Source organism: Pyrus communis, chromosome 8, assembly GCF_041283825.1.
Source record: "Pyrus communis isolate YQ-2024b chromosome 8, ASM4128382v1, whole genome shotgun sequence".
Taxonomy (NCBI): Eukaryota; Viridiplantae; Streptophyta; class Magnoliopsida; order Rosales; family Rosaceae; genus Pyrus; species Pyrus communis.
Genome location: NC_142572.1, coordinates 12,604,836 through 12,676,924, shown reverse-complemented (window position 1 = coordinate 12,676,924; position 72,089 = coordinate 12,604,836). Strand labels below are relative to the sequence as shown.

The 72,089-nt window shown below is 36.5% G+C and overlaps 4 protein-coding genes and 2 pseudogenes across 15 annotated transcripts; 4 read left to right on the top strand and 2 right to left on the bottom strand.

Annotated features, from left to right (window-relative positions):
- Positions 1-3,123, top strand: part of LOC148695113 (RNA-dependent RNA polymerase 6 pseudogene) — a 5,097-nt pseudogene extending 1,974 nt beyond the window's left edge.
- An 11,563-nt stretch (positions 3,124-14,686) lies between these two features.
- LOC137718697 (ethylene-responsive transcription factor SHINE 2-like) lies at positions 14,687-16,144 on the bottom strand. Its single transcript, XM_068458244.2, has 2 exons — positions 15,878-16,144; positions 14,687-15,669 (listed from the first exon to the last, which is right to left on the bottom strand). Exons 1-2 carry the CDS (start codon positions 15,955-15,957, stop codon positions 15,093-15,095), a joined length of 657 nt encoding a protein of 218 aa, XP_068314345.2. The 5' UTR covers positions 15,958-16,144; the 3' UTR covers positions 14,687-15,092.
- A 2,223-nt stretch (positions 16,145-18,367) lies between these two features.
- On the top strand, positions 18,368-33,355 carry LOC137717053 (phospholipase D alpha 1-like; annotated as a pseudogene).
- Positions 33,356-34,625: 1,270 nt separating this feature from the next.
- Positions 34,626-38,043, top strand: LOC137718483 (uncharacterized). Of its 8 annotated transcripts, none has more exons than XM_068458046.2 (6): positions 34,627-34,833; positions 35,113-35,191; positions 36,691-36,944; positions 37,368-37,455; positions 37,728-37,794; positions 37,884-38,043. In XM_068458046.2, the coding sequence occupies exons 2-6, from the start codon at positions 35,187-35,189 to the stop codon at positions 37,935-37,937; spliced, it is 468 nt and encodes a 155-aa protein (XP_068314147.2). In that variant the 5' UTR covers positions 34,627-34,833; positions 35,113-35,186; the 3' UTR covers positions 37,938-38,043. The 8 variants fall into 8 exon arrangements, with proteins under 8 accessions (XP_088555426.1, XP_068314147.2, XP_068314143.2 ...); XM_068458042.2 differs by having other exon boundaries at positions 35,077-35,191; XM_068458043.2 differs by having other exon boundaries at positions 35,053-35,191.
- A 12,038-nt stretch (positions 38,044-50,081) lies between these two features.
- LOC137717251 (EIN3-binding F-box protein 1) lies at positions 50,082-53,919 on the top strand. Of its 2 annotated transcripts, none has more exons than XM_068456554.2 (2): positions 50,082-50,518; positions 51,169-53,919. In XM_068456554.2, the coding sequence occupies exons 1-2, from the start codon at positions 50,494-50,496 to the stop codon at positions 53,085-53,087; spliced, it is 1,944 nt and encodes a 647-aa protein (XP_068312655.2). In that variant the 5' UTR covers positions 50,082-50,493; the 3' UTR covers positions 53,088-53,919. The 2 variants fall into 2 exon arrangements, with proteins under 2 accessions (XP_068312655.2, XP_088554582.1); XM_088698456.1 differs by having other exon boundaries at positions 50,171-50,518; positions 51,166-53,919.
- An 8,526-nt stretch (positions 53,920-62,445) lies between these two features.
- Positions 62,446-67,116, bottom strand: LOC137717385 (protein WVD2-like 5). 4 transcript variants are annotated; one of them, XM_068456747.2, is made up of 9 exons: positions 66,443-67,116; positions 65,625-65,901; positions 65,290-65,535; positions 65,115-65,155; positions 64,848-64,919; positions 64,640-64,736; positions 64,468-64,539; positions 64,276-64,386; positions 62,446-63,358 (listed from the first exon to the last, which is right to left on the bottom strand). In XM_068456747.2, exons 2-9 carry the CDS (start codon positions 65,889-65,891, stop codon positions 62,885-62,887), a joined length of 1,380 nt encoding a protein of 459 aa, XP_068312848.2. In that variant the 5' UTR covers positions 65,892-65,901; positions 66,443-67,116; the 3' UTR covers positions 62,446-62,884. The 4 variants fall into 4 exon arrangements, with proteins under 4 accessions (XP_068312848.2, XP_068312849.2, XP_088554579.1 ...); XM_068456748.2 differs by having other exon boundaries at positions 65,625-65,881; XM_088698453.1 differs by having other exon boundaries at positions 65,305-65,535; positions 66,443-66,958.
- Between the last annotated feature and the right edge of the window lie 4,973 nt (positions 67,117-72,089).

The window sequence follows — 72,089 nt, the reverse complement described above, 5'->3', positions numbered from 1 at the left end:
TGCAAACGTTTCAGAATAGTCCAAACCCTTAATCTGCGTGTAACCTTTGGCAACCAATCACGCTTTATAGCGCTCAATGGAACCGTCAGAGCGATGCTTGATCTTATAAACCCATGTACTACCAATGACACGTTTTCTAGAGGGCAGAAGAGTGAGTGTCCATGTGTTGATTTGTTCGAGTGGAGCAAGTTCAGACTTCATTACTGCCTGCCAATGAGAATCAAGATCGGCTTGTGCAAAGGAAGTAGGTTCTACACAACGGGTTATGTTGTTTACCAAAATTTGGTGAGATTGTGATAAATGAGAAGATGAAAGGTAATTGGATAGTGGATATCTAGTACCTGACCCCGAAGAAAAAGTGGATTTGGAAGTTGACGTGGTGACCTGTGAGCAATCATAATCCTTCAATAAGACATAAAGTTGCTTGGGGCTTAAACCGCGACCAAGGGCAGGTGGTGGTGTGACATTGTATGTGAGGCTAGAGAGATCAATAGAATTCGGTTGCGACACGGTCGACGACGATGAAGATATTTCAGGTGGAGTGTTTTGTGGTTGATCGTGGGAGCCCGTGAGTGGAGAATGGTCAAGTAAGGTGTTTGGTGGTTGTTGAAAGGTAGAGGGTGAATTAGAAGACTCGGTAGGCCTAGGTAAAGTTGTTGGATGAAATATAGGTGGGTATGGGCCTAATGAAGTGGTTTCAGATGTGGTTAGTGGCAAAACAGTCACAAGCTCATCAGGTTGGGTGTCTTGAGTAAGGTAAGAGAAAGGGAAAATGTGTTCATGAAAAATTGGTGATGTTGAAGGTCGTAAAGACGATACCTCTTTTGACCAGAAATATATCCAACAAAGAGACATCTACGAGGCTCGAGCATTAAATTTGTGTTTAGGTGATGTTTGTGTACCATAGCAAAGACACCCAAAGACCCGTAAGTGCATATATGTTGGTGTGCATTTGTAGAGCATTTCATATGGAGTTTTTTTGGATAAAACTATGGTGGGTGTGCGATTTATAAGGTAAGTGGCAGTAAGAATGCTTTCTCCCCAAAATTTAAGTGGAAGATTTGCCTAGAAACGAAGTGCTCGACCAACATTAAGTAGGTGATGATGTTTACGTTTCACTACCCCATTTTGTTGTGGTGTGTGTGCGCAAGTATGTTAAAAAAGTGTCCCTGATTTATCAAAGAAGGGGCGCATGGATAGAAATTTTACGCTGGTATCGATGCGAATTTGCTTGACTTGACACCGAAATTGGGTGTTGACATATGCAAAAAACAATATGATTTTCTCTTGTGTTTTAGATTTTAAATTCATGAGAAATAGCCAAGTGAATCGTGGCTAATCGTCAACGATTGTTAAGAAATATCTTTCACCTGAGGAAGAAGGCAAACGATGCAGACCCCAAATGTCACAATGTATCAACTCAAATGGTTTTGAACTAAAATGGTAACCTTGTTTGCTTGGCTATTAGATAGACATCACAATGAGAATCAAAATTAAAGGAAATTAAAGGAATGGAACCAGATAAAAAAACAGGATGGACCATTAGAAAAGTGCCCGAGCCGTTGGTGCCATATGTTGGCTAATGCGGATGCAGAGGCAGCAACTACCCCAAGCTTATTCTGTCGAAATATAACATCTTCTTTGATTGGTACAAGGTAATACAGGCCATCACACTCCCGCCCCAATCTAATCATCTTCTTCGTTGCCAAATCCTGTAGAATACAAAAGGTGGGAAATAAAATGAACAAACAATTCAAACCCTGAGTAACTTTGCTAACAGACATCAAGTTTACTTGAAAACCAGGAACATAAAGCACATCATTTAGTTCTAAATTGGGAGTGATCTTGATTGACCCAAGATAAGAAATTGTTACTTGTGACCCATTTGGCATATTAACGGAGTTGATGATCTATAAGAGGACCATGTCGTTGCATTGTTTCCAAAGGGAATATTTGGCGTCAGTTTCTGGTAGAGCTTCGATCGAACCATCCATGAAACTGAGTTTGTTCTTGGCGCTTAAACTAATTGTCATTGCACGGCTCCATGTGGAATAATTGTCACCATCTAGTGGTTTGGAGACAAGGTGTAGACCTGGATGATCCGAGTGATGAATGTAGAATGGATCAGTGATGTCCATTGTTGTTGTGGGTTGTGACTTGTTTGGTTTTTGTTTAGGAGTTTCTTCATCACTCATGCTGAACAACGAGATTGAGCGGAAACGTTTCAGGCACTAGGAGGGTGCTCTGATACCAAGAAAAATGGAAGAACGTATGTATGTATGTGCAAAGAGACTATACTCCAAATATTGATAATTGAATATGAAGATAGTACAACCCTAATATACAAATTAGCAACAGCCTTTACAAGGAAAGTTTGGCAAATTACAACAGCAGACAAGATCCCATAATCAAGTCCTACAATCAATGTCCTATACTAGGAAAATAATCACAACATCAATCAACGAATATTTACAATTAATACAAGAATTTCAACAAAGAGAGACGAAGAGATTGTTATTGGGCATGTTTGGTCCATCCCCAAATCCAATAGCAAGAAGCAAGGGAAGCTGGAGTGGTTAAAGCAATCTTAGGCCTTGTTTGGCAGCTCAAACTGTACTGACTATTTCAAATGAGAGCGCGATGTGAGGACGAGGAGAACAAGAGCCGACTAAACAATACCACATTGTTTGAGTGTACAGTAATCAGGTATTTACCGTATAAAATATGTGGGGCTGGATTATTTAATCTGGTGACTATTTAATACAAAAAAACACCAAACACCTGGCTTCGTATTATTAGTTATATCCAGTAAGTTATACGGCGTACCAAACGAGGCCTTACAGTGCTCTTAAAAGAGAATTTAGGCTAGTTTTTTAGAATATGGATTCAAGTATTGATTATCTTACTGACGATGAGAAGAATATATTGTATGAGCAGAAGGCATCAACACGATACCAGGTGACTTGCCACCCAAAATGTGTGAAAGGATCAATGCATTTGCAAGAGCCAGATGTTGCTGGAGATGTGTGGATGTTAAGCTTTACCTGGATTGCAGCTAACTACCATGCTCGAATCAAAATCAAGCGCGGCGAAGTGGAACAATTGACTTTGATGGAACAATAATAGAAAAATATGGAAATAACACAAGAATTCCAATAATAATAATCATAAAAAAATTCACAACATCAATTATATATGAGATTAATATAAACAACGAGATAGAAAATTAGAAATACTAACAAACTTAGAGATTGAGGCTTGCATAAATGTAATGTCCTAAAGACAGAATTTCGCCTCTACTCTTGTGCTTGTAGTGCAGTAAGCGTTTGTCTCCCATGATTCAACAATCTATAATCCAAAGTCAAACATCAATCTTTGGACTCTTACGAACTTTATATATTCTATACTCTCAAGACACGACTCGGAAGACAAACGAAGAATGAGAGAAATAGAGTGAGGAAACCTTATTTCTCAAGAGTAAGAATTAATTTTTTTTTCTTTCTTTCTATTCTTAATGATAATGTTTTTATGAGTTTATTTAGAACCCAAGTACTTTTTGTTAAAGAGATGTAACTTTTCATCTATAAGTATACATCATTTGACAAGGGAATGCACCTAAATAACATAACATTTCTAAGAAATATGGTTAACACTATTTTTCATTCAATTATTAAAATTTTATATTACAATATTTTATACTATAATATGTAATTTCCAACAATCCCCCACATGAATGAAAAATCAGGAAGAACTTGATAGTACAGGCAAACAAGAAATGCATCGGGAGAGGTGTCTTTTGGCCTTGAACCTACCCTAGTGAATGCTTATTGGATTTACGTGGTGATACAGTAAATGTGGAAGTTCTTGAACTGTTCAGCGCAACAGTAAACCGAGACATTAAGCAACACACATCTCTTATCCTAATGTATTACAGTTCATAAGGTTGTGTTCATTTTGGTCCTGAACAAACAAATCCTGGATTCATGAGAGCTTTAGAGAATTTAGCCATCTCATACTCATAAAAGCAACCCACTTCTACTCTCACATAGGTGACTACTGATTAAGAATATTCTACTTTATTCCTCTTATTTATAAGATATCACTATCATTAAGTATAAATATACACCCTAAACCTTCTGCAGACAACACACTTCTTCCATCATAGGAATGAGGTATATAGTGTGTTAACTTCTTTGAATCATGCCCAACCAATTTGCCTATTGAACTTAGACCATAGGATCTCCAATCAACTAAGTTAGGTTTCCGTCCGGCTGATTCATTAGTTATGTTGGCTTTAGCCTCATTCCCCTCGATGATCAACTCTCTAGTCAATCATTTAATATTGGATCCATGAGGTTGACTTTCACTATGTTGTTATGAAATTATATTTCATACGAGAGTAGTTGTTTGAAATGTCAAGTCCTCAAAATTATATTAGGACTTAATTACTAAGTAATTTGCTAACACTTGGGTAAACTCCCCTACATTTAAGGTATTTGTAAGAAGGTCTTTAACCTTGCCATACCTTAAACAATTACTCATTACAAGAGATGACATCTTGAATATCATTCAATTAGCAAATTACTTATAACAAACCCAAGTGTTCTTTCATAATTGTGGTTGTTTTAATGATATCACTCAATTGATCATTTTTCGTACTTTAAGTAGGAAGCAATAAAGACTATATCTTCTTATAATTAGGGCCTTACTACCTCAATAGTAGTTTTTGGAAAAGCACCTATTGGCTTTCATCCTTTAGCTTATACGATTTCAAAATTGCCACAGGTCTCATACCCCCACACAGGAATATTATCTCCCTTTTTGCCTCAGCCCCCACAATTCAATCGTCATCTTTCCAAGACAATGTTAAATAATTCATCTCAAATGATTTCTGGATTCCTTAAGTAAGTTATACTATTGACCTATGACAACACTCGGTTTTTAGTTGCCATGAAATAACCTGTCTTGAAAGAAGCATTAGGCCATAATCATTCTTGGCAATACAAGGTTACATCTCTGTGATTTATGGCACCATATTCTAGTGCCTTCTGCCAAATGGTGCATCATTTTAACAACCTCAAACATTATCTGGTGATAGAGGAAATACATTAAAAAACCTCCAGGGCCTCATGGCCATTCGATTTCACTAATGTTGTATCATTGTCATGATCAACAGCCTGGACAAATGCAAGCACTATATGCTTCTCAAATATTCTTGCACAAATTCAAGTATTTATGCATATGCCATGCTTATCCTTACCTGAAATGTACTGGAAACAAGTGGCATAATATCAATCAAACTAAAATTTAAACTTCTAAACTTGCTACCGTAAGTATAATACTGCTTGGCAACAGATACATCCATTCCAGCACCAAATGCCTTTTCATGGAATTTTGTGTCGTAAAAACATCACCCTGGCATAGCAAGCCCAGATATGGCTTCGTCAAATCAGATGCTACATTTTGCATCTTCCCTATCAAGACATGATTTGTCTAGGCATAAAGCCATTCCATCTTCCATTTTAAATAATGAGATTCTATGCATCAATTCAGATTCATTCCTTTTTGAAAAAACAAAAAGAACTGATCATTTCATGAACTGGTATATCACTGTAACCATTGTACATTTATAGATAAACCAAATTTTTTAATAAGCCATTTTACTTGACCTTAACCGTTACCTCTTTTGTAATAGAAGAGTCAACACCAAACATGGTTTTTGAATGGTATTTCATAAGCGTTATTGCACTGCATTCATCAAAGTCATATAATATGGTTCATATTGATATGTAAAGCATTTACTTATATGTGTACTGTCAAACAATAACCATACAAATGCATCTATACCAAACAATTGGTTTGTGTTATTGTGAGATTTTCTCCTTCTGTGAGAAACCTTCTCTCCTTCTGTGAGAGTTTCTTCCCCTCTTTTGGTAACGGCCTTCATTTTGTCTACTTTTTCAGGCGCCAACTTTGGCTTTGGCTGGAGTCGGTTGCCACTTTTCCCTTTCTTCTTCTGTTTTCTCCTTTTTTCCCCTTCTCTACCGTGTCTTCTTTCTTTTGTTCTTCTTCTTCTTCTTCTTTTCTTTTCGCTTCTCCATACTTCTCCCTTTTTTCCCCTCCGGCTTGTCTTGTTCTTCATTTCCCATTGGTATACCTCTCCCCATGTTTTCCTCAGTCCAATCTTCAACGTGTTTTTCCTGGCTCAGTTGTTTCCCACACCACCACGTTCTCCTTGCTGTCAACCGATTTCGACAGTGTTGCTTGTGGGTTTCCACGAGCTTCTTACTGGTAGTTGGCTAATCCTTCTTTGGTGCCAACTATCTCATGTTAATGGTTATGATCTGGCTGCTGTTCGGGGTTGGCGGTGGTGTCTGAGGCGGCGATACTCAGTGGTGGCTGACGTTTCTAGAGGCTGGCTTAGATCTCTGTCGATGAAGGAGATTTTTGTAGAAGGTTCTCGGTTGGCTGTTGTGTGTTTTTTTTGGGCGTCACTGTTGTGAGGCCTCTTTTTGTTTTTCTGTTGATTTCAGCCTTTTTTGGTTGTGTATCTTTGTAAGTTTGGTCTTTGGTTTGCTTGTAATTTTGGGCTTGTTGGTTAATAAAAGTTAAGGGAGTTTTGGCTGTAGTTTTGCCACAGCTAAACTTTTTCCAAAAAAAAAAAAAAAAAAAAAAACAGTTGGTTTGTATTAAGCATTAAATAACCCAAATTACTTGAAAATCTTTAAAATAAAATCATACAAAGAATATTATATATATAACGTGCCTATATCATGTATATCGCATACAAGATTATAGAACCAAACATGCAATTGTTTTGCAGTACTATCTTCTAATTATCATCAATAATTCCCACAACTCACTATATATACAACCAACAACCCATCATCTAGCCCAATGATCAAATTAAATCATTCTATGTAAATTGGAAAGATTCATGTATTAGTTTCATCATTAGATGCAGTGATCATTCCTTCTTGAAGAGGGCTAGGGTTCACATCAAATACAACGTATTCTATTTCCAAAATCTAGCCACTACTTTATGAGAATTGTCATATTTTTTTATTATTGCATAAAGAAAATTTTATGTCTTTAGATTGATGGAACAATAATAAAAAAATATGGAAATAACACAAGAATTCCAATAATACCAATCATAAAGAAATTTACAACATCAATTATATATGAGATTAATATAAACAACAAGAGAGAAAGTTAGAAATATTAACAAACTTAGAAATTGAGGCTTGCATAAATGCAATGTCCTATAGATAGAATTTCGCCTCTACTATTGTGCTTGTAGTTTATTAGGCGTCTGTCTCCCAGGATTCAACAATCTATAATCCGAAGTCAAAGCACTTCAATCTTCGGACTCTAACGAACTTTATATATTCCGTACTCTCAAGACACGACTCGGAAGACAAACGAAGAATGAGAGAAATAGAGTGAGGAAACCTTATTTCTCAAGAGTAAGAATTAACTTTTTTTTTCTATTCTTAATGATAATGGTTTCATGAGTTTATATAGAACCCAAGTATTCTTGTTAAAGAGATGTAACTTTTCATCTATAAGTATACATCATTTGACAAGAGAATGCACCTAAATAATATAACCTTTCTAACAATAGTTAACACTATTTTTCATTCAATTATTAAAATTATATATTACAATATTTTATACTATAATATATAATTTCCAACAGACTCTCCGAAGCCTATCAACTCTTTGTCTAAGCACCTAGATGATCGAATGTGACAAGCATTTGAAGACCTTAAGAGTAGTTCCACCCTAGCCTAATAGGCTGGCACCCAACCCAAGTTAGGCCATAGGCCGGGCCAGAATTGACAGACCCATGAGACGAACCATATGATGTCATGTTGACGTCATAGGGCATTTAAAAAAAAATTGCGCCAAACGCGTAGGAAACACACACGACTAGGCATGCATCGCCGACAAGAAATCAAAGGAGGGGCCCGCATGCGCAGGTGCACTCACTAATCTAATGGGGAGGCCACGTGGCTCGTCATGGGCCGTTGGATTTCCAACGGTAAAAAAAATTTCAATTTGACATCCAACGGCTAGTGACGTGGCTTGATCTGGACCGTCTGATCCAAAGATCAACTATCCATGTTTTTCCCCCTCAACAAAAAAAAAAGTCACAACGGTCAGAATTATGACCGTTGGCCACGTGTCAACGTATAGGCTGTTAGATTTGAATCTTTTTCAAATCCAACGGTCCAGATTAATTAACTAAATTAAAATTTATAAAAGATTAATTAAAAATTGTTAAAAAATACAGAATTTTTTTTTATTTTTTCTATAAATACCTAACCCTCATCTTCCACCTTACACCACATTTCAATATTTTCAACACTTTCTACCAAAGCTTTCATATAATTTTTGAGAGAAAAAAATGACTACGTGGAAGCTCATCGAAGATGTTACGTGGTGTGAATGCTGGGTTCACACTACTCATGCCCCGATTACGGGTAATGAGATGGATAAGCAAGAAATGTGGAGTAAAATTACGAAAATGTTTTGCGATGTACATGGAAAAGACACCAGAAGTAGTCACCTTCAAGGTCGTTGGAAAAAACTCAACGCATCCTTTACTTGTTAGAAAAACCCTATCTCTCATTCTTCCGGTAATATGCGTAGTGGGACAAGTTTAGCGGATCAGGTGACAATACTTTTATTTATTTATACGTATTCCACCCACATCAATATTTTGATTTATTTATTTGTGTTACACCTGCATTTTATAATACTGTCTTATCTCACATTTATAGACACTACAAGTATAAGCATTCTACAATGCGAAGAACCACAACAAATCATTCAGCAAATGGGAATGTTGGCAAATTGTCAAAGATTGCCCCAGATACATAATTGTGGCAACTGATCCAGAAGTTGTCATGCACAACATGGGTCTACATAGTTCGCCAAAGGCAGACACGGCCGAACAAGAAGGCAACACATTTGAAGAGACGAAAGGGATGCCTGAAGAAGTGCCGGAGACCTAACTGACTCGTCAGTCTCTCAGGCCTTAAGATAAAAAGGCATTAAAGAAAAAAGGTAGTTCTTCCAAAAATGACTACACTAAATCTATGGACGAACTTGCTCGCCAAGGTGAACTAAACATGGCGCGGGAAGCGGCTAGAGATGAGGAAAAAGCTGCTGCTATGGCAGCAATATTAACAGCTACAGAGAGATGTGATGCGGCGGCTGATAAACAAAGAGAAATGCTTAATCGAGAAAACGAGATGATTATAGAAGCACTTAATTGAGAAAACGAGATGCTTAGAGAAGAAATGATAGCTCAATCAGATCGTGACACTATGAACAAGCCTCTAGTAAAATTGTCTCCGAATTCAAAATATTTTTGGACATCGAAAAAAAGAGACGTGGTGAGAAGGAGGTGTGCAAGAGATGCGGAAACAAGTCGAGGGGGTTCTAGCTACACAGATCCTAGCAACGAAGATCCTAACACCACATATACTAGCTCCACAAACTTTGTATAATTTTGTATTTATTTGTAATACTTTATTTAGCTTCGTCTTAATTTTTAGTACTTTATGTAATTTCGTCTTTATTTTTAATACTGTATATAATTTATTATTTATTTTTATTAATAGATGTAATTTCTTATTTATTTTTAGTACTTTATGTAATTTCTTATTTATTGGTAGTACTTTATGTAATTTCTTATTTATTATTAGTACTTTGTGTAATTTCTTATTTATTATTAGTACTTTATGTAATCTCTTATTTATTTTTAAAACTTTATGTAATTTCAAATTTATTTTTTGTACTTTATTTAAACACATTAAATAAGATTACATAAACTCACCAAATAGGACGTTCGGATAATGACATATGCCGTGACGAGATTGGTTAAAAATCCTATTCGAAATTAAAACTATTTTTTTATTTATTATTTTATAAAAAATTTAATAATATATTAAATGGGCTGGATGCCAGCGTATTTTGTAGGGATGGAGATCGTTTATGCCAGCGCATTTTTTAGGGATAAAGATGCATTTGCTCTATTACTGTTCATTGAGGTCTATCACTATTCATTGAGTGGATTATATGAGCTAGATGCTGGTGTATTTTTTTACAGGTGAACTTGCTTTAAGAGCCGTCTCTTGTGGCATCTGAGATCCTTGAGAGTTGTCCACTCTCTCCGTCGTCAAACATCACGGCAACAAGGCCATTCTGCCAATTTTATTAGCTCGAGTTTTAATCTCGTCTTAGATTTCTCCTTTAAATATGACTTATTTAAAGGTTTCAGTTTTCTCTTTTGTTTGATGGATTTTCAATATTGTTCTCCTTCAGGACTCAAATAAAGGACTTCACTTCGCTTTCTGACATTTCTGTCATTTGCCAGAAACTGATTAATATCTCATAATTTAATTATATTCAAAATAAAGGATTTCTTTCAAGCCAAACAACTCAAATTTAGCTGTCTTTCCTGTAATTATCATGCTAATCCATCACAGTATTCTAACAGAGTATTCACAATATTCTGACAGAATTTTACTCTCCATTCAATGTAAATAAAATAGGAGCAATGTTTCTTGAATTTTGGTGCAATTGGAACTTTGGTCCTTGATATTAAAATTCATGAGTCTTGATCTTTGAACTTGTCATAAAGTGGAGTAATAATCCTTTCGAGTAACATCGTTTTAAGTTTTATCCAAAACAAAGAGTTTCTAGGGGGGAAATGGATGAAAATTTTAACAACGTTAGAGAAAATGACCATTGCTCCACATCATAATAAGTTCAGGATCGAATACTCAAATATTTTTAGTTTAGGGATCAAAACTCTGATTGGGATAAAGTCAGAGATTATTGCTTCAATTATCTCTTCGATTTGTACTAAAAAAAATGGATTAATACAGAGGTACATTATTTCCATTTCAAAACTTGACAGGGATCTACAACAACAATGATGTGTGTGGGGTTGGAATGTTGCGACAATCAAATCTCACTCGTACGCGTGTCCGCGACTGACGCTAGCAAAATTTAAGCTAAACTTCATCTGCATCAACTTTGCATTTGATAATCACATGCACTGAAAGTACTTCATAAATTTGATGACAGCCAAAATACATATAGATAAAAAGCTTAGTCACTGCTTGATGTATGGAGCATTGATGACCATTGATCACCCCCACCTACCAAGGGCAGTCCCTTCAGGACTAGGTCATGTTCGTGTAAATTTGTAGTCGTCCGGACGGTTGGGGTGGAGGGCTATTCATGTGGTCTTAATTCTTTCTAATTCACACCACATGATTTGTTTTGTAGCTGCCTTGAAAAATCCACATCTACTTCTCTTCACCTCTTGAATTATTGGTAGTTAATTAAATTGAGAAAATTCTCATTTTGATACTCACGGTAAGAGTTCGACTTTCATCTTTTTTTCAGTCTGAAAGAGTAGGAAATTATGGAACTTGGGTTTCTTTCCTTTCATTTGAATTATGAAACTCCGCTCTCATATACATTCGTCATTCAGAACATCTTTTTGCACTGTGTTTTTATGTCTCCTTCCTCGTAAATACAACTTTTCACCCAACGGAACTAAAACTCCCGAATCTGGGGTTTGATTGAATAAATGGAATCACATTAGAAACCTAAGTTGATGCTGATTCCATTGATGTTGAAACAGAAGCATGATGGGCATGTCAAAACTGCTTAAACAGATATTATATTCAATATAATTAAGTATAATTAATATAACTCTTTTGTGTTTCTTAGACATGCAGCATGTAGACATTTTTTAAGGTAGAACGATAGCGGTTTTGTTAGAGCATTAAATAAATGATGAAACTTCAAAGAGGACATCCTTGATTAAATTTAAGGTGTTCTTAAATAAATAAAAAGACTCAAAAGCAAAAAATAAGACCAACTTGCCGATTCTTAAAGCCACCATATTGACGGATCTATGAAGTGTTGCAGCATGTAGATATTTCTTTGGGAGTCATAGTATCTTATGATATATTTATTTGTATGAAATATGAATGCAGGAACCATACTCCAACATCTCCAAAATATATATATATACTCGAATATCCTTTGTTCAACTTCATAGAGAAATATAATGTATGGTTTGTTTAGTTGAAATATATTAATATTAAAATCTTTTTTAACACTGTTTTTTGTAGGTTGAATAACAAAAACTAAATATTAATATAAGAAAACTTTTAAATAGAGTAACTTTGGATGCGGTCCCTATTTATCAACGTTTTTTTACTGAAACATTGTTGGTTTTTAATTTTTTATTGAAGTCCTTGAAATTAATGCAATAATGCATTTCTGTGTAGGTTATATAATTTTAAATTAAAATTTGATATTTGTAGTTACTTATATTAATGAGATTTTAAATAAAATTCAAGATTTGTGGGATTAAAAATATTAAAAAATAAATTATACTTATATAAAAAAGTATAATTTATCTTAATGACATAATTTGTCATTAAGATAAATTATATTTAAATAAAACCCATGATGTGTCATTACTTATATTATGGACATTTTACATACAAGAAATTGCAAATTTTTAAACAGTACATTTTACATACAAAAAGTTGGTACCTTTCATGCAAAAAAGGTGGTACGTTATATATATATATATATATATATATATATATATATATAAAAAGAGTACATTTCGTATAAAAAAATGTGTACATTTTATATAAAAAAAAAAAACAATTGGTACATTTTAGATTAAAATAAATAAATAGGTCTTACATTAGAAAACATATACATTTTACATAAAAAAGGGTACTTACAAAAAAAACAATTTGGTACATTTTACATATAACAAAGTGTTACATTTTTAACGACAAATGGGTATATTATTCGTAAATTATTGGTGCAAATAAAAGGTTAAAAAAATGAGTACAAATAAAAGTTTGAAAAATATGTACACAAAAAGAAATTAATATATGTATACAAACTAAAACTAAAAAGAAAATTGGTATAATTTAAAAAAAAAGGGTTGCAAATTAAAATGGGTACAAAGTAAAAATCAAAATATATGACACAAAATTAAGCCATAATATATATTAAATGTAGCGTTTCTAACATTAAATGAATATATTTGGAAATAAAATTTAATTATCTTGACGTGTAAAATATTTTATTATTGAAATAATTAATGACATTTATTAAAACCGAGAGACCTTGATGAAAAAAATTGAAAAATAACAAGGTTTCAATCAATGGAATTGAAAAAAAAAATAATAGGAACCTAATTTCTCTTTTTAAATATCTTATTTTGGAAATTAAACGTCAAACACTTTTACTTACCCTAATTCTGATCCATCGCTTTGGGAAAAAAAAAAAAAAAAAAAAATTCTGATTCATCGCTCACACCGCGACAATCAAGACGTAATGACAAAAAAAAAAAAAAAAACAATCATATGTGTTATATACCAAAATTAGATTTAACCTATATATGGAAAATATCGGTTCATATGTGCCACATTCATTGTACTCTATTTTTCTACTTCTGCATTTGTCTGTAAGTACGACCTCTGTGTTCCTTCTTTCTTCAGTTTTGTGATAATGCAAGATTTTTTTATTTATGCGCATAGAATGTGATGAATAAGTAACATTTTCCTTTTAATAACAAAAGACAGCTTTTCTTGACATACAGAACCACGTTCATGCTTTCTTTATGATAATATACTTTAGATCATCTTTAAAGGAAATTTTAAATTTTAAACATAAAGTTTAAGTTTGATAGCTTATGTGACATTTTGATATCTTTTATAGTTTTGTTCTTCATCCGATATGTCAAATTTAAACATTAAATAAAAATTCATACTTATTTTCTTTACATTGGTAATGAAAGAAAATGAATTAAAAAGTATAAAAATATTTAAACATTGCATTGGTAATAAAAATAAATTAAAAGCAAGGCTTTAAACCAATTTAAAAACTTAATAAAAAGCATTTACTAATTAATTAAATTTTTTCTGAAGCTGTTGTCAAATTTAGCAAGAAGATGAGAGATATCATTCTATATCATGCCATATTAAATTTAGTTTCTCAATTAAAAAACATTGATGCTGCTTTTTTTTACCATTATCACTTATTTGGATATTTTGACAACTTATTTAAGGGAAGAGATACTATTGGCCCATCGGGGGATAACTTCGCCCCAATCGCTTTAGTAAAAGGAGGGTAGCGTGGGTGGTCGGTTTGATGGCCGCGATGCCCTGGTGTGTAGGCTTGCTCACCTATTGGCCAAGCTACTTTTAGTTCCCCAAAGTTTGTAACTTCTTTTGAGTACTACAGTATATCGTTGAGTAATATTATTCATATCATGTTTTTATATAATATTTCTATACCATCTTATGTGACATCTGATATGGACAGTCATATTATTTGAAAAATTTGCAAAACCCAAAGAAATGAAGGAAAAATATTACTCGTATATCACAATTATCATTTAATTAACTAATTTTTCTTAATTATTAGTTTATTAAAAATCTGATTAATTCAAATGATGTGACTTTTCACATTAAATGCCAACTAAAATGATATAAAATATTATACAAAAACATTATACGAATAGCATTAAAAACATTTCGTTTTTATGAGAGAGAGAGAGAACCATCTTTATTTTGGAGATTATAGTTATTAAGTAATAACAGTACAAATTAACCAAATCTGCAGAAAGAGGTGAGCTTAATTAATATTATCCACTTTTTTACATTTTCAAGACAAGTATTGCTACTACCAACCACACAGATTTGACAAATATCAACTTAAAATCTTTCTACGATTCTTTTTCAACAATCACAACACCACAGTGAGGAGGTGGCGTTTTATGATTTGATTAACTACTATACGCAACTGCAAATTGAGCACTCAGTCTTAACTGCTTCCCTACTTCAAGGACTAAGAACACTAGGAATTCAAGCAGCCCAGCTGGCTGACTGGTTGGTTATACCTATCGAAAATTCTACGAAACTTCGGAGCATTTTTATATTCTGAAGTTTTTAAACGTTAGATCTTGTTCATTATTTTTTTATCAAGAGTTTAACGGTTAAAAATTCCAGAGTATAGAATTCCCTTCAAATATTTTTTCCTTCTTGAACATTACCTGCGGGTGGAGGCATTGGATAATTCCAATTCAGCAACTCTTCTATCATCTGCACTGCAAGTTTATCCTCTTCATCCTGATCTGCCTCACTCAGTCCACCCTCAGTCAACCCCACCATTGACGATGAACTCGACGACGACGACAAGGACGACATCAATTCCTCTTGATGATCATCATTAGAACCCTGCTTCTTCTTCTTCCCAAGCTCAATCCTCATGACCCAATCGGAGCTCGCCCGCGATCCGGCCGGGCGCTTCTGCCAGACCCCGATGTGGGAATTGTCATTGTCGAGTCGAAGGCAAGTGAGGGAGGGCGATTGGTCTTTGCAGCATTTTCTGAGCTTGGCCCTGAGTAGCTCGGAAAGTGCTTTTGGAGGCCATGGGGTGTCTTGGTCCGTGGGGGATTTCGTGTCTTGGTCGGAATTGTTGTTGTTCAATATCGGAAAATTGGTCTTGGCATTCTGTCCGTTCATCAAAATTGCTGCTTGGTCATATGCTCTTGCTGCTGCCTCTGCTGTCTCAAATGTCCCTAGCCACACCCTCCTCTTCCTAAATCATCAACAGCATAAAAGGCAATAGAGAAAGTAAGACAGACTTCCATAACACGTAGCTGCTCGCAGTCAGTCTGTTATGTTATGTTATTAAATTCTGCTTGTCAGACAATCTGATATGCTTTGCTACCAGACTATTACGACAACAATGAAATGGGGGTGGATGAAGTATTAAATGGAAGAATGTGAGAGTGTGGTGAACTTACAGTAATGGGTGGCGAATTTCTGACACCCAAGAGCCCCACTGTCGCTGCCTGACTCCTCTGAACTTCCTTGATTGTACCATGTTTTTTTAGAAGGAAATAACCAGAGAGAGATAGAATTTGAGAGATGGAATTTTAGAGAGAGACGAGGGAAGAGTATAGGCATTTATAATAACAGTCGGTAGCTTGCCTGGTCGGAAAGTCTCTTGTACTACAGAGAGAGAGAGAGAGAGAGAGAGAGAGAGAGAGAGAGAGAGAGTGCAATAAATTATTCACCTGCACAGCCATTATAAACACCCTCAGGTTCTTGACAACTGGAACAAAAGAAAATGAGCATCATGTTATGATCCTTTCTCCCTCTCCCCACCAAAAAGAAATTGCATTTATTATTACTTACCAACAGAGAAAAAAAAAAAAAAAAAATCTTCGTTTACTGTAATCAAATTAGGGTTTACTAATCAATGTTGGTGAAGCTGTTGTGAGAAATGCCATTGTTTCATGTTATTCTTCTTAGGTTTTGCTGTGATCTTGAAGATAATCAAATGAGGGTTACTTAATCCAACGATAAATAATATTGAACTTTTTGGAAAATTCTTGCACATAACGAGTGTATGTAGTGTCCCTCTCACAGTAGGAGCATTATATTCACTTTCATGTGCAATGATCTTTTCGTTTATATATTGCATAATTTATGAAGATTTTTCTTATTCCTCGGATGCTTTGAAGGTTGGTTAGTTGATTTAGTAAGACTTTTGAGGATTGGTTACTTACTCTTGTACAAGACCAGGATTTCTATATAAATCATGCTAATAGAATAGTTTACTAATTCAATTCAAAACAGACCCAATTTTAGTATAATGTTCTATAGAATTCTCTATGCATGCAAAATCAACGTATACAATGTCTTCTTTCTTACAAATCAGTGGGTCATTGTACACACACACACATATACATATATGCGTTTTTTCATGTATACATGAGGCATACTAAAGACTTTGTTTCCTTTTGCTTTTTCCTCAGATGGGCATTAAGGTGTGTTTGGTTAGGGGTTGACTCAAAAGACTTTTGTGGATTGATTAGTTACTCTTCTAGGATCACAAAGGTCTCTAAATTATTGACCTTTTGGCGTCCAAATTTATTGTTTGGCGTTAAATTTTCGACCTAGCTATTATCAATATATCATGTAGCATGGCTTGAATTATTGATCACCTTTTCTATGTTTGGCTTACACTATCTTCCGGACCTATAATGCCAGTGAGTAAAATTGCAACAAAATAAATGAAAGGATGTTGTGAAGTTAGCTCGTGATCTAAGAGTTGGAATAGGTTTATGGAAGTTTTAGACGTGTAACCAGTTTTTGGGCAACCTATCTAACCAAGGCAGCAAGCACCAACTCGAGAGGTAAGCAAGTGTTGAATGTAGGATTGATTGCCCTGGCTACCGGTCGGATCAAGGCAGAAACTTCATGCGTGTTTCTTGGTGCTGGGCAATGGGTCGTGATAGCCATATGATCCCTCAGATTCATGGTTTCCGGATTTTTGGGCTATTTTTTTCAGTCTTGTTTTGGGAGGATTTCGGCTTTCTTAGAAGGATTCCTGTATTGTAACCTAAGATAGGACCTTAGGTATATTAATATGTATAGGACTTTAGGGTTTTATTCTTTGTACAAGAAATACAAGAGTGAAACACTTTAAGAAATCGTGAGAGTTTGTGAGATACCAAGAACTAGGGTTTGGTTGGTTGTGAGCTATCCTATTCCATCGAAAACAATGTATTGTTAGCGCGATTGCGTTACAAAGGCAGCATCCTGGATATAACTACTTTTCCAATATCTTCTTTTAATCTCTTTTTATCGTTATGTTGGAGGAAATTGAGCCATGAACCTATCCTAATTCAACCACAATACATCATTCTCCTTTGCAATTGACTAACTCCCATTGACTTTCTTTTTAATGTTTCCTCTTTCCTCAAAACATCAATATATTGAATTTGTCCCATTATAAATTGGCTGATACATTTACATCGACACTCAAGTGCTAAGTAATTAGTAATTTAAAATGACATTAACCACTAATATAGCAGGCTTAAAATAATGTGTTAAATTGGCATTTTCCACAATCAATTAATACATTGACTTGGTTTGTGCATAAAATTAAAGCACATTGGTCTACATAATCTTCACCAAATGACTTGGAAGTTTCACAATAGGCACCTTTGAAGCAAAGTTGGAACCTATTCTAGGTTGAGTTTTATGCAGATATATACCTTCCTTCATATGCAAACTCAATGAGATTCTCTTTCCCCTGCCTCTTTATATATATATATATATATTATTCCTTAAAAGTTTGTTAAATTTAATGTTGCTTTAACTCTCCTTGAAGCTATATGGTATTCTTTTACATATTTGTATATATATACATACATAAATATGCTTTATCTCCATTTTGTGCAGTCCAACAATTCTCAAAGGGTTTTAGTGAGAAGTTAAAAACGATGCCACGTTTCCTTCATGGGATGCTTTATGCAACGATAGATGAAGTTGATAGGCTGGATAATGGATGTGGGTTCAACTTATTGTTCAATGTACCTTTTTTTTTTTCCAGCAAGATTGAACTGAAACCTTTTAATTTTGTGCATCATTTATTTGTGCTAGTTAAATTTGGCTGTCAATTCTTTTTGTTGATGTTGTTGTAATGCATATAAAGTGGTCATGCTTTTAGGGAAAAGAAAGTATAAACTGACCAAGGAAAATTGCGTCTTCTTTTCTACTTTTTTCGATTTTTTCCCTCAAAAATCATGTAAAAGGGGTAATTCCAAAAGTGATAACCTAATGAATAAATTATATGGTTGTAACTAATTTTGTTGTTGTTGGTATGATATAGTTGTAAAGTTGTAGAATGAAGTGGCACAATAAAACCCAAATGACTTTTCAAAGCACTTCTTTAGAATTAGAACAATAGTATGCAAAATCTGATTACAAGGGCGATGGTGGCTCAATTGAGTCTTGTCTAATGATTCAAGTTTTGATTTGGAGTCTTCTTCTAATGAGAAATTCTTCAAATAAAAGTTATATGAGAAACATTACAGTATTATTGACACACCTTGACCCGGAATGCTCACTTGGGCTCTGAATTAAGATGTGCTAACCGACACCAGAAAGGTGACGAAGCCATAAAGTGTAGTGATGTGGAAAATGTGAGTAAGTTTAAACCTAAAAGTGCCAAAGTATAAGAGTGCACTAGTGAGCAAGAATGAACCATTTCACACATGATGTCAGAGCATAAGTAAAGTGTAGTAAAGTAGAATGAGAATTATACCATCGAAGGTAACCACTTATACCAAGATTTGCCAAGAATCCTCGTCGACACGAAAGCTCAGCTACTAAAACCTGAAGGGGCGAAAAATAAAGGTGAGTGGGCCTAAAAATAAAGTTTTATAAAAACCTTTTTGAAAACATTATAACCCCTCGCTGTAAAACAAGTATAGTTCCCAAAATATACATACTATGTACAATATGAAAATACTTACCGTAGTCTACAATAACTCAAGAATTCAATACGACACAAAATTCGTAAATAGCCATATAACTTCCAGTAATCACAATATCTCGCATAAAAAAAAGCATAGTACATCAAGTGCTCATCGACATATGCTAACATACGAGTTCATGCAGAGGTATTCTGACATGAACAGGACTGGGTGTAGTAATGATTTCCGCTCTGGTACTACAATCATGTGAAGACTGGCGCTATGCACATCACATACGAGTCCTAATTGCATATAGCAATCTAGGGCAGGACTGTCACCTACAATGAATCAAAAGTGAGTGTACAGTGCGATGTGAACATACATGTGAAAGACTAGCCTTGGCTCAGGCGAGTACTAACACCAGTGTAGCATACAATGAGCAGATAACGTAAATATGATCATGCCATAGTAAATAGATAAATTGATAATTCTAATCAATGCAATGCTATTCATAATCGTAAATACTATTAAAGCATCCATACTAATATGCATACATGTGCATCCCGTGGGACATAGTATAATTGCATGAGTTCCGTCAATACGATAATTTTATATACGTTACCCTAATCTAAGTGTAACTTAAAAAATTCTTTATCAAATATATAAATGGAAACTAACAAATATATATATATATATATAATATAAAAGAAAAGACCCACTCACAGATAATTGCGAAGTCGCAGCCGTTCGGACTAAAGAAGACAAAGTCTCCGATAGTAATCGCACCAAAACATAATATTAGGGCCGGTTAGTAAAACTCAACTAAAACACTAAATTTGGGAAAACGAAGTGCTGATTCAGAATCAGAGCGTCGAATTACACTAAGAGGTGTCCAGGGCAAATTTTGTAAAAAGTCAACGAAATAGTCAACGGTCAACCTCAAAAAGTCAACCAAGATACTCCGACGGTCAACTATGCTAAAACTTTCGAATTTCACTAAATAGATATCAAAAATGGACTCGAGACGTCGAAATTATCCTAAGAGGGTTTCCAAAAAAATTTTGAAAAAGTCAATGTAAGGAATATTCCAAGAAATATTCCATCCACATTGGATTTGGGCCGAGCCAGATTCGAACCGGGTCGCGGATTTGGCTTTTTTTTTTTTTTCTCGGGTCGAGTTGAGCCGTTGGGCTAGCTTGTTGGCTGGACCCAACGAAGGAGAAATCTGGAAATTTGGAAATTTAGCCGAGAAACTTCCCAGACTCCGTTTAGCTTCAAATCTCAATTAAAACTAGCAACCCAATATATAAAATTGAAGCCCAAGGAACAAGGAATCGAAATATACTATTGGGTTCCTCAGTCGTGGTCGGAGTTGTCCAAAAAAGGCTTGAAAGTTGCCGGATCTCCGCCGGAAATTAGGTGTCTTCCTCGCAACGGTTTTGTACCAAAACCCGCATCAAAACCCTTAAGAAAGCTAAAAACATATACAAAAACATGATCCAAGAATTTAAGTTTGTGAACTCGCCGGAAAACATGGCGCGCATTCCCTGTTGCATTTCTGTGCAGTGTGCACGGAGTCTAGAGAATGAGAAATCCGAGGGAGAGAATGTAATGCGTTGTTTTGTGGTTGAAGCTCATCGAAACGACGATGATGATGGCTCGATTTCTAGGTTTTATCGATAGGAGAAAAGAGAGAGAACTAAGATAGATTTAGAGTTGAGAGAGATGGGAGGGTGGAAGAGTGTTCGAGAGAAAATGGAGTAATGTGAGGTGGTGATCTAGGTTGTGATGCTCGACGGAGTCAGCGAAAATGGCAGTGGTGCTATGCTTCACAGAAGATGGGAGAAGTCCAAGAAAGAGAAAGCTCTTCGGGAGAGAAAGGGAGAAAGAGTTTTAAAATAATAAACTTAGTAAGAGAGAGTGAGGTGGCAACAAGAGTGTGGTCCAAGAGTTAAAAAAAATGAGAGTTTGAAAGAGAGAGGGATCGAAATTTCTAGAGAGAGAAGACATGGGATAGGGCAGGAGTGGGGTGTGGGCCCCACGTGGCTCATAAAACAAGTCACAAAATATCTCTAAACATGAAATTACGAAATCGCCCTTCATGTTCATAAATCTATAAAATCTCCATTGTAGCTCCAATTCGATTCTGCTTATGCCCATGTGTTTGTATCGCCATGTATTATGCAAATACGCTAAAAGAATATTTCGTATGTCTCACTATGTGCTGGTCAACGAAAGTTAACAATCTCATCTCTAGGGCATTTTCGTTAAATCACTCTTTTAAAATTTATAAAATCGTAAAATTAGGGACAGGTTGTCACAATCTACCCACCTTAAAAAAAAAATTCATTCCGAAATTTGAAATAAGTTGCTATACATAAAATACTCAAAGATAGATACAAAATACATAAAGAAGAAGTCAAGCTAGAGCGGTTGCATAAAAGAGAATGTCATTCTATCGCGATCAAATTGCAATGATTCCTCTTTCATGCCTCCAAACTCAAACTTTCCTCCTCCTTCAATACAATACTAAAATATAAAATCCTTTATGAAACCATAAAGTCAAAAATAGATATATAGTAACATATAGTCAAAATACGTATATATTATAACGTAGAATTTAAAATAGTTGTATTGAAATCAAAACTGAACGTAGAAAAATTTCACCTACGCACTTGTAGTGTCACGTACTCCGAGAATAAGTGTAGTATCTTTGGGTCATGCCCAACAATAGATAACTAAATAAAAATACTAACATAGACGGGCATAACTGTCCACTTGCTTAACGAACCCAACGAATAAGTTGTCGATATTACAGTCTGCAGCCCGTAATACCAACAACTCATTGTTGTCTTGATAAGCAAGTAAGAAATTCTCGAGGGTGCAATATTACCATCTTGCCCCTCATTGTGAAATGCGCATAAATAATCCAATTAGTGCCTCGATTGTACTCACGTATTACCCTATCGGGCAACATCATCAACATTACACAATTTCCTATATCGCAATCTTGATCATTCAAATACCTATTTGCAATACTCTTCCGTCAATCATGTATTGTGCATAAAATCTCTATACCACGTCTTAAACAGTGTCATACTCAAAATCGAAAGTGTAACAGCAGTTACACACAACTCTAACAAAGATAAGTGTAAATCATAATCATGCTAAAATTACGGATCAGACAAACGTAACATGTACATTAAAGTCTGGATAATTCGTTAAGACTGGCTGTTAGTATGAGGGTAAAAGGTGGTATTGGACAAAAACTTAGTACTCATAACCTTCAAAAAGGCTTCCCAAGACTTAGAAATGAAACGCGTATCATAGTGAGATATAATAGTGACAAGCACACCATAAAACTCAAACAATGTAGTTAACAATATCTCAGTGAGTAGACTCATTACGAATTTCTCTCAAGTTTAGTAGAAAATTACGCTGAAAAAGGTTAAATGAACACTTAAGAATTTGAGGATTAAAACAAGTCCATCAAATTTAGAATACAAGGTAACTGGGTTAAATGCATATATCTCGCTTCAATTGTAGCTTCGTGAATATTCAATCACCAACGGTAAAGATTCGTTTAACATGGTATGTATTGGGTGATTCAGGAATTAATGGTCGCTACTAAAATTTCAACATCCGAGCGATTCTTCTAGATGATATGTTTACCCCAGAGACAATACAAAGTGCAGTAGGGTCGACACGTACCTAAGGTTGACTGGAATGCCTTCCGAAACAAAGAGGTGAATATGGAATCATAATCAGAGTAGATGTTGATCGAAACGTCAGAAAATCTGATAATTTCAAGAATGAGGAATTTTACCAAATGGTCTAAACGTAGTATCTCTTGACCAACGAAAAGTGAGTTGACTTGTCAAGTTAGTCGATAATCCCCGAAACATTATCATAATCTCCACATGTACAAGATAGCTCATACATGGAGCTTATGGTGATATTTCCCCATCTCCATTTGGATACAGGAATTGATTATAACAACTCAAACGATTTCTTGATGATTGTAAGTAACGTCATATCAAAACTCGTGAATTCTAACTGAAATGAAATAGGACAGGCTGAAAGTATTCAAGGGTAAATAATGTCTCTTGCTGCGGTAAACAGTAATTACGTTTACACAACCGGGGTGATACACGATAGTGCAATCGTAGATGTTGATTTTGTTCTCCTACTGCCATAGTCAAAAATCTAGTTCCTTTCAAATGAAGATATATTTGAAAGGTCTAAGGTTAGTAAATATTTTCGACAGGTTTCTCCACAGAGAAGTGTCATCCGGTTTTTAAGTAATGACGATAATTGTTGACTCTAAGTCATGAGTAAGATGGTTCATTTCGTACGGTTCCAAATGCTGGGGAACAAATGCGATACTCCGTCATACTGCATCTACACAGCCAAATCATCTAAATAAAATGTCATTGTGGATTTCCAAATTATCGACGTTGTCGAAAAATGAAGAATAATGCTCGGGAAGAGACAACACATAGGTTGTCATAAATTTCATTCATATCCAACATCCCAAACTAAACTAACTTTCCTCAGTCAACTTGGAAGGAAAATGCTACAGCTGAAAAGTCATTAATAAATTGTCAATAAAATCGACAAGGCCAAGGATATCTTGCATTTCATAACACTTTGTGAGAATTTCAACTTTCTTCCACTACAACCTTTTGTGAAAGAGAAAAGAATATCGTTTATTGAGATCACATCTCCCAAGAAAAATACCAATTTAATCAAAGTTAACATTTGAGGAATTTGGTATAAAGCTGACTGTCAGTGTTTAGAAACTTTGCTCTCGTTGCTAGGGTAGGTGAGAAAGTCATTGGTAAGACCATTACGAATTCGACAAGCTATGGAAGAAAACTCGTGTTACAAAAGTTAGTCAGGTAGACCATCAATTTGAAGTATAGGTACTAACGGTTTTAATCGTCACCCGATTGAGTTGCTAAAATCTAGGTACAATCCTAAGGTTTAGTCTTTTTTCTTCTTGACTAGGTTTGAGGTTCCCTAAGACAAAGTGTTTGGTCGGATAAATTCCTAATCGGTAAGATTTTGTAACTAAGTTTTTTCAATGATGTAGGAGTCATTAAAAAATGCACAAGGAAAACTGGTGTAGTACGAGAAAATTGATCAATGGTGTGCTTCATTTCACAATTTGGTAATATCCCAGGTAAAATTTTGAGAAATGATGCCAGAGATATTCATCCTCAAAACGTACCATACTACTTCCTTCCTATACACCACGTACTAAAAGGTCTTCATAATTGTCTCAATGCTCATTTTTTTCTTACAGTGGGAAAATAACTCATGCCGCAATTCTAATGTTTGTCTGTGGAAATGATCGGAAAAGTGACTGGTCGAAAAGGTTTTGGTTACCTAAATGGGTAATATGGTTAACATAACCGTGCATTTAAGATCCTAATACAAAGCTTGTTCCTCATTTTCCACGATTTAAATTTCCTCGGCCTAGGTAGTCATTGTTAATCAGTATATCAGTTGCGCCACTAATTAATGCACATATGATATTTTGATATTGTTCGTTACCCTCAAACTGTGAATCGGCGTTCTGGCATAAAGGTATCACTCCCAAATACTAATACCTGTGTCCGGTATCAGAAATCATACCGCCTAAATATAGGTTGACAGTTATTAGATATCGAGAAATATCGTCAATTAGTAGCACCACAGTAGGTTGATTACATATCAGAGCCCGCTCGGGTAGATGGTTTTAGATGCTTGGTAAGGAACTTGTCTTGTGAGGTGGTTTCATTAATTCTAGGGAAAATACTTACTACTTCGAGGATTTCTACTAACCGTAGGTATAACAACTCGTACACCTGTGCCTATGCTCGTCGAAATGATGAGTACAACGTCAAGTGCAACCACTTTAGCACCACGTTGTCGCTCAAGACATTTCTGGAATCTTAAACTTCATAGGAATTCTAATAGATGGTATACTAACGGATGCTGCCAAGGAATCAAAACTATTCTTGGTTTCCTAACTTGAAAGGGTTGGTAAAGATGACAAGATAATAGTAGTGGAATTGGTGAGTAAAGTATTCGGTGGCACACAATTACCGACACAATAGCCTTGCTTCAGGGCCACAACTCGTTTCCAAATTAGGATTTTCCTTGGCAGGGAGGTTATTTGTTAAAGTCTATAGGCGATTGCCAAAATGTTGTTCTAACATGTCAATAAGTCGTCTAAGTAACCCATAACTTAAGAAAAGCTAACACGTTTTTCGTATTCGATGAGGTGGCAATATTCAACACTTTGGTTCAAGAACCAAGTATGCTTACATCAAGTGTGTGATGACGCAATACTGCCCAAACTTACCCGAAATGCCCACTTGGGTTTCGAATCGAGCTATGATGGCCGACACCATAAGGGTGACGAAGCCATAAAGTGTAGTGATGTGGAAAATGTGAGTAAGTTTAAACCTAGAGGTGCCTAAGTATAAGAGTGCGTTGGTGAGCGGGAATGAATCCATTTCACACGTGATGTCAAAGCATAAGTAAAGTACAGTAAAGTAGGATGAGAATTATATCATCGAAGATAACCACCTATACCAAGATTTGCCAAGAATTGTCGTCAACACGAAAACTTAGCTACTAAAACTTGGAGGGGCGAAAAACAAGGGTGAGTGGGCCTAGAAATAAAGCTTTATAAAAACCTTTTTGAAAACATTATAACCACTCGCCATAAAACAAATATAGTTTCCAAAATATACATACTACGTGTAGTATGAAAATACTTACCGTAGCCTGCAATAACTCAAGAATTCAATATGTCACAAAATTCGTAAATAGCCATATAACTTCCAGTAATCACAATATCTCACAGAAATAAACATAGCACATCGAGTGCTCATCAACATATGCTGACACACGAGTTCATGCAGAGGTATTTTGACATGAACGAGAATGGGTGTAGTAATGATTTCTGCTCTAGTACTACAATCACATGAAGACTGGCGCTATACGCATCACATACAAATCCTAATTGCTTATAGCAATCTAGGATAGAACTGGCACCTACAATGGATCCAAAGTAAGTACTAACACCATTGCAACACATGATGAGCAGATAACGTAAATATGATCATGCTATAGTGAATCGATAATTCTAATCAATGCAATGCTATTCATAATTGTAAATACTATTAAAGCATCCATACTAATATGTATACATGTGCATCCCGTGGGATGTAGTATAATTGCATGAATTCTGTCAATACGATAATTTTATATACGTTACCCTAATCTAAGTGTAACGTAGAAAATTCTTTATCAAATAGATAAATGGACACTAACATATATATATATATATATATATATATATATATATATATATAAGAAAAGACCCACTCACAGATAGTTGCAAGTTCACAGCCGTTCGGACTAAAGAAGCCAGAGTCTTCGATAGTAATCGCACCTAAGCATAATATTAGGGCTCGTTAGTAAAACTCAACTAAAACACTAAATTTGGGGAAAAGGAGTGTTGATTCGGAGTCAGAGTGTCGAATTACGCTAAGAGGTGTCCTGGGTAAATTTTGTAAAATGTCAACGAAAGAGTCAACGGTCAACCCTAAAAAGTCAACCGAGATGCTCTGGCAGTCAACTACGGTAAAAATTTGGAATTTCACTAAATGGATATCAAAAATGGACTCGGGACATCAAAATTAGTTTAGAAGGGTTTTTGAAAAAATTTTGAAAAAGTCTGTAGACATCAAAATTTCGGTGAAATGAATGTTGACTAATAATTAAAATTTCAACACTCACGTGTCACATAAATTTTACATGTAGCGTGTGACTCAACGAAAAATCGAAATAAATTGGAAAAGTCATCAAATAGGACACGTGTCAATACCTGGCAGAAATGATTTATTTCATCTGATTATTTAAATCCAAAAATCAAGTTTTGGAATTCTATAAATAGGAAGCCAAGGCATTCATTTGAAGGAAGAAGGAAGAGGGAAGAAGGAAGAAAAGAAAGAAGGGAATTGACATCACACCAAAACCTTGAAGCCTTGAAACTCTAAAGCTCTCAAGCAAATCCCGAAGGATCAAGAAAACACTCTTCGTTCTTCGTCAAATCCTCCTTCAAGGTCAAGCCCCAACGGCCCCTTGAAGAAATCCACACAACCATTATTCAAGATCAAGCCCCGACGGCCCTTGAAGAAAGTGTTCATCATTCATCATCCGTTCATCCTAAGATCAAGCCCCAACGGCCCTTTGGACCAACAACCTCAACAAATTCACACATCCAATCGTTCTTCAAGATTAAGCCCAAAAGCCTTGAAGATCCGTTCATCATCCGTTCATTCAAGATCAAGCCCAAAAGCCCTTGAACAAATCCACACAACCATTATTCAAGATCAAGCCCCGACGGCCCTTGAAGAAAGTGTTCATCGTTCATCCTAAGATCAAGCCCCAACGGCCCTTTGGATCAACAACCCCAACAAACTCATACACCCGTTCTTCAAGATCAAGCCCAACGCCTCTTGAAGATCCATTCATCAACTGTTCATCCTTAGATCAAGCCCCGACGGCCTTTTGGATCAACAGCTCATCCACAAACCTACACCCTACGAAGATAGAATCAGAGGATCAAATTACAAAGAGATTGTAACCCCAAAATCATTAAACACAAAAATATATTTTGTACACGGTATTCTTGTTTCTTGTTTCAGGAATTTTTCGTGTTTACAAAGTCAATATAAGGAATATTCCAGGAATATTTCTAATCCACATTAGAATTCGGCCGGGCCGGATCCCGGGTTTGGATCCAGATCCAGGTTGCGGATCTGGTTTCTTCTTTTTTTTTTCTTTCTTTTTCTCAGGTTGGGTTGACTTGTTAGGCTTGTGGGTCAGCCGAACACAACGAAGGAAAAAGCTGGAAATTGGAAAATTTAGCTGGGAAAATTCCCCGACTTCGTTTAACTTCAAATCTCAATTAAAACTAGCAACCCAATATATCAAATTGAAGCCCAAGGAACAAGGAATCAAAATATACCATTGGGTTGCTCGGCCGTGGCCGAAGTTGGCCAAAAAAATCTCAAAAGTTGCCGGATTTGCCGGAATCTGGGGTGTCTTCCTCACAATGGTTTTGTACCAAAACCCACATCAAAACCCTTAAGAAAGCTAGAAACATATACTAAAACATGAACCAAGAATTTTTAGGTGTCCTCAAAGCTTACTCTCGTTGGAAGTTTGTGAACTCGCCGGAAAACATGGTGGCGTTCCCCGTTGAGTTTCTGTACAGTGTGCATGGAGTCCAGAGAATGAGAAATCCAAGGGAGAGAATGTAGTGCGTTGTTTTGTGGTTCAAGCTCATCAAAACAACGATGATGATGGCCCGGTTTCTGGGTTTCACCGATAGGAGAAGAGAGAGAGAACTAAGATAGATTTAGAGTTGAGAGAGATGAAAAGGCGGATGAGTGTTCGAGAGAAAATGGAGCAGTGTGAGGTGGTAATCTGGGTTGTGATGCTCGCCGGAGTCGGTGATAGTGGTGGTGGTGCTATGCTTCACAGAGGATGGGAGAAGTCCGAGAGAGAGAAGGAGAAAGAGTTTTAAAATAATAAACTTAGTAAGAGGGAGTGAGGTGGCAACAAGAGTGTGGTCCAAGAGTTTAAAAAAATGAGAGTCTGAAAGAGAGAGGGACCAAAATTTATGGAGAGAGAGGACATGGAACAAGGCAAGAGTGAGGTGTGGGCCCCACGTGGCTCACAAAATAAGTCACAAAATATCTCTAAACATGAAATTATCAAATCGCCCTTCACATTCGTAAATCTGTAAAATCTCCGTCGTAGCTCCAAATTCGATTCCACTTATGGCCACGCATTTGTATCGTCGCGTACTATGCAAATACGCTAAAAGAATATTTTGTATATCTCACTATTCTCTGGTCAACGAAATTCAACAATCTCACCTCTAGGGCATTTTCGTCAAATCACTCTTTTAAAATTTATAAAATCGTAAAATTAGGGACGGGTTGTCACAATTATATTTTGATAACCCAACTTTTTATTTTCTAAGTCGTCATTTATAGGTCATTTTTAAGATGAATTGTTAGATCATTCTTACGAAAATAGATTTGAACTATTAAGACATCTAACTGCGACAAAGAAAAACACAAACATCTAAAAAAATAATAATAAGACGATCATTTAATCAAATGGTCAAATAATTTCCGAGTTAGAATGTAAAATGATCTTTAAGGAAAGACTTAAAACATAGTCTTCTGATCATTAAATTAAATTGTTCTTAAATTGAATTGGTCTTACGAGAGTATTCCTTAAATAGGTTTACTTGGAAAATCTTTCCATTCAATTTCTCTCCATGCTAATGTTGCAATAAATAACCCCTATACAATTGTAAAGAATTTTCATATCAAGGCAAATTTCTATTGTATGATATTATGAAATAGAGTACAGTGAATTTTTTTTTTTTTTTTTAACAAATGATATTATCTATATTAAGGGGGAGGGGGTAGGTTTAGCCTCACAATAGTCTAGCAATAATGTGGTTCAAATTCGCTTTTGGTGAGACTCGAACCTAAGACCTCTCACTTACAAGTGAAGATGAATACCACTAGACAATCGTACTAAGTGGCATGGAGTACAATGATTTAACACACCTTTTTTTTATCTTATGCATATCCTTTATTAATCTCGATTGTTAATTTTACTTCAATTGTTTAGCCTAACAACTACGAAACTAGATGGATGTGTATGAACTAAGAAAAGAGTGTGTTAAAATCAATTTCTAAATATTTGTTGAGAAAAGCTTATGATCCTTGACTAAATCATAGTCATTTTCCCCAAATTGTACCAACCATATTCTAGTGCCTCCAAGAATGTGTCAAAATTTATTTCTCCTTCAAAATTTTGTAACCCTCTCTATCCTACGCAAAATGAAGAGATGTCCTATGAGTCTGTGACTGGCATTCTATAAATCTTTCTTCTACTGTTTTTTTTCCTTACACGCAAATCTTCTTGCTAAAAAAAAAAAAAAAAAAAAGGTCTAGCCACTTAGTACTACAATCTAGTCGTATTCCTCTTCACTTGTAAGTGAGAGGTCTTGGGTTCAATTCTCGTCAAAGGTGAATTTGAACCATATTATTACTAGTCCATTGTGAGGCTAAACCCCCTAGTGTAGATAATATCATTTGTTAAAAAAAAAAAAAAAAAAAAAAAAAAAAAAGTTCTATTTCATCTTTGATCAGTAAAACAGCCATGCAGATTAATCTATTGATTTGTAACATTTGTTTCCATACATTTTTCTAGAATACCATGTGCGCATAATGTCTGATATTTCAAACTTTTTACCATCTTTCAATGGTTAAGTTCTTTTAAGCTCAAGTGTTTTTATCTGATACTTTTTCGTCCTTTACTTTTGACATTGTGGATGCACCAAATTCATCTAAAAAGTTTGCAGCTCAAGTCAAGAAGTTGGTGCTTTGCGGACATCAGCATGTACATTACTCTTTATTTGCTAAATATGTTTATATCAAGCTAATTTTCCTCCAAAACTAATACTTTTCTGTATAATTGTCTTCTGATACTTGCCTTACACATTTTTCAGATAGTTGGAAGTAAACTCCATGCAACAGTTGATCTAGACAAGGCGAGGCCCGGGCGGACGCAAATGATAAATGATCCAAACAATCCGCAATGGGGGGAAATTTCACATCTACTGTGCCCACATCTCACACATTATATTCACTGTCAAAGATGATGATCTCATTGGGGCAACCCTAATTGGAAGAGTCTATATACTTGTTGAGGAGATAATCAAGGGTTTTGGGGTGGACAGATGGGTTGAAATTTTAGATGAAGGTTACAATCCAATCCACGGTAATTCTAAAATTCATGTCAAATTATAGTTTTCTGGTGTTGCAGAAGATTTTCAATGGTCCCTGACTCCCTTGGGATTAGAAACCCTAAGTATGAAGGTGTTCCTCGAACATTTTTGAATCAAAGGCAGGGTTGTAGGGTTACCCTGTACCAAGATTCAGATGTCGCAGACGAATTTAATCCTCATATTCCTATGCCCCTATGAGGATTATATGAGCCCTAGAGATGTTGGGAGGACATCTTTGATGCAATCACTAATGTAAGGCAATTTATTTACATAACTGGCTGGTCTGTGTACACTGAAATAACGTTGATAAGGGACCCGAGAAGGCGAAAAGATGACATTACACTAGGGCAGCTTCTTAAGAGGAAGGCTAATGAGGGTGTTTTGGTTTTGTTGCTTGTTTGGGATGACAGGACTTCTGTTGAGGATATAAAGAAGGATGGTTTGATGACAACTCATGATTAAGAAACAGAAGAATATTTTCGAAACACGAAAGTGCGTTGCTTCTTATGCCCTCGAAACCCTGATGAAGGGAAAAATGAGATTGTCACAATGTTTACTCACCATCAGAAAACAGTTGTGGTGGACAATGAGATATCCGGCGGAGGATCACAAAGGAGGATTGTGAGCTTTATCACAGGCATTGATCTTTTTGATGGAAGATATGATACTAAAAAAATCCCTTGTTTGCAACACTAGGCACAATCCACCAGAATGATTTCCACCAGCCCAACTTTCCAGGCTCTTTAATTAGGAAAAGCGGTCCAAGGGAGCCATGGCATGATATTCATTGCAAATTGGAAGGTCCGGTTGCTCGAGATATCTTGTACAACTTTAAACAGAGGTGTAAAAAATAGGTTGGAGAAATGTTCTTAATTCCACTAGGAAAACTTGAAGAAATCACGGTTCAGCCTTTACAAAATATGTTTTCGAATGACAACAAATCATGGAACGTTCAACTGTTCAAATTGATTTTGCTTTCCTGAAAAGCCTCTTGAAGCAACAAAAATGGGACTTGTGAGTGGGAAGAATAACATCATCAACCGAAGCATTTAGAACGTGTATATATATGTTATCCGGCGAGCCACAAACTTCATTTACATTGAGAATCAGTATTTCCTTGGCAGCTTATTTGGGAGACATTAGAGATAAGGATATCAATGTTCTTATAATGAAGGAGCTTTCGGTGAAGATTTTAGCAAAATCGAAGTGGGAAAGAGATTCATCGTCTACATTGTTGTCCCAAAGTGGCCAGAAGGTATACCTGAGAGTGCTTCTGTTCGAGCTATATTGGATTGGCAAAGGAGGACAGTGGAGATGATGTACACTGACATCTCTGAGGCCCTTCAAAGAAAGGCCTCAAATGTAAACCCTAAGGATTATCTCAATTCTTCTGCCTTGGCAACCTGAAGATGGAGATGGATGATGAATATAAACCTCTTGAGACTCCAGAGCCAGACACCGATTACAAAAGAAGTCAACAGGCCCGACGTTTCATGATTTTACATGCATTAAAAAATGATGATAGGTAAACAGACTCATAAATTTAAAGTTAACATTAGTACTAGCATGTCAGAATGTGCAGTCCTAATTCACAGTCTAATAACATAACATGTTAGATATACTATACCAGACTATTAGCCATGTTCGAGTGCAATTTGACGAATATTCTCTAACATGTTTTTTTTTCTTTCTTTCAGTTGGTGATGAATACATAATCATTGGATCTACAACACATAAATCAAAGGTCAATGGATGGGGCAAGGGACTCTGAGATTGCTATAGGAGCATTCCAACTTAACCATTTAGCTTCCACAATCCCAGCCAAGGGCCAGATTTATGCTTTCAGACTAGCACTATAGTATGATCACCTCAAAGTGGATGACAACTCCTTCTGGCATCTAGAATCTTTGGAATGCATTCGACGTGTAAACCAGATTGCCGAAAAGAACTGGGAATTTTACTCGAGCGACACTTGTTATCAAGACCTTCCAGGTCATCTTCTCCACTACCCCATTAAGGTAAGCAAGAATAGAGCTCTAACAACACTGCCGGGCTTTGAATATTTCCCCAATACAAAGGCTAGAGTTTTCAGCACCAAATCCAAGTACATTCATCCAATCCTCACCGCCTAGTTGTTGTGTTTACTCAGAAAGTCTAGTTTGTGGTCGAATAATTTGAATGTAAAACCTAGCTACAATCACTCACAATATTAGTTCCTAATGTGTACATAAACATATGCAGATATTATCCAAATAAAAGTTTAATGTCCATCAACTATCATACTGCATTTCGTCTCTTAACAAAGTCCAAAGCGTCCATTAATTTTTCAGTTCTTCGTAGCCAATAATGCAAATGCAGGGGACAATCAGCCATAAAAGCGATCCTTTTATTAGGCAACAGAGTACATGGTGTATGCTCATGAGGGAGAAATTCTTGATTGCGGTTGCAGGAACACATTAACGAGGGATGGCGTGTTGTCCCGGTCATACCTTAGAATTTCTCCATATGACCTCACCAAAAAAGACATTACGGCAGTAGCTGTTTGCTATCACCTAACAGTTTTAAAACTGATACATACAAAAAGAGTTTTTTCGTGTTATATACAGAATTGTAGATTAGTTGGTACCCTTTTTTTCACCTCATCCACTTCAATCCATAAAGTCAATATTCTGATTCATCCAAATCAAATCAAATCAAATCTCAGAATGTTAGGAAGACTAAATGTGTAGATAAAATTTTGTAAACTAAATTACATGAAAGTTGCTGATTGAATTATTACTTAAGTGTTGATTAACATGCTTATTTCTTATTAGACATATTATTTACAAATTTAGTCAACCTAACATTACTTATACATGTATATATGTGTGTATTTATTTTGGGTAACCATAAAAATAATAATTATACATTTTCTACCGGGGACCCACAAACAAATGGGGAGAGAGGTGGCAATTAAATAATTGAGTTCTTTTTACCCAAATTCAATTACAATTAACAAAAGTTATCTAACCATGTACCTCAACAAGAAAATGATTTAAAATGATGCTAATTGAATGATGATAACATGATTGATGCTAATTGAATGATGATAACATGATTGATGGATTCCGTCACACTAGAATGGACCCCTCCAACACCAACACCTTCTTAAAATTTCATACAAATGGTTATAACCCACAAGAAGGAAATGTAACAAAACAACCCAAAAAAGCAAATAAGTTTTCTTGACAAGCAAACCAAAAACAATAGTTAGGTAATATCAAATTTTCATTATATATTGTATTTTATTTTATCAAATTTTCAACGTTCCATTTTTACATGATTCAACAAAATAATCTCTCCAAATTTACACAGCAAAAAGTGGTTGTACCCGTTGGTTTTGCCTCCCACCTCCCAATAAATAAACTAATAATCACAAAACACACAAAAAAGGTGTTGAGAAAATAAAACAGCAAGAAGGAAAGAGGAGAGAAGGGGGGAAGGAGTTGAAGAACAAAAAAAGTGTGCCCCTTTGGTTGAATCAGAAGCCAACCAGAGGGCCATCTGTTTCATGAAGGAGAGAAGAACCTGACCTATACCCAATTTCAAATCCAACCATGCCATCCTTCAGGTTCATTATTATTAAATTAAATTAAAAAGTGCAGAATTAAAATTCTGTTTTTTTTTTTTTTAAAAAAAACAAAGTGATCGGAATCATATTCCTTTTTTTTATTTTAATGTATTTTTTTTCCCTGGGAATCAATCAGAAACATGAATCTTAGTGATTGCATATGAATTTTGCTAAATTAAATTGTGGATTAATTCAGATTAAATTGCTCCGAAAAAACAGCTGTAATTGTATGGGATTATGCAGGATCGTGAGGTTTGTCTTTCTCCTTCATGGATTTAGGGTTTTGGTGGACAAGTTTGAGCTTGGCCACTTGTAGATATCTTCACTCTTGGGGCTCTGCCATTTTCACATGCATGGGGTGAGTTTCTTTTTCTTTAAGTTAATTTTTTTCTTAAAAGTTGTGGGTTCTTTTTGTTTCCTGAGAAAATTAAGGGAAATGAAGAAAAATTTGAAAACTTGGATCGTTGTGAGAAACAAAGGGAAGAATTAAAAAAGTGAGACTCCACATGTCATGAGATTTTGTCTTTCCAAGTATTGAGACTCTAGAAATTGAAATCTAAGCTGAAATTGGATATGCAACTCGTCGGTGTAGTAAAATTGATTTTGCTCTTTTTGGGATGTTGACATCACAGGAAAAAAAGAAGATTTAAAAGTGGAAATTTGGTGTTTTTAATTTGTTTTTCCCCATGCTTTCTGGATGACTAAACAAGGGCTTCATGTTTCTTCTGTAGCTCAAGCTTGTTCCTTTAACTTTGTTTTAGAATCTTGGTACTTTGGTTTACTTGTTCCTTAAGTGATTTTGAGAGTGAATTTAGCTTTTTATTTGGCATTCTTTGCTTCAAGCCTTGGGCATTTGGTAGTTATATTCTTCGGTTTCCCTTCGCATGGAGTTCTGTAGGAAATATGTATTCTAGGTGTTGTTTTTGGTCTCAGACAGCGAGATGCTTTGAGAAGAAATCGTGCTGTTCATTTTTTGTGTTTTCCAGTGCTTGCTTTCGAGCTTTTGTGGTTGTATTTATGGAGAAAATCCATAGGAAATGCAAGGCTCTTTTCAGAGTAAGGGAAGCAATTTCGTTCTTTTTCATACATAATTTATTTGTAATGAATTTCTACTCCGGGGAATGATAGTGCCTTGTTCTTGTTATAAGAGTTTTTCATAATTGGGTTGTCAGTACTGTCTGTGAAGTGTGGTGTTTGTTGAACTTGGATCTGGTGGCGTGAGTTTGAGTGGCTAAGTTATTTTCTCATGTGTGAGTTTAACTCATAGGCTTTATTTGTTGCAATGGTTGAATTCGGTATCATTGCGTTGATATTTTCGCCTATGGATAATGACAGGGCTTAATTCATGCATGGCAGTGTATTTCCATTATTGTTGAATGTTTCTTATGGGACATTGCCTCATTATTTTCCACCTGCATTTATTTCTTTTCTTATGCAGACTATGATTTAACTTTGACAGCAATTCAAACCTTTTTTGTGAGAATGCATGTTTAGGAGCTTGCATCATCTGTTCTTGTAAGGTTCTGTCTAGTTTACTCGAAAAAGAAAGCTGATTTGATTATAGGTGGAAGTTTCATTAACTTGAAGATTGTACAGTTCTAAATCATGGGGAAATGTATGCATTTGCGTTTTTATCATTTCCTTATTGTATTTGTTTCTGGGGTGTGGGGACTTAGAGAGATCCCAAAGAATTTTTGTATGCTGATTATATAAGCCCGTGTTTATATTAATTTTCAATTTTCTTTATTTGTTACTGGTTTGTCTTAAAATTTTTGTATCGCCACTCAAGTTGATAGTTGTAGCAATAATCATTTTTTGTGGTTACTTCAACGGTCAACCTAATTTGTAACAGAGCAGAGGCTGTCTTGGATGCTGTAGCCAACCCCGACTACTTATTCCTGTCGACGAGCCATCAAACGGACTGAGAATTCAAGGTCAATCAGTGAGAAAAAATAGCATATCAGAGGATTTCTGGAGCACTAGCACAGTTGAAATGGAGAACAATGGAATCCAGTTTCAGAAAAGCATCTCATCAATTAGCACTTCAAACCCCCTTGATTCCCACGGTACTTCTGGCAGCACAAGCAGTACACCTGAATTTGTAAATCATGGCAAGTTCTCTCTCTGTCTCTTTCTCTTCATTGTACTTTTTGTGGGCACACACCATGTTGACTGATATCCATGCACATTTTCTTTTATCTTCAACAACAAAAGAGAAGACAACGGTGGATATTTACGAAAGCTTGATCCACATAACCATTTTATTTTATTTTTTGTCATCATTGCTTTGATTGATTTTAGTGCTTTCTTTGCGAAAAATAGAAGTTTAGCCTGGTGTTGATGTTGCCATATTATCAAATCTGTAATATTTTAGACCAGCAAAGTGTAAGCAATGAATCAAAGGTTTTGCAGTGCTTTTCTGCAACTATGTAGCTTTACTATTGTCTGGAATCGTTTTATTGTTTTACCGTGCCTCTAAATCGAATTGTTCTGTCAAACTCAATTTTTAACATTGAAAATTTAAATGGATTCAGGTCTTTTACTCTGGAACCAGACAAGGAATCTGTGGCTTGCAAATAAACAGCCTCAACGCCAGACACAACTTCGAGAACCTAGAATAAGGTGAATTTTCCCTGCACCTCTCGCTGATATTTCATTAAATCATCTCCGAACTGGTCAACCTTAACACTTCAAAAGTGTAAGCCGACACTTCAAAGCATGTAGAAATATGTGCCCTGATTTACCAACTTCACCACTTACTCAACTTCACTTGATTTTAACTTCTCTCTTGTTTGCACCTTGGATTGTAATGCAGTTTTCCCCTACGCAATTATTTGTTCCTTGTGGTTGAATTATCAAATTTTTCTCTGATGATCGGTTACTGTGTTTTGTAGTTGGAACGCCACTTACGAGAGCTTACTCAGTACCAACAAGCCTTTTCGCCAGCCGATCCCTCTTCCTGTAAGTTGACATGGCTCCACACTTGTTTCCTTTACTGCTACTCTACCGCAACATTGTCATTCTGACTATTTCTTAAATTAAAAAAACAGGAAATGATCGATTTTCTCGTCGATATTTGGGAGCAAGATGGTTTGTATGATTGACCAAGAAAACCCTAAAAAAACACTTTCTTCTCTTCCTTTTTGCCCAGCTTTGTAATTTACATAAATACTGATGGTTTGCTTAATTATCAATTGCTACTTTACAATACTTTCTCTGCTATTGTTTTTGGGAGTTGTTATTAGTGCTTCAAAATAGTCGTTCTGCGCTTCCCTATTTTGGGGTGCTAATAATAATTTTCTTGTGTTTTCGGCAAAAAGCAAAACCTAGAGACTGAGACTAGTGTTATATATAGGAATTTGATACCAATAACATCAGTACTACACTAATGTGAGTTCAATACATTAGTATTGCACTCATCAGTTTAATATATTTAACTTATGAATATAATATTGATGTCAAACTCAAATTTTCCAATTCATATTAAGAGTGTAACTTTTATACGACTTGAATATATTGATATCACACTCACTCATAACTTAATGCAATTTTTCCATAACATCAAAACCTTTGAAAGCCAAGGATCACTTTGCCAAACACGAAATGTGGAGTCCCTTTTTCCTTTTTATTTTTATTAGGAAAAGACTTGGCACCTCAAGGATTGAGGATGAACTCCTTCTCAAGATATCTTTTGCAGAATAGTGATTTATAATATGTATAGTTTTAATCATAAACATGAACTTTGTACATGGGGCACAAAGTATCTCTTTATTATAGGCGGTATAAATCTAGAGATGACAGAGTTTGAGCTCAGAACAGTGAGTTGAAAAATAAACTTTATTCACTATGATAATCCATCAAGAAGAAAAAAGTATAGATTATTATGTACCAACTGAATCGATGATTATTCACGATTCCATAATTGAATCGATTACATAATCCCCCACTAAGAATCTTTTTTGTTGGATCGTATTATAACAAATTTTTTGGGAATTTTTAGGAAATATCTTAAAATTTTATTTAAAGTATTGCGTCAATTTAAAAATGCATCTATTAGGCAAATTCAACGAGAACAAGACAGCTTGACCAGAAAAATAAAATAAGAACAAGACAAATGGACAATGTTAAACTTTGATCATATGATGCACTGAAGACTTAGATTTAATGAATTTTTTTTTTCTTTCTAAAATCCATAAATCATGGTTTTTTAAGTGTCGACTTTTTAATATAGTTGAATCGAATCGAACAAAATCGAAATTAAACCTAACCATCAAGCATGAGACACTTAAGATGATGACAAAAGAAAGGAGAAAAAAAGGTACTAGCCATCTTAATTGGACCCAAGTCAAACAAATTGGAGGACTTAGGATTAATGTGATTGATATTTGAGTATCAATCTAGATACAATGTTTTACATCATGGATGTTCCATGTTTCACGTTTAATAATTGTATAGTAGAAAAGAAAATAATAAAATAAAAGTGGAAGTGCGCAGTGTGAACCGGCTGCTAACTTCTCCTTTCAGTATGTTATGTCATAAATTCAACTTCATCATGAAAGTAACTTATAAAAAATGAATTTATCATTACTCTAATGTTTTCATTTGATAATATATTGTTATGAGAAAAAAGATTTATACCGACCAATGTTGTAATTGATGGGTTGATAGATGCATGAATGCCCACTTAAAAAGAACAAAGACTTAGGAATAGTGTTTGATACTTTCGAAAGTATCATCATTGTTTTGTGGATAGTTGTAGTTACGGGAGTCTCTTTATAAATAGAGCACTTTGTCTGTTAGCAAATGCACAGCAAAAGAAAACAAGAGAAATAATATCAGTATCCCTCCCTCTCTTTATTTGTCATCCTTTTTGTGTTATAGCTGCTAAAGTTATAGTGTGATATTTTGCACATACTTCGCTCATGTTCTTGGAAAGGTTATTTCTCTAACTTTTACCTATTTATAACACGTTATCAGCACGACTCTCTAACCTTAAATAGTTCACATCTCCTTTCACTGAAAGAAAAAAAAAAAGCTTCCTTTAAGGTTTTTCCTGTTTTTCTTCTTCTTCTGCTTCATCTGCGTGATGCACCATCACGATGAACTGCTAGCACCATGCCTGCTTCTTGTTCTAAATTTAACAGTTACTTATATCTTTGATTTGTCGTTTGGTGCAGTTCTTGGTTTCTAACCCAGTGTTTGTTTATGTTAATTTTACTGTAATCAAAGATGGTGTGGTACAATCGTCCATCTTGAACTGCAAATTTAATTTTCACTGTGATCAAAGATGGTGCGGTACAATCGTGCATCTTGAGATGCAGATTTAATTTTACTGCAAATTTTAGGTAGTGCGGTATAATCGTCCACATTGCCCTGCATATTCAAATCGATTATATCTTGCTCTGCATAATTTTATCGCAATTTTAGGTGGTGCGATATCATCACTTACCCTACCCTACATATTCAAACTGCTCTGCATATTAAAATTTTCCTGTTGTTTAAGTGGTGCGGAATAATCGTCCATCCTATATTTGTTTCGATAATAATGGTGCGGTACAATCGCCCTTCTCATTAATCATGAAAATCTCAAGCCTGAAGTTTCGAGTGCTTATCAATTTTGGCATGAAGATCAAAATGAAAATTTGTAAGAACCAGAAGTTCTAACACTATATTCCCCTAGGAATACATATTATTGCAAGTTCTTACGCATCTCACTTTTCTTTTAGAAAGAAAAGAAAATGGCGAACTTGGCAAAGCTTGATTTTTCTGCCCTGGACATTACTGGGAATAATTACCTTACCTGGGTACTGAATACCAAGATTCATCTGGAAGCAAAGAATCTTAGAGATACCATTAGGGAAGAAAACATCTCATCCTCTCAAGATCGGGCGAAGGTCATGATCTTTATTCATCACCATCTTGATGAGGGACTAAAGAGCGAGTACTTAACGGTTGAAGATCCGTTAGCTCTCTGGAAGGCATTGAGAAACAGATACAATCACCAGACAACAGTGATTCTTCCAATGGCTCGTTATAAATGGACTCACCTAAGGATCCAGGATTTCAAGTCAGTGGCTGAGTACAATTCTGCGTTGTTCAGAATCACCTCTCAGATGAAGCTATATGGGGATACCATTACTAAGGAAGATATGTTGGAAAAGACTTTCAGCACATTTCGTGCCTCTAACGTGCTCCTACAGCAGTAGTATAGAGCACGAGGCTTCACTGAATACAACCAACTGATATCTGTGCTCTTGGTAGTTGAACAAAACATGAGAAATCGCGGAGATATTTGTCTTGTAGACAATATAACCACACATACAATACTTCATGATCAAAAGTATTTCTCAAGCCCGATGCTTACAAGAGTAAGGGCAACAATAATATCAGGTCAATCGAATGTAATTGAAGGCCCAAGGAAAGCCTATATTATGTTACCCAATGGAACAATATTGTCATATAGAATGCATTGTATGTTACTCGATCTACTCGAAATTTGTTGAGTTTCAAAGACATACGTTTAAATGGATACCACATTGAAACGAAAAGTACAGAAAATGTGGAGTATATATGCATTACCTTCAATGATACCCAGAATCGTATATTGGAGAAGTTGCGTGGTTTGTCGAGTGGATTGTATTATACATACATAAGGACAATTGAATCATATGTTGTCATGAACCAGAAGTTCATTGATTCACAAGATTACATGCTTTAGTATGACCGTTTGGGTCATCCAGGATCCACCATGATGCATATAATCATTACCAACTCTAATGGACATCCATTATTGAGCAGAGACATTGCTATCTCAAATGATAACCCTTGCAAAGCTTATTCTCAAGGGAAGTTGGTAATTAGACCATCACAACTAAAGGTTGATGCTGAATCCCCATCATTTTTGCAAAGAATTCAAGGGAATATTTGAGGACTTATGCAACCATCTTGTGGACCATTTCGATATTTTATGGTTTTGGTTGATGTATCTACCTGATGGTCACATGTTTGTCTCTTATCTACACGAAATATTGCTTTTGCGAGACTTCTTACTCAGATAATCAAGTTGTGAGCATAGTTCCCAGATTACCCCGTTAAGTCAATTCGACTTGATAACACTGGTGAATTTATGTCTCAAACCTTTGAAGATTACTGCATGATATTGGGCATTGATCTTGAACACCCTGTTCCTCATGTCTATACTCAAAATGGTTTAGCAGAAGCATTGATCAAGCAGCTTCAATTAATAGCTCGCACTCTGCTCATTAAAACAAAATTGTCAGTTTTTGCATGGGGACATGCCATCTTACATGATTTATCATTGGTTCGATTGAGACTTATAGCCAACCACCAATACTCCCCAATACAACTCGTATTTGGAGATCAACCAAACATTTCACATTTACAAGTTTTTGGTTGTACTGTTTATGTGCCTACTGCACCACCGCAACGCACTAAAATGGGACCTCAGCGTAGACTGGGAATTTATGTGGGTTTTGATTCACCATATATCATTAGATATTTGGAACCCCTGACAGGTGATATGTTTACAGCTCGTTTTATTGGTTGTCACTTTGATGAGACTGTCTTCCCGTCATTAGGGGGAAAAAAGACCGTTCCAGAAAAACGGCAAGAGCTGACATGGGTTGTATCCACCTTGTCTCATTTTGATCCACGTAGCACTTAATGTGAAAATGAATTGAAAATGATCGTTCATCTTCAAAGTATTGTCAATCAAATGCCAGATGCATTTAATGATGCTATGAAAGTGACAAAATCACATATATCAGCTGCAAATGCACCTGCAAGAATTGATGTCCCTGTTGGACAAAATAAAGTGGTAGTGAATGATTCATTTGGTGCATGCCTGAAGTGTGGTAGTCCACCCAGGTTCAAAAGATTCAGCCCCTCGAAAGAGAAGGACAAAGACACAGCTAAATCCAAACGAAATCATTCAGGAAGAAAAAATGAATGAAAAATCCGCAATTCATGATTCTGTACTTCCAGAAAAAGAAAATGTCCTTGATGAAACACATGTCCCTGAAGAGACAGTAGTACATGAAAGCAAAGAAATCTTCATAAATTATGCATGTACAAAGGAATCATGGGATCAAAATGAAATAATCATCGATGATATGTTCGCATTCGCAGCAGCCATTGAAATCATATTAAGTGATGATATTGGACCTCGCTCTGTTGATGAATGCAAACAGAGACAAGATTGGCCTAAGTGGAAAGATGCAATCCAGACAGAATTAAATTCCTTGGAAAGACGAGGTGTTTTTGGATCGGTCCAAACTCCGCCTGATGTAAAGGTTCCAAAAAGGCTTAAGTTACTTGAAATAACTAACAAACCACGATGTATGCTTTCGATCAAATTAAGACGATCATTGTATGGGCCGAAACAATCTGAACGAATGTGGTATAATCATCTCAGTGAATATTTGATCAAACAAGGATATATCAACAATGTCATTTGCCATTATGTTCATTAAGAAATCCAATTCTGGATTTTCTATAGTGGCAGTATATGTTGATGATATAAACCTAGTTGGAACTCCTGAAGAGCTCAATAAAACTGCTGAATATCTGAAAAGCGAATTTGAAATGAAAGATCTCGGGAAAACAAAATATTGTCTCGACCTGCAGATCGAGCATTGTGCTAATGGAATTTTGGTCTACCAATCAGCTTACATTGAAAAAATCTTGAAGCGATTTGGCATGGACAAGGCTTATCCACTCAGCATGCCAATGGTAGTTCGTTCTTTGGACATTAAGAAAGATCCATTCCGTCCAAAAGAAGATGATGAAATGGTATTTGGTCCAGAAGTACCATATATGAGTGCAATATGTGCTTTATTATATTTAGCGCAATGTACTAGACCAGATATAGCTTTTTCAGTTAACGTGTTAGCAAGGTATAGCTTTGCTCTAACAATTCGTCATTGGAAATGAGTTAATGATGTTTTGCGATACCTTCGTGGGACAACAAACATGGGTCTCTTCTACTCAGGAAAATCCACAAATAACCAGATCCTTGCTGGACATGCAGATGTTGGTTTCCTCTCTGATCCGCATAAAGCTCGCTCACAAACTGAATATATGTTCACTAATGGAGATACAACAATCTTATGGCGCTCAACAAAACAAACATTAGTTACAACATCTTCAAATCACTCAGAAATACTTGTTTTACATAAAGCAAGTCGTGAATGTTCCTGGTTAAGATTAATGATCCATCATATCTGGAATTCATGTGGTCTACCTTCGAAGACAGACAATCCAACTATCATCCATGAAGATAATGCAGCATGTGTTGTCCAAATGAATGAATGATTCATTAAGGGCGATAAAACTAAACACATATCTCCAAAAAATTTCAGTGCAAATGAGCTTCAGAAGGCTAAAGTTATTGAAGTCAGACAAATTCGTTCCAATGAAAATCTGGCAGATATGTTCACCAAATCTCTACCAAAGTGTACGTTTCAGAAGTTAGTGCAAAGTATCAGATTACGTCGACTTATTAATCAGCTAAATTTGAAGAATGCGGAATTAGAGGGAGCATCCATGATACATGCTTGTTGTACTATTTTTCCTTCGACTAGGATTTTTCCCACTGATTTTTCCTATCAAGGTTTTAACGGGGCAACATAAGCATACTTAAAACTATATCAACCATCCATGTAAAGTTGTACTCTTTTTCATTCGCTATGGTTTTTTCCCACTGAGTTTTTCCAAGCAAGGTTTTAACGAGGCAATTGATGTTGATATGTAGGCATCCAAGGGGAGTGTTGTAAAATTGATGGGTTGATGGATGAATGTATGCCCACTCAAAAAGAACAAGACTTAGGAATATTGTTTGATACTTTCAAAAGTATCATCATTGTTTTGTGGATGATTGTAGTTACGGGAGTCTCTCAATAAATAAAGCATTCCGTTTGTTATCAAATGCACTGCAAAAGAAAGTAAGAGAAATAATATCAATATCTCTTCCTCTCTTTATCTGTCGTCTTTTTTGTATTATAACTACTAAAATTATAGTGTGATATTTTACATCTGATTTGCTTCTATTCTTAAAAAGATTATCTATCTAACTTTTGCCTATTTATAACAACCAATACATTATTTTGCCAAAAAATCACGTGATAAGGAACCCATTTTACATGAGTATTCCTCCGCATTTATTCACTCTGTTTGTCTTCATACTACACAGTAGACATTGACATTCAGGCACCATGTTTTGTCCCACTCCTTCCAACATTGAAAATGGATGTAAGCCAGATCCATTTGACCTATATAAAGATAAAGATGGGCCTGCCGGGCCAATAATTGAGGTGCAAAAACAAAATGCTTCAGATTAATTATTGAAAAAAATTTAATTAATTGTCCTCATGGTGAGATGGTAGTGAGAAGATAGCTTTTGTCATAAAAAAATTAAAATTTAAACATTTGTTGTAAAGTCTGTTAAGATTTAAACTCCAAATTGAATCTTTCAACTCCACACTGTATTTGATTTTTATACCTTCTTAGATACAGTTGCATTATTAGCTGACAAAATGTTTTTGTTATTTAATTTTTTAATATAAGATAAGGAAATGGGGAATTGGTTGTTTATATGGTAACTTTGAGGATAAACTAAATATGGATATGAAAATCGTCAACATGTTGTTAATCGGAAAAGGAAGAGCAAAAAATAGTAAGACGTTTTAGGTTCAAATTCTAATCGGTGAAAGTATAATTGGCACATGTGGTTTAGGAATAAATTAGATTGGATAATTCATTAGATTCAAAGCATGTTGACGCAAGAAATAAAGAAATTTTAATCAGGTTGAAAATAGAAGATGAATTACTCTCGAATGAAACTTACCTCTTCCGATCTCCCCAAGTCCGTGAAAAATGAGTAATTCTTTACCTCTAACTTCATTTTTCACCTTGAATCTTATAAATTTTCAATCTAATTCAATCTTAAGTAACCAACGAGCCCTTAATTGTACACTTGAGATACGCATGTAGACGATAAAAACAGAAATCAAGAATAAGTTGGCCAGCATGATCCCTCAAAATAAAATAAAAAACAAATCTTTTAGGTTTGGTAGGGGATGTCATGAGATTTTCTTCTTCTTTTTCCATGAGAAGTCCTTACCTACAACTTAAATTAATATTTAGCTGGAAAAAACATATTTCAGAGAATCTTGGAATATGGATTCTGTTGACTGAGACGATCCAAAATCCATCCTCCTAGCAAATGCAAAACATAATTCTTAATTATATATTGATAGACCCACTAAGCCAGCCAGAGATGTTGCATGCTAATTAATTAGGTTTAGCTGGCTGATGATCTGAACCTGTATTAAAGTTGCTAGATTTTGTATGTTTATGCAAATTAAGCATCATAATGCTTGTGCCTCTGAAATTTTGACTGGAATGAGTCTCGTACGACTTCTGACTAAGACAACATGAAATATTGGGGACATTTGAGGTTTCGCCGCCGCGGTTGAAAAACCTTCCAATCCAAGTTCTTGCGTGTTGGAATTGTAGGTGCAGTCGGATTAAAAAGCAGCCTCGGCCCTTTTGCATGTTATTGAAGAATAACTTCAAATATGGAGATATAAAGAACAAACAACACAAACATTCACATAATATAGCACACTGCTAGTTCCAACAAGGAATAAGGATTTTTACTAGTCTCAATAAGACAGAAACTTTAATTTATCATCAACGTGACAGCGTGTCTGTAGTGGATTTTAGTATACTTTCCGACATTTTAATTAACGAATGAGTAATGTTATTCATACCATGTTTTTGTACCACATTTTCATACTATCTTAGGTTGCATTTGAAGTGGACAGCCACATCATTTGAATTAATCAGATTTTTAAATTTAGTTCATTATTTAATAAACTAATAATTAAGAAAAACTAGTTAACTAAATGATGATTGTGGTATACGATGAGTCTTTCTCCTTCATTTCCTTGGGTTTTGCAAATTTTTCAAATGATATGACTGTCCACATCAGATGTCACCTAAGATGGTGTAGAAATATGGTATAAAAACATGGTATAAATAACATTACTCTTATTATAATTCAAGCCGCTAGATTTCGTTGCTTAATTATAAACTTAATTGGGATTAAAAAACTGTGATTAATTAGCCTCAAAAGCAAGGATTCAAAGAATGAAAGATGTGCACAAAAGCCTTGGATGAATTGGAAAACGGTCAAACATAGGAGGTACACACGCATATGATGCACCAATTTCAAATTGCTTAAGAATCGAGACAGAGAGAAAGAGAGTAATATTAAAGTGTTCTTGTAGGTATCATGGGACTGCATACATAGGACTTAATTCTTTAATTAATACAAGTGGATGTATCTCAAGGAAACAATGATGCAAAATCACTGGTTTAAAAATCTCCATCCACTGCCGCAAAGGTCTCGTGGCTGGCCATTACCTTAATTAATTCCTTAAGCGTTTGAAAATTTATAATGGCAACTAGACCTACCTAAGCGTCTAGCTAGATCCGCTTAAGTCGTAACTCTCACTTATATATAAGATAGATAACTTTCATTTTTTATTTTATTTTTTCAATAAATTGTAAGAGACTTGTTGAATACTTTGATAAATATTCACTATATGCTTGTTCCCCATATTTTCAATATGTCCTATTTTATAATCTATATGTCATCCTATTTTGCAATTTATGTAGCACAATAAAATTATGTATTTCTTTTTAATTATAAGTAGACATTTATTTATTGTATAATAAGTTTACTTAAAATTAAAAAAAACCATCTAAGTCTCGCCTAAGCGCTAGGCACATGCTTACCATCCGACTAACACCCTTAGAACCTTGTGCCAAAATGGTTGGAGTATTGAATATTTCAATATTCCCTAGGGTTTGCTTTAAGTCACCAATGTTATGCTATGTAATTAAAGTAAGAGGAAAAAATATGGATAATACAAAAGGTTAATACATCACACACATTGACATTATTGTTTAGGTCAAATGAGAAAAGATATCATCTTCTTTTTAAATGAACATGAGGGCAATGAGAGTGAAATGGTTATCCGAGCAGTAAACGGAGAAGTTTTTGCGTAGCGAAACTAGAGTGCAGTTGTTGTGAGAGAGAAGGTGAGACTAAAGTGGAGTCGGATTAGCATGACAAATCAAGAGATAGAGTAGGTTAATTCTTTTTATTTCTTGGACTGTCTGAATGAGTTGATTCGGAAATCAGACTTTAGAATTCCTCCGTTGAATGACATTTTAAAAATCAAAGCATGAATGAGGATCATATAAAGTCAAGAATCACAATCGTGATTTTTATGGGGAATGTGGTATTGGGATTTATGGAGAAATGGCAGATTCACGAGTCCTATTTTTATTTCGAATGATCGACTTTGATTCGCAGTCGCTCTGATTCATCACTCATGCTTGTCGAATTTGATCCTCTTGTAATTCCCCTTGAAACAAACATTATAAAATGTTAATAGCATTTATTCTTGTGACATGAGATGGAGGAAAAAAACACTAAATTTTAGTCTTTTCTTGGAAGGAAAAAGGAAATGAAGAAAATCATTAGAAGATTGAGTGTCTTGTTAGTATTTTAGTTGTTAGATTTTACTTTTATGATGGTTAAATCTTATATTTTTATTCTCGACAATTCCTTTGTTGTACCATTTAATATTATGTACCATTGAAAAAAAATTGCGTAAGCTTTTCTTTATGCATTATGGAATACAGAATTTACAAATGAAAATATTTGACTTGGGAAGCAACAAGTTCAAATTGGGTAAAAAATAGGATCCTATAGTGAAATGGATGTGTTATTCACACACTTCTTTTTACTTCTTATACACTTAATTTCTGGTTGTGGGATCAACTGAATTGAAGAAGATTAAATGATAAAAATTAATAAGTTGTGTATGAAAAATAAAAAGAGATGTATGGATATCAAACCTCGTAGAGCAAAGTAGAGCTAAAGAAAGAATGAAAGCTTAGAGGTAATCCGTACATGTCATCCCTCCCTCTCTGTCTCTCTCTCTCTGTCTCTCTCTCTCTGCATACCGCAACCTTTCAAGGTATTCTGTGCATTGTAAAAAGGAGCCCTAACGACGGCCTCTAAAAATATAAATAAAAGGTTGAAAATCTAACATAAATAAAAAATAAACCGCAAAATATCGTACCGTATCGACCTCTATCCCAATAAGTAAGTATAATATAAGAGGATGTATATGAATTGGTTCCGCTTCGGACTTTAATGTTCACAGTCTAAAGATCAAATCATCTAGATTACTGATTAATGTGTAAAAGAAATCAAAACCGTTGATTTTGTGCGGTGGGTCAGGAAAATAAGTTAATGGGGACCATTGGATTCAATTTGTGTGATCCAGGTGAATTGATCCCTAGACTATGGACACTAAAGTCCGAAACGAATCCAATTTTTGTGTACCCGTACAAAATCGAACTGCATACATTGCTTCGCAAAATAAATAATAAATAAGAAATCTTCTATCGTGGACTAAATCTAACATAATAGACAATCAAGTAAATTTTATCTTATAATAAAAAAGAAAACTAATGAAAAGGGCTTGAAAACTTTAAGTTTTAATGATAAGGACAAAATATAGGGTAAAATGAATAGTACTAGGATTGACTTTTTAGTGTAAAAATGTAATTTTTCGTTAAACTAAACTCTACTGTAAATTTTTCGTTAAAACTCTTTATATAAAATACTATCTCATTCTCCAATTTCCTCCGTACATTGCAATAGCATTCTTAGCAATCTTCTTACCCTCCAGGAAGCAATCCAAAGAGTTTTCACATTAATCTTATTCCAATAAGGAGTGTTCTCTCACATATCTTTTCTTAATCTTCGAACCTCAGATTAAATGAATTAAATCAAATGATATGAGCGAACAGAAAGTGTGTGGAAAGTAAAAAGGGATGTGTTGATAACATCATCTCGAAACCTAACCTTGTGTCCAAAGACCCCGGAAGAGGATCCTCTCCGGATCCACTTTGTGGGGATCGTAAGAATCCTCACATCTTAACCGTTCATCGTACATCGTGCGGTCATTTTTCGTCAAGTATTATTTGTGTTTAATTTTAAATAAAAATTTCAAATAATTTATAACCGTATTATACATAATGAATGACTAAAAATGTAATAATTCTTAAGATCCCACAATTTGGATCGGATGGGATCCAAATCCCAAACACCCTAACTACGCAAACCCTCCCAAGCAAAAACCAAAGGGGAAAAAGGCAGGTTGCGGTTTGTGTGGTATTGATTGGATGGGTGGGAGAATATTACAAAGAAACCTACTTTCATAGCCCAAATGCATTGCATGTGAGTTAATCTTGCGTGTATTGTCACGTACCGAGCCCCATCACTCACAATAAATCTCCTATCAGACAAGTTCCATTCTTCATTACTCTCAGCTTCCTCTCTTTCCCTCTCCTCCATCTCTCCTTTTTTGCCCTACCTGATAGGGTTTCCATGTCCGTATAGCTCCAACCTCTCATGCATCAGTGCCTTCAACCTTTACTGATCGTTGTTGCAGCCTTAATCGTTTCTGGGTCTCTCTTTTTTGCTCTCTTTCGAGGGTTTTTTGGTGGAAAGCTTTGCACTTTCGGCCTCCCGGAGGTTTCTGAGTTGCACCCATGTCAAAGCTACTTGGTTTCTCCGGTAAGTCTTGAGATTTTTTATGTATTTTTGATGAATTTATTGTTTTTGGGCTTAAATAATTGTCCGCTTGTCTGGAATTTGTGATTTGAATGATGTTTAGCTGTTAAATTTGTACATCAGAGATGGGATATTTGGAATTTTGATGAGCTAGCTTGTTGATCTGTTGGGTTTTCTTGTTTTTGTGAATTTTGATGATTTTAGTTTCAATTTTTAATAATATTTTGGATTTAGAATAATAATTTAGGGGGCTTAGATGAAACAGTTTTGGATTTGAAACCCTAAGATCTGATCAGCCTTTTGGTTCATGTATTCAATTTTGGGGTTATTGTATTTTTTTTTTCTTTTTTGGGTGAATTAATTGCTTTCTGAAATTAGATGAGGATTAATTAACCGATCATGGATCTGATGTGAATTTTAATAATATGGGTAGATTATGATCTGTCTTCAAATAGTTAGGGACCTGTCTGACCCAAATTTATCTTAGATCTCGGTTGAAAGTCTAATTTTGAATTCAATTTGGAGTTATTTTTTTCTTCTAATGTTTCTGGATGAACGTTTTATTTGATTAGATCTTCATTAATTTATTATGTTGCCTTAGAGAGGGATTTGTAACATGTTGTGGATTTTAATATTGTGTTATTGGTTAGCAGGTAAAGATGATTTTTGCCCCGGGGGAATATACACAAACCTTAAAGAAGCTGGCCTCTTGTTGTCTCTTGGACATCATGCTGATGTCCTATTTCCTCCTCGCAAGAGGTCTCGCATCAGTGCCCCCTTCATTTTTAGCGGAGGATATTTTGAGAAGAAGGAGGTGTCTATAAATGTTCTACCAGATGAGTGCCTCTTTGAAATCTTTAAACGGATTCCTGGAGGTGAGGAAAGGAGTGCATGTGCATGCGTTTCCAAGCGGTGGCTTAATGTTTTAAGTAATATTGATAGGGACGAATTCAGCAGCAACACAACCAACCAATCTTTCAAGTCTCAGGATGAGGTCTCTGGAAATAAGGCTGAAGATCAGGAAGTTGAGGGTTGTGGATATCTTTCCAGGAGCTTGGAAGGAAAGAAGGCAACAGATGTTAGACTTGCTGCAATGGCTGTTGGAACTGCTAGTCGTGGTGGACTGGGAAAGCTTATGATCCGTGGAAACAATTCTGTTCGTGGGGTGACAAACCTTGGCCTTAAGGCAATATCCCATGGCTGTCCTTCTCTGAGGGTTCTTTCTTTGTGGAACATGTCCTCTATTGGAGATGAGGGCTTGTGCGAGATTGCTAACCGCTGTCATCTGTTAGAGAAGCTTGACCTCTCCCGGTGTCCTGCAATATCTGATAAGGGTTTGATTGCAATTGCCAAGAAGTGTCCTAATTTGACTGACGTATCACTTGAGTCTTGTTCCAACATTGGAAACGGAAGTCTTCAAGCAATTGGCCAGTGCTGCCCCAATCTCAGATTCATTTCAATCAAGAATTGCCATCTTGTTGGGGATCAGGGAATTGCTAGTTTGCTATCCTCGACCTCTTATGTCCTGACAAAGGTGAAGCTTCAGGCTTTGACCATCTCTGATGTGTCTCTTGCTGTTATTGGACACTATGGCAAGGCTGTTACGGATCTTGTCCTTACCAGCCTCTCGAATGTGACTGAGAGGGGTTTCTGGGTCATGGGCAATGGTCAGGGACTGCAGAAGTTGAAGTCCTTCACTGTTACATCCTGTCAAGGTGTTACGGATACAGGTCTTGAAGCAGTAGGAAAAGGTTGCCCGGACTTGAAACAGTTTTGCCTTCGCAAATGTCTATTCATATCTGACAGTGGGTTGGTATCGTTTTGCAAAGCAGCAGGATCTCTTGAGAGCCTTCATTTGGAGGAGTGCCACAGGATCACCCAATTTGGGCTTTTTGGTGCTCTGTCAACTGGTGGTTCAAAATTGAAGTCTCTGGCTTTTGTTTCCTGCCTGGGATTGAAAGATCTAAACTTTGGATCACCTGCGGTGTCTCCATGCCAATCTCTTCGATCATTGTCGATTCGTAGCTGCCCTGGATTTGGAAACGTTGGCCTGGCTCTTTTGGGTAAACTTTGCCCTCAATTGCAGCATGTAGACTTCAGTGGTCTTGAGAGTATAACAGATGTTGGGTTTCTCCCACTGGTTGAGAACTGTGAGGCTGGCCTGGTAAAGGTTAATCTCAGCGGTTGTGTGAATCTAACAGACAAAGTGGTTTCATCCATGGCTGGCCTACATGGTTGGACTCTGGAAGTCCTAAACCTTGAAGGCTGTAGAATGGTCAGCGATGCGGGCTTGGCAGCTATTGCAGGGAACTGCACATTGCTAAGTGATCTTGACGTCTCAAGGTGTGCAATCACTGATTTTGGAATTGCATCCCTAGCCCGTGCAGACCAGCTAAATCTGCAGATCCTCTCTGTATCTGGGTGCCCTTTAGTATCCGACAAGAGTTTGCCTGCCTTGGTGAAAATGGGTCAGACCCTTCATGGTTTGAATCTTCAGCATTGCAACGCAATCAGCAGCAGCACTGTTGACCGGCTCGTGGAGCAGCTGTGGCGTTGTGATATCCTTTCCTAGGCTGGGAAGAAACTGGTAATTGTTCATTTCAGAATCAGAATCGTCAACCACAGTGATCGGGATTGAAATAGTCAGGAAGTCCACAAATCATAGTCAGCTTTTGTGAGTAGCCACAGTTCATTTAGTTTTTGGGTCCATCAGCTATGGGTCTTTAGTCGTCAAGTGCCCCGGTTCCCTTTTTACCAGGGAAAAATGGCCATTTACCATTTTTTTGCAGGTTTCCTATCATTGGAGATCTGTTCCAGGTACTTGTGCCGTATATATCCCTGAGCAAACTGCTTTGGGGTGCTTGATCTAGGTTGCCCTTCCGGTTTCCAGTAGTTCTGGTTTGTATTGCTAGGTGCAGGAAGCCTCGACTTTTTGCTTGGCTATGTCCAATGCTTAGGCCAAGCTCTTTTAGGATTCCTACACCTAGTTCTAGTTCTAAGTCAGTCCAGTGTTGGTTTTACCGAGTCGCTCACGTTTTTTTACTTGTATGCCGTACGTGATGGTTGGGTCGTATGTTTTCCTCAGAGGGTGGGATCAGAGTTCCGAGGTCATCGATTTGTCAAAAGTCATGTAATCCGGTTGCTTTTGGCAGTTCCGAATGTGTGGTGTCCTTGTGTTTGGGGGCTTCGGCCTTGGCGGCATTGTTATGCGTCTGCCTCGACAATCCTTTTCCTTTCGGGGAAAAGATTTGTTTTTTCTCCAAGCCCCTGTTTTTGAGGCACCATTTGTTCATGGAATGTGCTCTGCAACTTCTTAATGTTGTTAGTGAAATAAAATTCAGTTGAGGCACCCTTTGCGATGTATGTTTCTTATGATATGAAATAAAATTCTGTTGTGTTTTTAATGTGTTTTCGATTTCGCATATGCTTAGTAAATTTCCTTGTGAATACAGAGTCCCGTTTACTGAATTTGATGTCAAAAGTTGAGATTAAAACACATAATAGTCTGTCAGATTTAGTAGTTTGTCGGATTTGATATCAAAGGTTGAGAGTAAAACACTAGTTAAGAACATCTATGTGAAGTCATGGATGTAAGCAATTGTTGGTAATGCGGAAGCTGTTTCCCAAGTGAACTCGCTTCCTGGCACGTTCATCAGATATTTCAACAAGGCTTATTTACGGCAGAAAGTCCTTTCAATTAAGCGTTTGTTTGTACTCCCACTCCCATTTTCTCCTTTGGCACTCTCCCCTTAGTTCTCCTTTGACGAGTTATTTTTTCCAAAACATTAGAAAGTCGAAGGTAATAGTGGAGGACATAAAATGGGGTGCCAAAGTCACCATCGCAGCGGCGACTGTTTGATAATTATTTTATTTTTAATTTTTTAAAAACTAAAAACTAAAATCTTATTTGGTAATTATTTTTAGTTAAAAAATAAATAAATAAATAAACGAAAACTAAAATTTTCCTCCGTGAGTTTTCAAAATTTTGCCTTTGAGTTTTCTTATTATTGTTTCCCCGTTTTCATTTTTTTTAAAACTGAAAGTAAATTTTTTTTTTTTTGGAACAGATAATATTATCTATACTAAGAGGGTGGAGAAGTGTGATAAGTCTCACACCGAGCTAGCCATAATAATATGGCTCCTATTCGCTTTTGGCGTGAATCGAATCAAAGATTTTTCACTTACAAGTAAAAAGGAATACCACTAGATCGTAGTACTAAGTAGAAAAAATGAAAGTAGTTACTAAACAAAATTTTAATTTTAAGTATTCAAAAAAGTGAAAAGCGAAAACTACAAATTAAGAACGAAATAGTTATCACATAGTCTCACAGTTAATGGTAGGGCCTTGTTAGGGTTGGCTTGAAATGCAAGATAGAATAAGATATTTAAATAAGATTTGTATGTCTGGATGATGGTGAGCTTGACCTAAAAGCAACTTCACCCCTATCCACTTTGCGCCAGCACCCAGCCCATTTATCCACTTAATTGAACAGTAATAGACCCAATGAACAGTAATAGGCCAAAGCATCTCCACCCCAAAAAAAAATGTGCTGGCACCCAGTGTAAAAAATGCGCTGGCACAAACGATCTCCACCCCTACAAAATGCGCTGGCACCCAGTCCATTTAAAATATTAAATAATTTTTTTATAAAATAATAAAAAAAAATAGTTTTAATTTCGGATAGGATTTTTAACCAATCTCGTCACGCCACGTGTCATTATCTGAACGTACTATTTTTTGAATAGATTTCCGCTAAGATTTTCAACCAATCCTGACAACCCACGTGTCACTTCTTGTTTACAATAATTTAGGCAAGATTTCGATAAGATTTTTAACCAATCTCGTCACGCCACCTGTCATTATCCGAACGTACTATTTTTTGAATAGATTTCCGCTAAGATTTTCAACCAATCCCGTAGTGCCACATGGCATTGTCCAGAACCTCATCTTCTTCTTTTTTGTCCATATAAACCCTACATCCCTACATCCATCCTCACACTAAACTCAATCTTTTTTTTTAGCTCAGAATTCTTCTTTATCGTTTTCAAATCTTGAGTTCTTACAATGTCTTCTTCAAGGAGACCGTATAAACAGTTGCAAGAGCAGCAGAAAAGGTTGTTGGCACAACAGGAAGAATTGGTCAATCTTGACCAAGGTGGAGGTGGAGATGAGGCCTTCGCAATGGAGGAGGATGAGGATGATCACCATAGAAGGCGGAGGGCCTCACATTCCCGCCGTATCATGGAAGCTATGGGTCAGATAGCCAAACCCAGACGTGCGGCAAACATCGATAGAAGAAGGGAAAGACGAGGTAAAGATCTCTTGGAAGATTATTTTATTCCCAACAGCGTTTTCCCTGATCATGTTTTTAGACGTCGTTATAGAATGCAACGAAGTTTGTTCGCTAAAATCATGAGTGATGTTTGCAACTATGATCCATATTTTGTGCAAAAAGAGGATGCTTTTCATGTTCTAGGTCTTCTTCCTGAGCAAAAAATTACGGCTGCCTTGCGAATGCTTGCATATGGAGCATTTGCAGATCAAGTGGATGAGATCGCAAGGATGGGAAAAACAACGGTTCTGGAGTCCCTGATGCGGTTTTGCTCTGCAATTGAAGCCCTCTACACCAATGTGTACCTTCGGCAACCCACGACAAGGGACATGCGAAAGCTTCTGAGGAAGGGTGAGATGCGAGACTTCCCTGGCATGATTGGAAGCATCGACTGCATGCACTGGACATGGAAAAACTGTCCAAGTGCATGGCAAGGAGCTTATGGCGACAGAAAAGGAGCCAAAAACATCATTCTGGAAGCGGTGGCTTCTTTTGATACATGGATTTGACATGCTTTTTTTGGTGTTCCAGGAGCTCAGAATAACCTAAATGTCCTTGCCCAATCTCCAGTGTTTGACGAACTGCTACAAGGGCGTGGGCCGAGATGCACATATTGGGTTAATGGTAATAAATACGAGGGACCATACTACCTTGCAGATGGTATTTACCCAAGGTGGTCAACATTTGTCAAAACAGTGCCACACCCGCAGAGTGAAAAAGAGAAACACTTCGCAAAGTGTCAAAAAGGGTGTAGGAAGGATGTCGAGCGTTGTTTTGGTATCTTGCAAGCTCGTTGGGCCATTGTCAGGGCTGCAGCTAGAATGTTTGATGTCGAGGCTCTTCGATCCATCATGATGACGTGTATTATTCTCCACAACATGATTGTTGAAGACGAGTATGATTATGATGCCGTCGATGAATACGAGCCGGATCCGATGAACAACTCAAGAACACAAATCTACTATGCTCATGACCGGACCGAAGATCCCGTGCAACACGAGCCGTTGGAACAGGATGGACGTTACAATGAATTGATCGTTCAACGATACACTTCATTGCAAGAGCCATACTGGCACATAGCCTGCCAGAATGAGTTGATTGATCATCAGTGGAGATTGCACGAAGGCGAAGATAATTAAAATAAGGCTTGTGGTTGAAGAATAAAGTGTATTGTTTTTTAAGTAATCTTATTTAGTGTGTTTGTTTTTTTTTTTTTTAAGTTTAAATGGTGAGGTTATGTAATTTTATTTGGTGTTTTTTTTTTAAATGTTTATTTGGTGAGTTTATGTAATCTTATTCAAATATTTAAATAAAGTACAAAAATTACATAAGAAATTAAATAAAGTTCTAAAAGTAAATGTCACATCCCGGCCCCGGGGTGAACCACATCCCGGGCCCGCTCCACCACCGTAGCACGATATTGTCCACTTTGGGCTTACCATTCCCTCACGGTTTTGTTTGTGGGAACTCACGAGCAACTTCCCAGTGGGTCACCCATCATGGGATTGCTCTAGCCCCCTTCTCGCTTAACTTCGGAGTTCCTACGGAACCCGAAGCCAGTGAGCTCCCAAAAGGCCTCGTGCTAGGTAGGGATGGAAATATACATTTAAGGATCACTTCCCTGAGTGATGTGGGATGTCACAGTAAATAAGAAATTACATAAGAAATTAAATAAAGTTCTAAAAATAAATAAGAAATTACATAAGAAATTAAATAAAGTTCTAAAAGTAAATAAGAAATTACATAAGAAATTAAATAAAGTTCTAAAAATAAATAAGAAATTACATAAGAAATTAAATAAAGTAGTACAAATAAATGCGAAATTATACAAAGTCTGTGGAGTTAGGATATGTGGTGCTAGGATCTTGGTTGCTAGGATTTTTGTAGCTGGAACCCCCTTGACTTGTTTCGACATCTCTTGCACGCCTCCTTCGCATGACATCTTTTTTTTCTGATGTCCAAAAATATTTTGAATTCGGAGACAATCCTACTAGAGACTTGTTCATAGTGTCACGATCTGTTTGAGCCATCCTTTCTTCTCTAAGCATCTCATTCTCTAGATGAAGTGCTTCTCTAATCATCTCGTTCTCTCGATTAACTATTTCTCTTTGTCTCTCAGCCGCCGCATCACGAGCCTCAGTAGCTGCAATAATTGCTGCCATAGCAGTAGCTTTTTCCTCATCTCTAGCCTTTTCCCATGCCATGTTCAGTTCACCTTGACGAGTAAGTTCCTCCATATATTTAGTGTAGTCATTTTTGGAAGAACTACCTTTTTTCTTTGATGCCTTTTTACCTTGAGGCCTGAGGGACTGACGAGTCGGCTGGGTCTCTGGCACTTGTTTAGGAGTCCCTTCCGTGTCTTCAAATGTGTTGGCTTCTTGTTCGACTGTGTCTGCTTCTAGCGAACTGTGTAGACCCATACCGTGCATGACAACTTCTGGACCGGTTGCCACAATTTTGTATCTAGGGCAATCTTTGACAATTTGCCAACATTCCCATTTGTTGAATGATTTGTTATGGTTCTTTGCATTGTAGAATGCTTGTGTTTGTAGTGTCTATAAAAATGTGGGATAAGATAGTATTAAAAAATACGGGTGTAACACAAATAAATAAATTAAAATATTGATGGACATGGAATGCATATAAATTACATAAAAAATTACATAGAAATTACATAAAATATTGATGGGCGTGGAATGCGTATTACATAAAAATTACTTAAGAAATTAAATAAATTAAAATATTGATGTGGGTGGAATGCATATAAATAAATAAAAATATTGTTACCTCATCCGCTAAACTTGTCCCACTACGCAGATTACCAGAAGCATGAGAGAGGGCGTTTTTCCAACAAGTAAAGGATGCGTTGAGTTTTTTCCAATGACCTTGAAGACCTTGACTAGATATGGCATCTTTTCCATGTACATCGCAAAACGATTTCATAATTTTACTCCATATTTCTCGCTTATCCATCTCATTACCCGTAATCGGGTCATGAGTAGTGCGAACCCAACATTCACACAACGTAACATCTTCACTGAGCTTCCACGAAGTCATTTTTTTCTCTCAAAGTGTACAAAATATTCAAATGTAGAAAATGTAGAAAGTGTAGAAAATATTGAAATGTGGTGTAAGGTGGAAGATGAGGGTTAGGTATTTATAGAAAAAAAAAATTAATTTTTTAAAATTTTTCTGTATTTTTTTAAAAAATTTTGACAATTTTTAATTAATTTTTAATAAATTTTAATGTTGTAATTAATCTGGACCGTTGGATTTGAAAAATAATCAAATCCAACAGCCAACACGCTGCCACGTGGCCAACAGTCAAATTTCTGACCGTTGGGCCTTTTTTTTTTTTTTTTTTTTTAATTTTTGGTGAAAAAAAGGTGGACCGTTGATCTGTGATCGGACGGTCCAATTTAAATTTTTTTTACCGTTGGAAATCCAACGGCCTACAAAAACTAGCCGTTGGAAATCCAACGACTCTGAGGAGGGCCACGTAGCCCTCAGCCGGATGAATGCAAGTTGCCCTGCACGCGGGCCCCACCGCCTGCAAAGCCTGTCGGCTACTCGCTAAGACTCGCGTGTGTTGTGCACGCGCCAGGGAAATGGACCGGCTTCTGGGTCTATCCGAAATAGGCTGGGCTGCTGCCTGGCTTGGGCTGGGTGCCAGCTGGTTTTGCGGGCTGGAGGTGATGGACAGAGTCCCGGTCCATTTTCTTCACTTGGTGCCGGTCCATTTTCCTTGGGCTGGAGCTGCTCTAATAACATATATGGTGGTTCCACATTTGCCTCTATTGTGGTGGGTTGCCCCAATTACTCGTCTCGATGATGGATGTTTTGTCCTGTTCACACTTACATCAAACCTATTCAAGAAAAGTGGTGACAAACGGATTACCCACTACAAGATTGTTTGTGCCTCTGAAATATCACTGATTGGCTATTTATATATAATCATGAAATCGTGATTTGTTTGCAAAGAGAAATAACTCCTCGTAAGCCGAGTATTTTCCCTTACGTGGTTGGGAACGTTTTGAAGTTGGAATTAGTGGAAGTTTGGGAAATTTATAGAGAAATGATTTAAGCACACCTATTCTCGTTGTACACACCGACATTCCTGTTTATAGCTTTTGATTCTCCTTTATTCTATTCGACCCAAAAGGTGTGAGGGAATCACTACATATCAAGGAAAAACAGAAGAAATGCAAAAAAGTTAATCAAGTTGAAGAATTTCTGCATTTGGTTGAATTAGACTCTGTCAATGCAGCTGGAGTTGTTGCTGTGTATCAACTTTTATCCAACTCAAGACAGCGGAAATGGACCGAGATTTATTTTTTTACCCCTGGTTAAATGTAGCAAATATTTAGGCTTAGTTACCGTGTTACTCCTTAAAGTGTTTTGGAGTCCCACTTTGCCCCGTAGAGTTATTTGACCCAACTTATGCCCTAAATTATATGCAACACATTGGATCATTAGGATGCCACATTAGCATCTTCAACGAAAGAACTTAATGGATTAACAACTGTTTAGACCCAAAATATTATTTTGGGCCAAGCTTAGAGTCATTCTCGGCCTAGTAGCATTCATCTAGAATCTTGTTATAGATCGTCTAGTCAAGGTTGACCGAATCCTATTACGAAGACGTTTGGTTTAGATAAGAGTGAGTCGAATCCTAGTGCAACAAGGAGTTTTAAGGCTAAGGCTGCTGAGAATTAGGGGATGAATCTGGTTTGTTAAAGAGCTTAGTTCAAAATCCTATGGGAATTAGGATTGGCTGAAACCTAATCGGATTGGGTTGAGGAGTTCTAATCCTAGTCCATTTCTAGTTCGGCCATGAGGGGATTCGCTGCTATAAATAGAGAAGGGAGTGCATCATTAAAAGCCCCTCCAATTCAATACACAAATTGTTCTGCACAAAGCTTCTTAACAACCTTGAGATTTTATCTTCTTCCCCTTTCTTCCCCTGTCTTCCCGCCAACACATCTTCATTTTGGATAAATAGCACTGTGAAGGCAACCGGCAACATCTTCAGTTTGGATAAACAACACTGGAGCCGTAGAATCAAGCACCTTCAGTTTGGATAGACAACACTGCTTCGAGGCCGACTGATTATTATCCAAGTCTTGATCGACAAGGATTCTCGAGTCCTTGTTGGTAGAGGTCATCTCATCAACCTTCTCGCACGAAGTGAGGTGTTACAAGTTACTAGGCTCGGCACATTGAACACCGAGTTTGTTTTATGATTGGGTATTCACAAGTACGTTTTAGAGTTCAACATTCTAACGGCTGAACCACGTTTATCATCAAGACATTTATCTCATTTGAGTATTTGTGTCCGTATAGTTTGGTGCCAGTTCAGCGTGCTTATACACTTACGAATATAATCACTGTAACCAAACCGGGCCCCAATGATCCGTGAACTTCACAAGACTAGTAGCCTTGTCTTTAGGCTCTAAAACCCAAAGATCAAGATGTGTTCCTTCCTCGGCCGCAGTCGCAAGATCGAGAAGTCAACAGCGCGCTCAACACTACATCAGCATATTTTACTTTCCGGCCGAGCTCAGCCATCAAGTTGGCACACCCCGCACATAACCTAAGGACGTATAGTTTGGTGCCATTTGAGTATTTGTGTCCGTATAGTTTGGTGCCAGTTCGGCGTGCTTATACACTTACGAATATAATCACTGTAACCAAACCGGGCCCCGACGATCTGTGAACTTCACAAGACTAGTAGCCTTGTCTTTAGGCTCTAAAACCCAAAGATCGAGATGTGTTCCTTCCTCGACCGCAGTTGCAAGATCTAGAAGTCAGCAGCGCGCTCAACACGACATCAGCATATTTTACTTTCTGGCCGAGCTCAGCCATCAAGTTGGCACGCCCCGCACATAACCTAAGGACGTAGTTAGTTTATTAGTTACTAGACCTGCGCACTACATAGGCTTAGTAGTTCTTAGAGTCAACAACAACATATAGTAAAGTGAGACACCAAAACATGATTTGGAATGCATGTTGGGTCAAAATGACATTCAAACGGCTTGGTTATTTGGGACTACACTCAAACATCGAACATCAAGTCTAGTCCATAATCCTTATCAGGGTACCAAAAACAGGCTTTCACTAAATTGGAATAATAACGCATTCATTGTTAATTACAAAATTAAGTTTTATGTAGGTTTTGTATAATTAAGGTCGTTTGATAATCATTCTTTTTTAGTTTTTAGTTTTGTTTTCACCTTTTCAAGAACTACAATCTTGTTTGATAACTACTTTCAATTTTTTTTGAAAACCCAAAAATTAAAAAATTAAAACTGAAAATCAAACAAATTTTGAAAACAGAAAGTTACTTTTTGTCCCTACAGTATAACCAGTTGTGGCTGAAGATGCAGAACCAAGCGGCCTGGGTTTATCTCGCTCAAAACTACGTCCTTAAGGAGTTAAAAGTAGTTTTCCTTCCCAGAACCTCCTCTCCACCTTTCGATACACTTCTCAACCAAGAAAAATGTTGAACCAGCAAGACACCTTTGTAAATTTTCCGTGGAGTTGAAGTACAATACAGAAAGCAGTAAAGTTCAAGACATCGAAGCAACCGGGAAAATCTACAACACAAAATCAGCCTTGATTGATTCACAATTCCCAATTGTTCAACAGAACCAGCTTAACATATATATTTTCCAAGCACCAACTATATATATCTAACAAAAGTTTTTCCAAAATTTTCCCCAAGTCTTCCCAATTATCTGGCAACTAATGCATATGCTTAAACATATAAATTAGAAAAACAACCCAGCAAATAGTTACATACGGTGCGGAAAACTGGAATTCAGAATTCCGATGACAATGACCAGCAACCTTGAAAGCAAGCACACAAAACAACCATGCTGCTGACTACGGCAAGACAGACATCACAAACCATAATGCAAAATTCTTCATGCCTTCATCGTTGAATTGATTCAGGTCTATTACCTTTCTTATTTTCATAAACGGTGTCTTTTGATGGAGCTCTCTCTGTGTGTCCAGTTTTGTCCATGCTTTCTGCTCAATGCTCCGAGGTTATAGGTTCTTGAACATAGACGGGCTGGTGTTGGTCTTCATCCGCTGTCTCGTCATCTGTATGGGACTGCTCTTTGTTTACCTCGGCCGTGGGAACTGCTGCCTCCTCCTCTTGGGTGTGAGATCCAGCTTCACTTTCTGCAGTGGGCACGGTGGCATTCTCCTCAATCATTGCAGCAATTAAGTTGGTCTTTTCCTCATTTACTGCCTTAGAAGTCGTTTTTGGCTCATTCACCACATTTGGTAAAGTGGTCTTCTCAGATGGGAGTCTAGGAAGAGACTTCCGTTGTGGCTTCTTTGGATGCACAGGAGAGGGCCCTTTAGCAGTGTTCTGAGGTACTTTCTCATCCAGACTAAGCCTGCTAGATCGACCATTGGTATTACCATGTGCTTCAGAAACTGCAGGAGGTAAGCTCTTCCTACGTCCGAGCTTGGGAGACTTGGCTCTTGTAGTTGGTATCTGCATCAATTGCACTAGACATCAAGGCCAAAATATAGCGGTGCACTGCTGTCAAATAACAGCTAAGTACAGTGAAGCACGATTATCACGATGCAGTTCCAACTTAACTAATCATAGTAGGAATACATCTTTAGACTACATATTAGTCAAGAAACTTGACACCAATTTTTTTATAAGCTTTCGGTAGACTAACAAAGTATGAACTGTAATGCTCAGTGCAATTTTGGGTAAAACAGTTGTTCGCAGCATCAAAATATTACGTCTGTCGTGCCTCCTTTCCAATCAAACGGAGCATGGTAGCTGTACTAGACTTGTCAATAATAACTCAGATACTACCACTGTTCCAACCGCCTGAATGGGGTAAGATTATGAGAGTCTGATTAAGTGATTGATAACTTTAAGGATTGGCTTGATTAACATGTTCAATTTTCCAAAAATGAAAAAGGCGCATGAAATCAGAAGTATAAGTGATAAAAGATGCACTCTCTTGCTGTCGGGCCTGAAGGAAAATTAAACGTACAATACTGAAGAATGGGAAAATAATTTAGGACCAGTACTTTACCAAATAAACAGTTGTTAACAGTTGCACATGCTACTAAACTAAGAAATATGAGCAGAACTATATGGGAAGATCTACCAAAGGCATCCTATACGACAACTGTACTATAAGAAAACTGGAAATGCAACCAGAATGCGTCCAACAGGTTCATGGCCAAAGTTATACACTAACCACCATTTAGAAGTCCGTCAATAATGTACTTGCACACCCCACCACTTTCTATATATGACAAAAAAAAAAAAAAAAAAGAGTTTTCCAAACTCAAGCACAAAATCAGATTCACCAGAAAACTGGAAATTACGCATGAACAAAAGAATATGCATCATGCCATTTGTGATTTTGAAAGAAAAAGATATACCTTCTTCAGCTCCACTTTAGGAGGTGGAGGCTCCTGATAGAAGCTTGGCATGGGAGTTGCTTTAAAAGTCAGTTTCTTCCTGAGCATCCTAATCTCAGCTTCCAGAGTTTCCTGTAAAAGAACAGACAACATTCATAATAAGAACAGGATTCGCACACAGGTTTCAGTTGACCACCATTGATTGAATACCACCTCGGACTTGGCTTGCAAATTATTCTTCTCCATCTCCTTTGCATGTATCTTTTCCTCCAGTTTAGTATAGAACTGCCCAAGGTAATGGTAAACGTTACATCGATAACAGAGATAGTGTTGGAAGACTCAGCATACGAAAAAAAATCAGAAAGATGCAATGCAGAAAACTAACCTCTCTCCTTTTCTCAGCTCGTTCATCGCACCTAAAACTGAATCCATATTTCGGAAGTGTCCCAACCCTAGGCTGTTTATCTCCTTCTGTTGGACTTCTAAGATGCAGTTCAGGATAAATGAAAAACGAAAATAAAAGGCAATAGACAAATGATGTAAGAAGACCAGCAGATTTAGTAGGCAACAAATGTTCAAAAGGTTAAGGATACAAAGAGGATTGTGATTCTCCTTCAGCCTGATTCTGGGAGCCTTTTTTCAAAGGCTTCAGCTTCGCCTTCTCCCTGTAAAAGAAAGATCACAATTAACAACAGCCAAGCGAACAATTCAATAGAGATAGTTTCCAAATTAAACATCTCAACTCAAGATGGTCTCCAAGAATTAGGGAGAAAAATCTAAACATAAGCTATAAGAGACATAAACCCCTAAGGCATAAAGAAGAGACAAGGAAATAGAACATAAACACAAGCATTACTCACACGCTGCCTTCAGACAATTCTGCATCAAGTTTTTCAGGTTGCTGTTGGAATCAAATAAAAGATTAGACAAAATAATCAACAAGAACAAAGATATCAAAATAAAACAACACAAACGTTGTATCCAAAGATTGGAAAAGCTGCAAAAAAGGAAACCGAAGGTGAAATTGACGTTTACATTGGATGACTGAACCTGTCTCCCATTAAATGATCTACTCTTGTTAGGCTGTTTCGGGCGTGAATTTGAAGCAGCTGAACCATTTGAAACAGAAGCTTTTGCCTCTGTGCCATTTCCATCTTTGCTTTTCTTCATCAAAGTTGGGGAGACACTCTTGGGACCAGGGGCCTTCTCATTCTTGCTCTTACCTGGACCTTTATGCACTTTGGCGGGCTTTGAATGAGTAGAACCTTTCACTTCATCTTCCTGCAACACAGACATGCAGATGGAAATGTAAATCAGGTCGACGTGTATAATTAACTCCAACCAGCCAGCCGAAATCCAGCACTTCCTACCTTAGCAATAGTCAAAGCAACAGTCAAACCATTACTTTCAGGGTTGACATTGGCCTCTATAGCTTCCCAAACAGATGAGCTATTAGTCCCACCGTCATCCACCTTATCAGCATTTCCAATTTTCCCACTTGATGCTGCAGTCTCCGTCATAGCATTCTCGCTGAAGGTCCCATTCATGTCGTCTGAAACAACACCAGCTTGCCCATGAACACCATTTTGATGAGCCACCTCAAGCCCGTAGGTGGCTGCCAAATTATCTGAATCCATGACACACTAACTACAAAATTAAGAACAATCTTATTATTATTCCCATCAAAACTATTATCTATAGAATACGGGCTTGAATTTAAGGTATTGCCCAATAAGAACTGTAATTAAATTAATTTTCCTCCAGTTTCTCAGCAAACAAACAAAGAGTGCAGATATACTTGCCTCGGAGTAAATTTCGAAATTAGTTCAATCAAAATCTTCATTTAATAAAAAATACACCGAGATTTAAAACTGAAAAATAAATAAATAAATTATATAATAAAATCCACATCAAGCACAAAACACAAGCCACATTTCCAGAACAAAAATCTTTAAATTTTACACTGATCTGACACAAACATGCAACAAGTAACCAGTAAGGAAATCAACGATCAATACAAAAGGCACAAGATTCAACATTTGGCTATCCCTAGAGCTCAGAACTCAGTCTTCAAGCCGAAATCAATACAAAAACCACAAGATTCAACATTTTCCTGCCATTTCATCACATTTTCTCGGCAGCCAAACGGACTGCCACTGTAAAACAAGCTTAAAGAGTATCCACTCACCTCGACAAGCGCACAACAACAACTACAACTCCATTAGCTCCGGCCCAACCGCAGAGACGGCTTCAAGGATCTGAGCGCCGGAGAGTGAAGAGAGTACGGCAGAGACGACGGCGGAAGCGGATCGGAGGATCCGGACCCAAAAGGGAAGATCTTTTTCGGCTTCAAAAGTCGGAGTTTTGATAATTCCCTTTCATTTTTTGGGGGTTTAAAGAAAATGAAATCGGAAATAATAATAAATTTTGTGGATTTGAAATTTGAACGAGTGAGTGAGTCTGTGAGTGAAGACTGAAGCGTATGAAACGTGAGTAAATAATGAAAGCGAGTCGGAGTGAGTGAGTGGAGACGCGGGGCCGACTCAGTTACGACTCGGATGAAGAGGCGTTTTTGCTTAATACGATTTCGGATTTAAAAACACCAAATCCAGGTCAGGTTTCTCTCTCTCTCTTTTTCTCTCTCTCTCTCTCTCTCTCTCTCTCTCTCTGTGTCTACGCCAACCTAATCAATGTATATACGGTCACCGTACTTTCAAGATATACGGTCTTACGGTTTTCGGGCAAGTATTAACTGCCCACTAACAAAGTAACAAACCCTCCACACCAACTTTTTTACAGTTACTTATTTCAGTTTAACTTCTAGAATGTGGAATGATATCTTCATTCTAGTTTTATTTGAGCGACATCATGGGAAGAAGGAATCGAACATAAGATATCGGGTACTTGGATATTTTTTCTGGAGACAAGATTTTTTGTTGTCGTTATTGATAAAGTGCGAATATCGTATCGACAATGTTAATAGTCAATCTATGTTCCGTAACCAATACACGATGAATCTAAAGTGCAAAAGTGAATGCACTTAACTAGTTGGACATTTCTTTTAGAGACAAGATGTTTGTTGTTTTTCAAAGACGAATCATCAGCATCGATAAAGTGTGGATATTGTAAATTTTGATGGACAAATTATGTTTTGTAATCGAGACACGATTTGTAATCCTATGACTGATACATTACCCTAGTGCCTATTCTAGTATTAACATTTTTTTTTTATCATCATTTGAGGTTTTAGACAACTTAGGCATATCTATAGGATGGTGGTACCTTTGGAATTCCTTCTTACTTTATTTTATTTAGATACATTTACAAGTGGTAGTTTAGGGAGAGGAATATGAAAACTGAGACCACAAATATTCGTACCCAATTGAACTACAAGCTCATTACTATTAGATGTTTTTATTGATTGCAAACACTTGAAATTTGGAGTAATTAGATTATGATTAATTAATTTAATTTAATTTTCGCAAAATTGGAATGTTACATTAGCTTAAGTAATATCGTTAGTAATTAAAAAAATTATATGTGAGGTGATTTTGTTTTTTAAAAATTTGTTAAAATACAAGTCATGTTTGAATCAAACAATAAATTAGAAATTTGAAGGCAGTAATGCATTAATTCTGATTTCTTACTTTGATTTTGGTCAATAATTTTTTACTTTGCTTTCTCTGGTGGAAATGTCAAATCCGTAACTCTCACTTTTTTTTCTCTTTCAATTATTTAAATTAGTTTTCTTGTGGGGTTAATTTCCTTCTTTTTTTAATTCAATTGTTTGCAAATTGAGGGTTTCTATATTTGGAAATCAATATTTTCACTATATGGAACAAAATACATTGTTATTATTTATTTGCATCTTTATCTTACTTTTCCTTTTTTTTAACAAACGATACTATTTATTTTCTAGGTAGAATATATGAGGGGGGGAAATAGTAAAACAATTTATTTTACAACGCATCTCTCATTTTAATTTGGCAATACAACCATACAAACAATAGTATTGGAGTCATCAAATTTGCCAACTTTGCCGACCCGGAATGCCCACTTGGACTTCGAATCGAGTTGTGTTGTTCGATATCTGGAAGTTGACGAAACCATAAAGTGTAGTGGAAAATGTGAATAATTTAAATCTAAAAGTGCCTAAATATAAGAATGCGCTGTGAGCGGGAATGAACTCATTTCACACGTGATATTAAAGCATAAGTAAAGTACAATAGAGTGGATTGAGAATCATACCATCAAAGGTAATCTCCAATGCCAAGATTTGCCATGAATCCTCGTAGATAAGAAAGCTCAGCTATTAAAACCTGGAGGGGGCGAAAAACAAGGGTGAGTGGGCCTGAAAATAAAGTTTTATAAAAACCTTTTCTGAAAACATTGTAACCCCTCACCGTAAAACAAGTATAATTTCCAAAATATACTTACTACGTATAGTATAAAAATACTTACCGTAGCTTGCAAAATCTCAAGAATTCATTACGGCACAATATCTCGTAACTAAGGGCAGGACATCCAAAATCACAAAATCTCAACAATATTATAAGTAAAATCAGGTGTTAAATCAATCTATACTAGCACATAAGTCGGAGTCACCTAATGCGACCTATACGACTGAACTGATGCTTATCAATCTATGCTAGCACACGAGTCGGAGTTGTCTAACGCAACCTGTACGACAGGACTGGGTGTAATCATAATATACGATATAGTGCTACAATCATGTGAAGACTGGCGCTATTCGTGGTCACCTACGAGTCAGAGTTGCCTAATGCAACTTGTAAGACAAGACTGGCACCTACTTGGATCCAAGGCAAGCGTGCGGTGCAAAGGTGAACATACACGTTAAAGACTGGCCCTAGCCCTGAGGAAGCACTAACTCCGGAGTGCAGCAATGATAGCAAACTACATAAATATAAGCATGTCACAGTAATTTGATAGTTTTAATCAACGTACTAACATTCATAGCCGTAAATATAATTATGGCATCAAAGATTATAAGCATACATGTGCATCCCGTAGAATGTAGCATATTTCATAAATTCCATCATTTCGCTAATTTTTATAACTTTAGTCTAATCCAGTCAGAAGTAAGAAATTCTTTTTCAAATGCATAAATGGAAACTATCAATCATGTGTGTATATATATATACACACACTATAAAAAGGAAAAGACCCACTCACCTGAAGTTCGCGCTACAACTCCCTAACATGAATATCGAGGCGTCACGATCAATCGTCGCCTAGAACAAATACCAAATCATGTCTCAGAATTCTTATCGATAGAACACGTAACTTACATAAAACACATCCCCAAGGACATTCTAGAATGACATGAAACCCATTGACCAAAAGTTAACCGTAGATCGAAGGTCGACGGTAGGGTTCATGATAGGAGCATATTCATGCGACTTAATTAGCTTGTTCTCGTGCATTTATGTAGTGTTTCCTTAGTTATTTTAGTGTTTAAAGTCACTTTTGTGTATTTTCAGATTATAAGGCCAAAGTGTGCAAGAAGATGCAAAATGGAGTCTTTTGGAGTAAAAGAGGAATGAATGAGTTGAAGACTTGAAGAAACGATGAATTCCTACTCCAACGATGAATTCCTACTCCAACGAGGATTCCTACTCCAACAAGGATTCCTACTTGAAGTAGGAAAGTTAACCCTAGGTTTCCCGTTTTGGTAACCTTTCCTAATCTTAAACGTCCGTATTTTCTAGCCACTTTGAAGGCCTTGTAGGCACTTTAGGACACAAAACAAAGGCCCTAGCCCCCTTAAACCCCTTTGCCGTGGGTTTCCCTTTCTCACCTTCCCTTGCCGTGCAAGGGAGGGTAATTTTGTCCTAGGTTATGCAATTAAACACATGCTCCTCTCCTAAACTAAACCCTAGCCGCACCTTGCAGCCACTTCCCTTTTAATTTCTGATTTAATTTCCTAATTCTAGCAGCCTTTGATTTAATTTTAATTAACCAAAATAAGCTAGGGTTTTATTTTCTGAAACCCTATATATTCCACCACTTAGCCGCACCCTAGAGCACTTTTCATTCATTCTTTTCATCCTTCAGCCACAAACACTCTCTGCCGCAGCCACCCTTCTATCTTCTTCCTTCAATCCGCAGCCACCATCAACCCAAAAACCTTGTTGCCGCAGCCACTCCACCGTTCCAGCCACCATTCCCAACCTTCCTCCACCACTCACACCCCTTGCCGCACCACCATATCCCCATAAATCCATTCCTAAACCAGAAAAATATCTAAAAATCCATAAAACCCTCTTTGCCGCAGCAAGGAGAAGAAGAAAGATGAGCTTAAACGCGCAGAAATTCAAGTGGATTCCTTGGGCGTTTTAGGTGTAATCAATCTTTTGTTCTCTATGTTTAATTGCAATTTTGTTTCTCTTTCTATGAACATGAGAGGCTAAATCCCTAGTTAGCTAGGGGGTGATTCAAAACCATGTTTATGCTTGCAATATAAATTGATTACCTTTGGTTGGAATTTCATGAGTTGTGGATTCAATTTGTTTAACTGCTTGATTGATAACTTATTTGTGTATGTTTATTGAGAGTGCACGCTTAGTTTTCATGCATGAATATGATGCTAGAATATAAGTGAGTTTCACCTAATAGTTACAAACTTATATTCACAAGTAGTGGAGGTTGCTTATAAACAATCGCGTTAAATGAATTCTTGGCACTAGTTTCATGCTCATCATAGTAACGAATGCCTCATCAACACTTATAGTTTTCATGTTGCTTAATGATCTTTGATTGTATCTTTATTATGTTTTTCACGTAAAAGACTTTTGGAGAATGTTTTGAATTGTGTATGCGCTGTCCCATCCAATTCATTAACTTAAGGAAAACTTGAAGGTTAATTTAAGCGAACCTAATTAACCCGGGGTGTTGAGTTTCATGATTCATCGAAAGACCAACTGAAAATCATCTTGTATGCAAGTGTGACATGTGTGGAGAAGAACCTTCTAGCTAGCATTCCATCCATATTTTCATCAAATTCGTATTTACAATCTGTTTTATTACAATCTATGCATTTTGTTTAATTTCGTCAAAAACTAAATCCCCCTTTACTTTAGTGTTCAATTTAGTTAGAAAGTGTCTTAGTTTGTGTTTCTAAGTGTTTTGATTCAATATATCACCCAAATTCGTCCAAATTAGTGTAAGTGCTCAAAACTGCCCAGATTGTGTTTTTAAGGCAGTTTTGAGTGTTTTGGTGCTGTTTTGAGTCTTTTGGTTTGTTTTAGTGTTTTAAATGTTTAGTTTTGCATTCTTTGAGTCTAGTATTGTGTTTTAACCTTTGTTTTACGTTTTTGAGTCAGTTCACAACCCTGCGTAATTTGATTCGAAAGATCCGTAGCTCAAATTTCTGATATGTAACTTCCCAAGGGTTTCAATAAGCTTCTAGAACAACGTCCTAAAGTTTCAGAACGATTCAATGGTCAGATCTTTGCCAATCGCTAAAATTAAGTGACGACCGACGTTTAGATTTACAAACTTAGAAATCCAATTCGGGAAGTTTTGTATGTCAGATTCCTGATCCATTAGTCCTATGGTCCTCAAATATTACATACTGTAGTGTATTAAGGTTTGGTGACGATCTAACGATCGGATCGTCAATTCATATAAGGATCAAATGGAGGTCTCTATCAAAACTATGTTCAAACAATGAGATTTCATCAATTGGACTTCACCTATGGAATTGGGGTATCAAATTTAGCCTAGGAAGGTCAGGGGTGCCTCAGCCCACGCGCTGCCGCACACGGCGGCCGGCCGTCCAGACTCGTCAGAAAATTCAACTATTTCTAAAAGTT

Excerpts from the sequence above, each read along its gene's own strand:
- LOC137717385 (XM_068456747.2), bottom strand. The coding sequence starts at position 65,891 with ATGGATTCAGATAATTTGGCAGCCACCTACGGGCTTGAGGTGGCTCAT. Across the intron at positions 65,156-65,289 it reads GACAGGTTCAGTCATCCAAT|CAACCTGAAAAACTTGATGC; the intron begins GTAAACGTCAAT and ends TGATTCCAACAG. Across the intron at positions 64,387-64,467 it reads ATTTGCAAGCCAAGTCCGAG|GAAACTCTGGAAGCTGAGAT; the intron begins GTGGTATTCAAT and ends GTTCTTTTACAG.
- LOC137717251 (XM_088698456.1), top strand. The coding sequence starts at position 50,494 with ATGTCAAAGCTACTTGGTTTCTCCG. Across the intron at positions 50,519-51,165 it reads AAAGCTACTTGGTTTCTCCG|CAGGTAAAGATGATTTTTGC; the intron begins GTAAGTCTTGAG and ends GTTATTGGTTAG.
- LOC137718697 (XM_068458244.2), bottom strand. The coding sequence starts at position 15,957 with ATGGTACAATCAAGGAAGTTCAGAGGAGTCAGGCAGCGACAGTGGGGC. Across the intron at positions 15,670-15,877 it reads GAAATTCGCCACCCATTACT|GAAGAGGAGGGTGTGGCTAG; the intron begins GTAAGTTCACCA and ends TTGATGATTTAG.
- LOC137718483 (XM_068458041.2), top strand. The coding sequence starts at position 35,737 with ATGTATTCTAGGTGTTGTTTTTGGTCTCAGACAGCGAGATGCTTTGAG. Across the intron at positions 37,456-37,727 it reads CTTCGAGAACCTAGAATAAG|TTGGAACGCCACTTACGAGA; the intron begins GTGAATTTTCCC and ends TGTGTTTTGTAG. Across the intron at positions 37,795-37,883 it reads GCCAGCCGATCCCTCTTCCT|GAAATGATCGATTTTCTCGT; the intron begins GTAAGTTGACAT and ends TTAAAAAAACAG.